This window comes from Phaenicophaeus curvirostris, chromosome 3 (assembly GCF_032191515.1).
Source record: "Phaenicophaeus curvirostris isolate KB17595 chromosome 3, BPBGC_Pcur_1.0, whole genome shotgun sequence".
NCBI classification, from domain to species: Eukaryota; Metazoa; Chordata; class Aves; order Cuculiformes; family Cuculidae; genus Phaenicophaeus; species Phaenicophaeus curvirostris.
Window position 1 is genome coordinate 97,789,527 of NC_091394.1, and position 53,150 is coordinate 97,842,676.

Genomic DNA, 53,150 nt, shown 5'->3' on the forward strand with positions numbered 1-53,150 from the left:
GTTTGGAAGGTACCTTTAAAGGTCATCTAGTCCAACACCTCTGCAACAAGCAGGGATATCTCCAGCCAGATAAAGTTGCTCAGAACCCCATCCAACCTGACCTTGAATGGTTCCAGGGATGGGGCATCTCCCACCTCTCTGGGCAATGTGGTCCAGGGTTCCACTACCCTCATTGTAAAAAATATCTTCCTTGCTATCTCACATCTACTGAAGTAAAGTAAGCAGAAAAGTAGCTTGCATCCTTCCTGCAATGACACCATTCATGCCTGGACACTGTCACTCGGAGGCTTCCATCCTCCAGACATGGATGGGATCCAATGCATTTGTTTTGTGCTGCATCTCTGTCCTCCAGAATCATCCAGGGTTTCCAAGCGATGATGTTTGTTGTTGCCTATAGACCAGCTCTGGATTCTGTCAGGTTTTTCCAGTCCCACATGACCTTTCCAGTCCTTCTGGGCTCCCTCCTTCTGCTCCCACAACCACTTCATCACCTCTTACGAAATGACTCAGGAGGCAGCAGAGGCAGACAGTGTGTGGAAAGGGCTGCAGGAGTTAAACTACAAATGCGAGCAAAAATGACTGAGAAATAAAACAAGTCCTGATCAAGAAGGCATCTTGGCAGATCTGGACCCTTCACCTTTAGAGAGAGAAACGATCAAGAGGAGCTCAGAGTCAAGGTTTGTAAGGTCACAAATGGTGTGAAAACAGAATAAGGAACACCTAGATGCTCTTTTTGTTGGCCAAATTACTCCCCAGGGAGTCACAGAATCACAGAATCACTAGGTTGGAAAGGACCCACTGGAACATAAAATCCAACTATTTCTATCTATCACTAAACCATGCCCCTCAGCACCTCATCCACATGTCCCTTAAACGCTTCCAGGGATGGTGACTCAACTATCTCCCTGGGCAGACTGTTCCAGTGCCCAATAACCCTTTCCATGAAAATTATTTTCCTGGGGTCAAGTCTGCACCTCCCCTGATGGAGCTTGAGGCCATTCCCTCTTGTCCTGTCCCCTGTCACTTGGTAGTGACTCCTTTCAGGTAGTTGTAGAGAGCAAGAAGGTCTCCCCTCAGCCTCCTCTTCTCCAGGCTAAACAACCCCAGCTCTCTCAGCCGCTACTCGCTCCTCATAAGACCTGTTCTCCAGCCCCTTCACCTTCGTTGTTCTTCTCTGGACTCGCACCAGAGCCTCAACATCCTTCTTGTAGTGAGGGGCCCAGAACTGAACACAGTATTCGAGCAGCGGTCTCACCAGTGCCGAGTACAGAGGGAGGATAACCTCCCTGGACCTGCTGGTCACGCCGTTTCTGATACAAGCCAGGATGCCATTGGCCTTCTTGGCCACCTGGGCCCCTGCTGGCTCATGTTCAGTTGGCTGTCAACCAACACCTCCAGGTCCCTCTCCTCCAGGCAGCTTTCTAGACAGACTTCTCCTAGTCTGTAGCACTGCATAGGGTTGTTGTGCCCCAAGTGCAGGACCTGGCATTTGGCCTTGTTAAACCTCACGCCATTGGTCTCAGCCCAGCGGTCCAGCCTGTTCAGATCTCGATTCATGGTTCTTCCTCTGATCACCTGTCTGCCAGATCCTGGGCAGATGGCCCCATGTCCAACCCCTCCTATGAGACTTCTGCTTCCAGTCATTCTTCCTTTGCCCAGTTCCTCCTTTTCTATAGCAGCTTCAGCTCCCAACAATTCCAGTCTCTGCCTGTGCCCAGAGCATGTTGGAGGGGATGAGTATCTCATTTTCAGTCATCCACTCTATTCTCTGGATTCGCCTCGACCTTGAGCATGAATCTTTAATTACCTCCTCTTTCAGCAAGGATTTGAAACATCCACGTGACAACTAATGTAGCAACTATATTTCAGAAATAATCTGTGAAAAAGCCATACTCTGAGAACAAGACTTTGTATCAATACATGAATGAACAACTTCAGGCAGGAAACATCATCTGCTGGAGCATGAGGGGAAATAGTAAGTATTAGTCTACATGTTTGTTTTACGTATAATAGCCAGGCTTCCTTCAGACAGCTGGGGAAAAAGAAAGCAAAACTTCTTTCCCTTCCAACCGCATCAGAAATATAGAAGTGAAACTGAATTGTAGCACTGAATCCAGCTCATCTCAGAGCCAACCAAGTGGAAAAACGTAGCTCCTCAGCAGAAAGAAAAGAGAAATGCATGAACACAGCCCGCAACAAGAAAGAAGAAAGGCTTTGAGATGAAAACAAATAAATGAACAGTAAATAAATGATGCTGTTAAAGCAAAGTGCGGCTGAATAGAAAATCTACAAGTGAGAAATGATCTGTAGGAAGTGGAAATGTGAGAAAGCATTTAAATAGATTACAGAAAGGGCAGGTTAATAATAATAAACAAGATTAATATTTCACACAGAACTGGAAAGAGAAAAGTAGGGAGTTGAGAAATATCGATACAAAGCAAAATAAATCAAAGCAAACACACAAAGCTTAGGGGAAAATAATTAAAGACAAGGCAAAGTGGGGGTGAGAAATAAGATGGGATGAGAGGAAAGTGTCGATGCTCATCATTTCTCCTATGATGGTGTCACTTAGTGCTGTGCAAAATGTACATGTTGTTAAGCGCAGAGCACAAAGTATTAACCACAACTCTTCATGGGTTGAATAGCATTTTATACAGTTCCATAAATCCAAGTTTAATCAGTCACTGGAGTCAGACCACAGGGTCCTCTAGGAGGCCTGGATGGGAAAGGCACCTGGGGCATCACCTGGTCCCTGGCCCTGTGTCCCTGAAGAAGGAGACTGTGAAAGCATTGGGACTCAGAATAGGGTCTGGCCAAGCCCCAAAAACATGCTGTTCTTGTGTGCTGTTGTTATTGCACTCACGTCCAGGGCCACTGCAAGGGCTCTGGGCTCCAACCAGCACCATGGAGGTGGGGCAGGGGACAGGTCTCCTTTGAAGTAGAGAGCAGCCCACGTTTTTTCAAGCAAGAGAAGAGAGCTGGAAGAAAAGCCAGGGCAAAGATAACTGGAGTAGTGGGAAGTCCAGATGGTGTCAGGAGACTGCAGAGAATACAGCATGGAGGTGTTAAAACTACTTTCCCAGGGACTAAAAAAAGAGATAGGAGGGCAGAAGGGTGAATCTTGCTGCAGAAATTGGGTTGGTGGGTGTTAGCCCAATGTGTGTCACAAAGGATATGAAATGGTTAAGAAAGCCTGGGAATTTTAAGGAAGAAACCTTAACCTACTTCAAGCTTGGCAGCCAACAGCGTGTGTTTGTGCCAGACCTTAGGATCGCATTTGTTCAAGGCCTGGCCCTTTTGTGCAAATGGAGCTGGACAAAGGACGTTTGATGGAGCAGCGAGATGGAGTGAACTGCTAGGTCCAGGAATGCTTTAATGTCTGCTCTCCACATTTTCCCCCTTTTTCTTTCTGGAAGGTGGCTCCAACCGCAGCTCTCCTCCATGGTGAAGGGAGGAAACTCTCTGTTTTGGCTCAGGGTTGTAAAGTGCAGCCTCAACAGGGAAAGGAGTGGCCATGGGACAAGGTGAGAAGGCGGCAGCCATGGGTGGTGCTCCCAGTGTCTCTGAGTCATGCAGATGGTGCACACAGGGCAAGTGGTCCAGCCAAGCCTCAGACAGCATCAGGCTGATCTGGTCATGTCCTCTCCTCCTTCCTTAGCAGGTAAGGAAAGGTTGGGTTACTTCATCTGGACATGCAATAGCAACAGGGTTAGGTGAAGGACTGGAAGGGAGGAGATCGTGGGATCCAGAAACCCCAGGAAAAAAGAGGAAGACTTGTTTGAGATGTTATACCTTTCCCACCTAAGGCTTCACTCTTGCAGGCAGCCTGTTCTACAAAGCAAAGCCCTTTCCCAAAGTACATCTGGGCCTGTAGCTGACCTGGTGGGCTGCAAAATCAAGACAGAGCTGTCCAAGTCAGCCTCGTGGCAGATGACAGATGCTAGCAAACCTCCAGCTAGGAAGGAATGAGTGTAGTCCAGATGAACTGTGTCTGGCTGAAATACAAGGTGATCCAGGTGGACTCTCATCTCAGCTTGACAGTTGCGCCAGTCACCAGAAGCCTTGCTATTGGTCACAACGGGTGAGGAACCTGAGTCTTTTGGGGCCACAGCTACCAGCCAACAGGGAATAAAAGCCATTTTGTCACATGCCTTAAGAGATAATTCAGTCCCATCAATTTGGAGGCTTATCAAGGGGCAGCATCATGCGTGGAGTCAATCATACTGTGATTCACATCACTACCAATGCCCTGCCTGAAAGGCCAGATCCAGACTAGCTCACCAAGCAGGGCACAAGCCCAGCCCCAATGCCATCCATGCCACTGGACCATCAACATGGCTTGGGTACACCCCATAAAGCACCGTCATAGACAGTGCTCTGTCATGGGGCTGCTCCTTGTAATTTGGATGTAACCACCCTGTTTGTAGAGGAAAGAAGCTAGAGATATGATAGATATATGAATCATCTTTCTTGCATCCAGGGCCAAGGGTTTTTATTCTGTGGTGGCCCTCCTCTGGTTTTTATTCTGTGGTGGAGAATATTGGAGACCTACAAGGTCTGAAGGAGAAAGGTCAGAGAATGATGGTTGGGAGAAGGATGAAGATGTGAGTGGGGAAAATCCAGTACCTTCTTCAGATTTCCTCAAAAATTTAATACCAGTCCTCCCCAAGGAGGACATCACTGGCCCCAGCTGTGTTTGGGGAGAAACGATCCCCACAGGTTTGTTTACATTTGCACTTGTGCAGCTCAGTTGATAATTCCCACCTCTGTCAGTGGGAATTTCCCCTTGCCCAAGGTCCAGCCCTGCTGATCCTCTTTCCAGGCGTGAACAGTCAACATGCAGGCACTAAAATAGGACCATCTCCTGTACTGCAGTTCCTGCTGGTTCTGACAAACAATCCTCTGGTCTCTCTTTGGAAATCATAGGCTGCAATGGGTGTCTGAACCATGCCAGAATCAATATTTATGAAAGGTTGATCAAAAGCTTTGCCACAGAAGATTTTGGCCATCGTCTACAGGAAGAAAAGTAGGTGACAGCTCTTACGTCTGTCTTCACAAGTGTCTTTCTGATCACTGTGGGGTTTTTGTTTTGTGACATTGTCCAGAGGAGGGCTGAGGAAGGGTCTGGAGCATGTTGTATGAGGAGTGACGGAGGGAACTGGGGTTATTTAGCCTGGAGGAGACTCAGGGACAACCTTATTGTTCTCCACAGCTCCCGGAATGGAGGTTGTAGTGAGGTAGGTGCTGGTCTCTTCAGCCAAGGAATAAGTGATAGGATGAGACAAAATGGCCCCAAGCTGTGCCAGAGAAGGTTTAGATTGGATATTGGGAAAAAATTCTTTGCTGAAAGAGTATTGAAGTACTGGAAGAGGCTGCCCAGGGAAGCAGTGGAATCTCCTTTTGATTTCTTAAAAGAACATGTAAATATGGCACTTCAGGACATGGTTTAAGTAGACATGTTGGTGTTATGTTCATGGTTGGACTTGCAGTTCTTAGAGGTTTCTTCCAACGTTAATGTTTCTATGAGCTCTTAAATTGAACTTTAAGATCCTAGAGTTACATGATGATGTACAGAGCAGTCATTTGAACCTGCCAGGCCAGTGATATGTCAGATAAACTCATCTAGGACACGGCTGTGGCACCAGCTGGCTCCACGTGAGAGGCTCCACGGCCATCCACAGGGATACAAACGAAAGCCTTAGACCAGACCTGAAAGAGGGGAGGTTGAGATGAAATCTTAGGAATGAAGCTTTTGACTGTGAGGGTGGTGAAGTACTGGAACAGGTTGCCCAGAGAAGTCGTGGCTGCCCCATCCCTGGAGGTGTTCAAGGACAGGTTGGATGGGGCTTGGAGGCACCTGATCCAGTGGGAGGTGTCCCTGCCCATGGCAAAAGTGCTGGAACCAGATGACCTTTGGGGTTCCTTCTAAACCAAACCATTCTATGATTCTATGAAGGAAAATTTCCTGTGTCTGCCATAAAGGGTAGAAATGCACACCTCATCCTGGAAGGCAAGGAAACAGTCCCACTTTTCAAAAATGCTCTTATGGTTTTTTTAGGTTTTTTGACTCATCTCTCACATGATGGATATTTCAGGCCTGGAAGAGATCCTCTACTCTGAAACCCAATAGCTGTGATTTCCAAGGTTAGGTGAAAGCTGAGAGTAAAATAAGAAAAGCATGTTTCCCTCTGTGATGATCTTCACAGACAACCTTTCTCCTTTTAATATGTTTTAGGGTCTGTTGGTTTGATCTTTTCCAAGCAGATCGCAACTGGGAGTGGAAAAGATCATTGCAAGTGGAAAAACTCAGCGCATACGTGGGAAGATCAGGATGCTCTGGTTTCACTCCTGACCCACTCCTACTGAGACAGCCAGGTAGCACCAAAACCCCAGTTGCGTGGTGAGAACAAGAGCTTGGGCCCTCCCTTGTTACATCTAGAAACTTGTCACACCTCAAGTAATGGCCATGATGAAACCTCTGCAACTGTGGCCAAGGAGGGCAAGGAGAGCAGGGCTGTCCCTGCTCCCCTGTGAGGAGAACCCACAGCAGGCGGAGGAGTTGTAGATCAAGGAAATATCCTGGCTGAAATGATCCCAGACAGATGGGTGTGTTCAGCAGGGCAGAGAAATAAACAGGATGCTATCTGGGAACACAATCATGTTCCTCACCAGGTGAGCAGAAGGGTATTTTCCCAGGAGAGTTGGCCAAAAATTCAAGACTGTGTGTGTTTTTGTTCAGATTACTATTGTTTTGGAAAAGCAGGGCATGTTTTTTTTCTAGGATGCATTTCCACAGGTGTTTGGGCAGAAGGAGAGAAAGGCATCAGTCCACCTCAAGAGCACCTTTCACCCCATCCCCACCACACACAAGTGGAGAAAACAGCTCACGTGTTGTGATCGATCCCATCCACTGGCAGTGCAACCACTCATCGCGAACAAGGGTTTGTAAACCTCACAGATGACAGTCTGGGAGGGGCATGGGAACCAAAAGCCACCTACACTGATCCAAGGAGCAATTTCAAGGTGGAAGAAACACCCTGAGTTTGCAGACACCCTCTTGAATTCCAAAGAAAGAGCATGGTAGGAACAACTCGCTCCGTCTTGATTGCACACTGTGTACCAGGCTTTCGCCCACTCCCAACTTGTTCAAATGTCAGGACAAAGACAACCATGCCTTGAAGGGCCTTTACAATGTTTCAGCAAAGGCTCCCAGAGCCTCAAAATCAAGTCTGAGTGAGGGGAGACATGCTCAAAGTCACAGGCATGGGAAAGCAGTGGCTTTTGCTCCTCAACCTGCAATAGCTGCAGTCACTTCTCCTGCCAGCTTTGCTTTGCAACCCAACCACTGCTGCTGGAACAGGGCAGAGCAGGGAGAAAACAAGATCTCCTATGGGAAATGAAGCCCATAATACTTTCTTTCCTCTGAAAGCAAATTCCAGGGAAGTGCACTCCTATTTCTGGGCTGTAAACACAGCACTTGGCATCAAGCCCTGATTTTGGTTACAGCTACTGTCTCCTGCTTCCCCACGTGGAGGAAAACCCACTTCTGTTCAGTCTGAAAGGGAGATGGGATGAAGGAAGTGCAAACAGAAATGAATCTGTGGTGGGCTTAGCACCAGACCCGTTCTGCAGCCACAAGCTCACCCTGTGTCCTCTGGGTATGGCTTTCAGAGCAGATGTGCTGTGTACCTCTTCTCCTTTCCAACATGTCACAGCACCAAGCAATGCCTTTGATGTCACTTCCACAGCCAAAACCCAACCACGACATCTCCAATGCCCTCACTGCCACCTGGTCCTGATGGTTGGGTGGGTTCTACCCACCATCTCTGATCCCATTTTATTTCTGTGGGGAAAGACAGCCAGGAAAAGAAGGATAAAACAAGATATCCTGAACAAGCGATCGCTGCGCATGCTGGAGTCAGGTATTACTTCCTCTGGGTTCCTCATGCTAGTTGTACCAGCACGGTGGGGTCCTGGCCAGCCCCACCAAGTGCTGTGATAACAAAAAAGAGCTGTAAGCCTACTTCTATACCCGTAAATAAGCCAAGGACAGGGCACTCTCTTGCACAATTGCCCACTATCAACACTCACTCATACCAAGAAACACCTACCAGACCATGTTCAGGAGACAGCTCAAGGCCAATGGGCCATTTGGATGTGATCAACTTGTTTTGGGCATGGAAAGGGTGCGACAAGCATGCCATATTGTGTGGTGTCAGGGCTGGAGGATAGAGCCTGTGCCCTGTGTTATTTACCCATCTTGGAGCCTCTCCCTGTAGCATCCAGCCTCAGGAGTTTGGTTTCAACCATCTGCTTCTTCACACTCCTGCCAGGTGCAGAATTTAGTATGGAGGGTTGGGACTGGGAGGAGGGGTCTGAGGGAACCCTGCTGTGCCTCTAACACAGCTCACTCTTGCTCCAAATAAGAGGATGGGGACATGCAGGCAGGACCATTTCAGTAATGCCTGGGAGATGCTGAGCACCGCTTCTGACAGTTTCCTTGGAAGCAGGACAGCATCTCAGGAAAGCACTAGATTTCTGCCACCACGCCTTGGTGACAGCGGGTATTTTGGGAAATGAAATATGGTCAGACCTAGAAATTCATCAAGCTCTGCTTCCTCTGAATCCTTAAGCCCCACAGCAGGCAGCAAACCTCGGGGAGACCATCTGTCTCCAGAGACATCCACCCCAGCAGCAAAGTCCACAAGTCCAGGGAGAGCTTTTTACCACTCTGAGCACGTGGAAAGGAGATACAGGGAAGCCTGAGGAGGTTTTTGTGCTGTGGGAAGGGAATAAAGCACCACACTCCCTTCTCACCACTACTGACATCCAGCTGGGAGCTGGGTGATGAGCAAACGAGCCAGTCTCACAGCTTTCGCAGGGTGGGGCACTTCTCCAAGCCTCCTCACTCTGCTGTATAATAGGTTGTACTGGGTTCAACCCTCCTCCTCGCCCACAGCAGTGATGAAGAGGAGGGCAGCCTGCCTGCTGAAGGGAGAGACAGGTCAGTGGCAGCACGTAGCCGTCTTGCTCTTTCTGAGGACACAGGACTCTGTCTCTTCCTGGCACTGGGCTCATGTCAGGGACCAAGCCATGGCCCTGGAGCTCCTCTGTTTGCGCTTTCAGGAGATTCAGAGTTAAACAAGGCATCCTGGACCTCATCAAACCTATTGAGCAGCTTAAGACCATTTTAAACCAAGCAATGCCCACACCTTTGCCAAGCTCCCATGTGATGGGGAAGTGCGGGAGAAAAGTCTTTCTGTGCTGTTTGCTTGCCCAGTTCCTGACAGAACTCCTAACAAAAGCTCCTTGGCACCACAGTGAATCAAAGAACAGCATTTCTGGAGGCGTCAGCAACGTGGGAGCAGCCCCAGCTTTGCCATGACAGGTTTCTGCATCACATTATGGAGACGATGAATGTTCACAACAGATAGGGCAGCACGGCAAGGAGGAAAAAGGTGGATTTTCCATTATTTGTATGCATGATGGGTGCCAGTCCTGGTTTTTTTGCCTGTGATCATTTATGGAAGGAAGGGAGAGAACCAGCGAATTTTACAATTAGAGGGGCAGGAAGACATTCAAGGAGCCATTGCAAAGAGGCAATGTGTAGAAAAATAAAAAAAAAAGGGGATGGAGTTACGTATAACGGAACAGAAAGGTGGAGGCCTATCTGATTTGATCCCCTCTTTATTTCCTAGGACCTCATAGATGCCAAGAAAATAAGGTTCCCTACATGCAGTTCTGAGAGGTGTCAAGGGCATCCCAACTGCAGGAGAAGAAGGAAGAGAGGGTCACACACCACTACGAAGTGGAGTGGTCCAGAGAAGGGAACGAAGCTGGTGAAGGGGCTGGGGAGCAAGTCTTATGAGGAGTGGCTGAAGGAACTGGGGTTGTTTAGCCTGGAGAAAAGGAGGCTGAGGGGAGATTTTATCACTGTCTACAACTCCCTGAAAGGAGGTTGTAGCAGGGTGGGTGTTGGTCTCTTCTCCCAACTGACAGGTGATAGGATGGCCTCAAGTTGTGTCAGGTGAGGTTCAGACTGGACATTAGGTAAAATTCTTCTCTGAAAGGGTTCTCAGGCACTGGCAGAGGCTGCCCAGGGAGATGGTTGTGTCTCCATCCATGGAAGTGTTTACTAGATGGGGAGATGAAGTAGTTAGGACTCTGGTTGAGTAGTGGACAGGTGCAGTTGGACTCGATGATTTCAAAGGTCTTTTCCAGCCTAGTGATTCTATGACTTTGTGGAAAGCCCAGCGCTGCACAGAGGCATCAGCTCCCTCTTGTGGGCTTAGTCTGGCTCTGTGTGCTGGAACCCATCCAGGATTTCCCAGGAAAGTGGTTTTTGTTGTTGTTCCCACCCCCCTCTATTTCAGAATATTCATTAGTGCACCAGACATGGAAGGCTGATGGAAATGTGCCAAATTCCATCAAGTTTCCTCTCGTAGGTGGAGTTTTTTTGATAGTTTCTCCACCTCCTCTTTATTTTTATTTTTCTTGGGTAGGCTCAAATCCAAAGCAACTAATTTAGGCATGTAAACAGCAGGTGTCTCTAACTCACTTGCCTTGGTCTTCTGGAAAGTGTTGAGGGTCTCCACTGAACCCCACAACCCCAATCTTCGACACCTGTTCTAGGAGAGGGGGAGTCACCCTAGAAGTGTCTAGCTCTTTACAGGTCAGGGTGCAGGCACAGTCTGAGGCATCCAGCATTTAGATACATCAGTGAAGGCCACAGCATGAGACCCTGAAGGTCATTTCAGTTAGCAATGCTTGAAATCAAATGTTTTATGAAGTCAAGAAAGACAATCAAAATAAAAAAAATAAATTTATTTTTGAGATTCCCCTTGGGGTATTGTGTCCGTTCTGGAATTCTCAGCATAAGAAAGATATGGAACTGATGGAACAGATCCATAGGAGGGTTATAAAGATAACCAGAGGGCTGGTCTGCTCTAAGGACTGGCTGAGAGAGTTGGAGTTGTTCACCCTGGAGAAGAAAAGGCTCCAAGGAAACCTTAGACCAGCTTCCAGTACCTGAACGGGCTCCAGTAAAGCTGGGGAGGGAGTATTTCTGAGGCCCTGGAGTGATAGGATGAGGGGGAATGGCTTTAAATTGAGGGGAGGTAAGGGGGAGGAGGAGAGCAAGCTTTTGACTAGACATTAGGAAGACATTCTTCACGATGAGGGTGGTGAAAAATTGGAATACGTTTCACAGGGAAGTCATGAGTGCCCCCTCCCTACAAGTGTTCAGGGTCACGATGGATGGATCCTTGAGCAACCTGATCCAGTAGGAGGTGTCCCTGATCATGACAGGGGGTTTTGAACTGGATGATCTTTAAGGTCCCTTCCAACCCAAACTCTTCTATGATTTGTACCACAACTTATAACATGGCTTGAATCCAAACACTGCCTGGGAAATGCTGTCATTTAAATTTCTGGCTTTGTTTCGGAAAACTCCTTGTTTCCACAAAGAGCTGGATTTTCCCCTAGAGCTGTATTTACCAAATCATTCCCACCCAAGACCCCTCCAGGGAGGTCCCACAATTCCAGAGATGTCTTTGTCCGTCCTGCAGCACACCCTGGTACTTGCTGGGGACAGCCACATTGCTTCTCCCATCACCCTTCTCCTTGGGTTACATCACCCAGTAGGTCCCACCAGCATCTCTATAATGCTGACCACCCCGCAAATGAAACACAGACCTCACACCTCATCCTGAGCCTTGCGGAGAGTTAGGCAGCACATCAGGGGCTGCATTTCAGAAAGGTGGTTTTGTGTTTTCCTGTCTGATGTGATACTCATCTCAGCGGCATGGGTGGCTGCTGACCACAGGGAGGCTTGGCCTGCCTTCATCTGCCCAGGGCACTGCTGCTCACCCTTTTTCAAGGCTCAGTGGCTCCATCCTGCTTCCAGACTCCCTTCTCTGGGCTTGCCCACACACACAGCTTGGCATAGGGCTAAATTTATCACATGGGCTTGGCTGTTGAGGCTACAAGCTGGTAGCTCTGATCGAGGAAGGGAAAGATGCCAACCACGCACAGTGAGTGCAACTGCCCTAGAGTCTGGGCTCAAAGGATCTACGTCATAACTCCCCATGACGTCCATCCAACAAGGTATTTAAACTGCTAGTTATTATCTGCAACCAGGCAGTTATTATGCCTTTTGTAATTGTTGCTTCATTTAGTATGAAGGTGGGGAGGCACTGGACCAGGTTGCCCAAAGAAACCGTGGCTGCCCCATCTCTGGAGGTGTTCAAGGCCAGGCTGGACGAAGCTTTAAGCACCCTGATCCAGTGGGAGATGTCCCTGCCCATGGCAGGGGGTTGGAACTGGATGAGTTTCCAGGTCCTTTCCAACCTAAACCATTCTATAAATCTATGATTCATCCCCATGCTGTGTTTTCCTGCCAGCTCCAGCTACTGAAAAGTCTCTGTGCTTTGTCTGCTTCTTCTTAGTGCCATGCTTGGGCCCTTCTTTCTCCACGGATCTTTCTCCATGCCTAGCACCAGGATCTGTTAGGCCCTTTGGAGGACAACATCCCTCTCTCTCCAAGTCCAATTGGTTGGGTAACCCCTCCGCAAATGCCTGCAATAGCACCATGCCGAGTCTCTGTAGCATCTTTCTCCCACATCCTGGACCATCTCCAGCTGAGTTCTCTCTTATGCAATGTGCAGTGCCCTGAACCACTCAGGTGCTGCGCCTGAGCCCTACCTTGTGCTGCAGACACCAGAAAGGGCTCCTTCACCGCTCTCCCACCTCTCCTATCACCATCACATCTTTGAAGGAGGTTGGAGAAGCTCAGTGCAGTCTATAGTGATGATAAAAACTAGTGCTGGAGTCTCCTTCCTTAGAGGTGTTCAAAAAATATGTAGATGTGGAACTTTAGGACATGGTTTAGTAGGCACAGCAGTGTTGGACTGGATGATCTTAAAGGTCTTTTCAAACCTTAATGATTCTGTGATTCCTTTCCACCCAGTGCATAACTCTATTCTGTTTAGGGTCCTCCAAGTACCTTTCAAAGCCAAGAGGTGAGCTCTGCCTTGAACAATGACCCAGCAAGGAGCACAGGCTCAGGGTAATTTTCTGCATAGTCTCACCCCCATGTTAATGACTGCCAGCTCCCTGTGGTCCCGAATATCCCTAGTGGGTCAAAATTAGTGGTTAAGTATCACACCAGACTCTTCTTCCTCCCCATACATCTCAGATGACTGGAGAAGTGTAATTGCCACCAGGGTAGCTCTGCACCAGGTAAGGAGGGCTGTTTTCAATGTCTTTGAGCTGCAGTGCCCTTTGGGCAAGGGAAATGACCCTTTTCTCTTCAATTATGCCCAGGATTATTTCCCCTTACATTGATCATGGAATATGGTATGGTTGGTCTCAATGATCTCAAAGGTCTTTTCCAACCTAGTGATTCTATGATTCTATGAATACAAGAGTGCTTTCTGCAGCAAAAACAGGCTAAACCAAGTGAAAAACAGCCAGTTTTTACTTTAAAGTGGCAAAAAAAATAACAACTGTATTTTCCTGCAGGCTGTGGGGTGCACTGTCTCCACTACTGCAGGATACATAAATCCAACACAATGAAATATTAATTATTAGAGTCTGTCCAACTGGGATTCCTCAGTGCTTTCAGAGAGCTGAATAATTCTGGCACATAGGGAGAAAAACCACACAAGTCTCTCTTTTTTTAATGGGAAAATATTGTGTGAGGCGTAAATTAGAGCTCGTGAGCATTTGGGCTGAGGGACAGGAGGGGGCTTGGATTGCTTCAGAGTGAAAAATGCAAATTCCTAAGTAGGGGGTGAAAGAGATCACGGTCTAATGAAGAGGTAAAGGGAGGTGCATCACCCAGCGTGGCTCCTTCAGCACGGAGTTCTGCCCTCGCAACGTGGCATAACTGTGAAAAGAAGGGGGTAGAGGAAAGTAGAAGTCAATTAATAAAAGGGAGAGCACATCTCTGAAGACTCCCATTATGCAGCACTTCAGAAAGCGGCATTCATCCAGAGCAGCGACGGGCACCAGCCCAAGGCAGACGTGCTCAGCACCGCTCAAAGCCCCTTTTGTCTCCTTGTTTACCAGGGTTGGGTTGCTGCACAACACAGAGCATCATCCCTTGGCTGAGACATGTTTAGCAGCTTTGGGAAGCCAGGCTGACCCACATTTAAGCATTTCCATGCTTTTGAAAGGCAAAACTCCTGCAAAAAGTGCTGCTTAGGAGGGAGACGCATTCAGCAACACCTCTGTCAATGAACAGGTCTTAGGAGGAGCAGCTGAGGGAACACAAGTCTTAGGAGAAGTTGTTTAGCCTAGAGAAAAGGAGGCTGAGGTGAGACCTTATCGCTGTCTACAACTCCCTGAAAGGAGGTTGTAGCAAGGTGGGTGTTGGTCTTTTCTTCCAAATGGTAGGATGAGAGGGACTGGCCTCAAGTTGCACCAGGGCAGGTTCAGACTGGACATCAGGAAAAAATTCTTCAATTAAAGGGTTCTCAGGCACTAGCAGAGGCTGCCCAGGGAGGTGGTTAACGCACCATCTGTGAAGGTGTTTAAAAGATGTGCAGATGAAGTGCTTAGGGATATGGTTTAGTAGTAGACAGGTACAGCTGGGTTTGAGGATCTCAAAGGTCTTTTCCAGCCAAGTGATTCTATGATGTTATGAAAATTCTCTGAGCTCTCATCATTGTTCATTTTTGCAGCTTCCTTTTACCCTCAGTTCTTTGCTCCCTCTGGAAACATCTACATGAAATATTTGGTTTCTCTGAAATCTGTGCTTTTCTCTTATCAACCCATCCACTATTCCTCAGCAGCTCAATCCAAATGCTGTCAATACTTCTCATTACCCTGCGGTTGCTTGGAAGGATGTTGGAGGGATGGATAAATGAATGGCTTGCTGGAAGACAGATTGCCAAGGGCAGAGCAAACCCTGGGTATGGTCACTTGGCTCAAACAGCAAACACAGCGAAGCAAGGCAACATGAAGAAAGGGATGACATCAAAAGAAGCGTGGCCAGCAGGTCAATGGAGGTGATTCTGCCCCTCTACTCCACTCTTCTGATATTCCACATGGAGTCCTGTGTCCAGTTTTGCAATCCCCAACAGAGGAAGGGTATGGAACTGTTGGAACAGGTTCAGAGGAGGCCACAAAGATAATCTGAGGGCTGGAGCACCTCTTCTCTGAGGACAGGCTGAGAGCTGGGGTTCTTCAGCCTGGAGAAGAGAAGGCTGCAGGGAGAACTTATAGCAACTTTCCAGTACCTGAAGAGGTTACAGGAGAGCTGGAGAGGGACTTTTTATGAGGGCATGGAGTGATAGGACAAGACAGGGGGCGGATTTCAATTGGAGGGGACAAGATTTAGTCATTAGGAAGAAATTCTAGACATTAGGAAGAAATTCTTCCTGTTGAGGGTGGTGAGGCACTGGCCCAGGTTGCCCAGAGAAGTTGTGGATGCCCGCCTCCCTCCTCCCTGGAGATGTTCAAGGCCAGGTTGGATGGGGCCTTGAGCAGCCTGATGCATTGGGAGGTGTCCCTGCCCATGGCACAGGATTTGGAACTGGATGATTTTTAAGATCTGTTCTAACACAAACCATTCCATGATTCTATGTTTCTATGATTCTATAATGTTGTGACCAAGGACACCTGCTTGAAATGGTGGTGGGGACAAAGACTGCAGATAGACAGATGTGTGCAGATGTGTACAGATGTACAGACCATGCAGATAAGCATAATTTTGATAAAAACATGGTACCACAGGCAGACCAAACAGAATGAGGTACGTGGCTGCTGCGCCTGACTGTTAATGTGGCACAGGAGGATGTGATTGTCCCCAGCTGGAGCTGAAAGTGGGAGGTTAGGCAGAGCAGGTGAGGGGTGCAAGGAAAAAGTGCTTTGGCTAGCACTCATCATAGGCTTTTATACACAGGACTGCCTTTTCCCCTTCCCCAGCATCTCTGCTTTGAGTTCACACAGTTTCCCTTCTGAGTTGGTGCAGAGGGGTTGTTATTTTCACCCACCCTGTTCCCTGAGCCTGGAAGTTACAACTGCGTGGCTCCCAGAAGCACCCAAGATAAAGCACCGTTGCAGAAGAAACCCCTCCAGAGATTTGCAGGACATGCAGAAGCAGCCTCTCCCTCCCCAGGCTGCAGAGGACATCACACTTCACCATGAAGTCGCCAGGTCTACAGAGCTCAGGTATGAGAAGCAAATGAGAAGCTACAGGCTGTGAGGCAACACAGAGCAGGAGGAGGTGACCATAATCTTTTATCTACTCTACAGCATGCTTAATGTCCATACCATCCTGGGGGAATCTGACCATGCTCTTCAGGCCTTTAGGAGCCTTTTTCTCCCACCACTGCTGTGCAGGTGAAGAAGGACACTGGCACAAGACCCCAGCCATCTCACGGCCGAGCTAGCCTGGGTCCTGGGCACGCACTCATGTTGCACAAGTATGATTGACAGCAATACGAGGTGTAGGTAGCCAGGCCCAGCTTGAAGTTGTGGTATGGGCAGGTCTTGGAGCACTGCTTGGTGATCCTCTTCCAGAAAGACAAAACACCTTGCCCAAAGAAGAGAGAACACCATTACGAATTAGTTTGCTGAGTGTTCATTGATCTTGTACAAGATGGAGATAGGCTAACAAGTCGCACTGTCCCCCAACAGCCCCAAGGACCAGCCTGGCCAATGAGACCTACCCCAATCCCACTACAGCCCAATGATTGCTGGTGACCACCTACACAAGCTATTCAATATCCCTTCTGGGCATCTGACACCTCCCAGTACGGACGCTCGTGTCAAGGCTTTCTTAGCTGTGCGATGGCATCCATGAGACAATGTTAATGCCTGGATTGAAAGCACTTTTCCAGACTTTTCTACTTGAAGGACATAATTTTATTCCCCTCTATATCTCTCTGGACCTTCTCATCCTCCCTGGCTACCTGTTTCTCTTCATCTCCTTATCTAATCGAAGTTCAAATTTATTCCTCTGAAGGATCCTCTCTTTGTCCTTCCTCTTCCTCAGTGCCCCCTGCCTCTTTCTAGGCTAAAGGGAAAGGTCTAAATGTGTGATGGGGAGGTCTCGATGTGTGAAATCCTCCTCCCCATCAAACATGGATGCCCCATCACTGGAAGTGTTCAAGATAAAGATCAGATGAGGCTTTGGGTAACCTGATCCAGTGAGAGGTGTCCCTGCCTATGGCAGTGGCGAAATAGAACTGGATGATCTTTAAGGTCCCTTCCAACCCAAACCATTCTATGAAACGGTGCAAACTTCAGCTCTGTCAGGCCAGGCCGGTGAGGGCTCCACCTCCCATGTGTGCTTCCCTGTGACTCCTCAGCCTACCCATCCACAAAGTGCAACCATAAATCTAGGCAACCCCCCCATCCCATTCCTGAGTCCTCACCAGAGGATACACAGCCATCACATACCAATGCCTACAGAGGCAACATTGGTCACACAGTACTCATCCTTGTCTGCGCACTTCTTAGCCTTCAGACACTTCCAGTTGCTTTGTTCCCAGTCGCAGGTGTAGCAATACAGGCCATTCGCTGCAAGAGAAGACACAGGGTATAGAAGATGGAGACAAAATGCCACCAAGTTCTGGCATCCAAAATCACCACCTTCTTTCCAGTGACTCTCAAATGCATGAGATGCAGGCCTGCTCAAAGCAGTGGAATGGCAGAAAGATGTGCCAGAGGAGGTCTAGGTTGGATATAAGGAAAAAGTTCTTCACCCAGAAGGTGGTGGAGCACTGGAACAGCTCCCCAGAAAATCAGTCATGGCACCAAGCCTGGCAAGATTCAAGAAGCATTTGGACAACACCTTCAGACATGGTGTGAACATTGGGGTTGGCCTATGCAGGGATAGGAGTTAGACTTCATGATCCTTGTGGGTCTCTTCTATCTCTGGCTTTGATTTGATGCAGGGACCAGGGAAGAACTGGGTCTGCTGTAGAAGTCTAAAGGATGTCCCCAGACCTCGGGTCAACCCCTTCTAGTTGCTGAAGACTATTTGACTAGAGTCTAATTGGTCAGCAGCACTGGCAGTTGAATGGGTTTAATTGGAACCTCCACAGCCTAAAGAACCCAGTCTCCCACACCGGTGTCTTCGGGTGGGACTTCACTGCCCTTAAATATACTACTCATTGATAAGAAGTTCAACAAGACCTGGCAACGTGTGCTCTCAGCCCAGAAGGCCAACCTTGAACTAGGGGGCATCAGAGAAGCATGGTCAGCAGGTGAAGGGAGGGGATTTTGACCCTCTACTCCACTCTCATGAGACTCCACCTGGAGTGCTGTGGCCAGTTCTGGAACCCCCAACATAAGAAAGATACAAAACTGTTGGAACGGGTCCAGAGGAGGCCACAAAGATAATCTGAGGGCTGGAGCACCTCCCATATGAGGACAGGCTGAGAGAGTTGGGGTTGTTCAGCCTAGAGAAGAGAAGGCTCTGGGGAGACCTCACAGCAGCCATCCAGTACCTGAAGGGGGCACACAAGAAAGCTGGGGAGGGGCTTTTTCCAAGGGCATGGAGTGATAGGACAAGAGGGGGAATGGCTTTAAATTGGAGGGGGAAAGAGGTGTCCCTACCCATGACAGGGGCGGGTGGAACTGGATAGGCTTTAAGGTCCCTTCCAATCCAAATCACTCCATGACTCTATATTGTATCCATGACCTGGATTAAATAAAAAGGCGAGGAGATTTTTAACTCTTTGCTGTGAGAATTCAGCCCTAAAACTCTTGCAGTCTAACATATCAGTTTTACTGCCTAGGTTACCTAATGCGGATTAGGACAGCCTTTGTCTTGGCACTGAAGAAAATCTCTTTGTCCCTGGGGACTTGTTAACACTTGGAAATTTGTCAGAATCATTATTCTGGTGAGTGAATAAATCCAAATAGCAATAAGGTATTCTTAGGCCACAATGAGACAGAAATAACTATTCCAAGAAATTGGGGTTTTGCACCAGACAACGTGGCAAATGTCCAAGCACTGGCAAACCCTGTTCCTCTTTACAAAATGAGGATAACATTTATTATATCTGGTTGCTTAACTGTCTTGTCTAAAGAGGCCAGAAGATCATATACATTAAGAGAGCTATTATTTCATTTGCAATCCCTCTGTGAAATAAAACATATAATATGTAATGCAAATAGTATGCAAATGTACACCTCCACCCAATATCCCAGCATAAAGATGCTTAACCCATTTAGCCCATAACCCAACTCCTCTTTAATTTCCCAACTTTGCCCCCAAATCTCTGAAATCAGCAAGGTTGTCCAATCTCTCTCAACAGAAACCAGGAGCATTCAGCAGGCAGCTGCACAAAGCCAGATATTGTAGGTCTGGTCCTGCCCCACTGCTGCTACAAGTCCCATCACTGACTGCAGTGGGAACAAGGTGCACAGTCGCTGATTTATTGTCCTATCGTACACTGAAGCACTTCTTCATCAAGATTTGGAAATAACCTCAGTCTTGCATCATCTCAACAGACAAAAATCACTTGGAAGTCTCTTAACAAAGGCACAACAGTGGCAACTGCTTCCTTTTTTCTGCCTTGCTTTCATAAAAATCCAGCAGTACGTGAGCCCATAGGGAAATTCCCCTGCACAAAATAAACATTTCACACATTCAGGCTGAGGCTACACGTAAGAAACCCAAAGAGGGGCGCTGTGTCCTTCAGCTGTACCATTGTAAGAGCTAAGGCACCCTCTCCCATGATTTTTTTCCCTGGCTATGAGGCCTCCTTCACTTTGAAACATGCAACCATAGTATCACAGAATGCTTTGCATTGGAAGGGACCTTTACAGGTCTCTAGTCCACTCCCCCTGAAGGAGCAGGGACATCTTTAACCAGATCAGGTTGTTCTGTTCTTTGTCTAATAGCGAACCGTGATAGCTCACCTCGGTCTACGCATAGGATCAAAGCCAGCAGGGCAAGGAAGGAGGCCTTCATCTTCTTTCAGTCGTTTCCACAGCCTAGGAAAAGCACCCTCACCTGGGGACAGGATATATATCTTCCCTGCATTTGGACTGAGTGATGACGACAACAACGATTTTGAAAGAGTGGGCAGGGATCATGCGTTATTCGAGAGGCTAGGAATGCACGTGGGTTGTGTTCTCACCTCAGCATTGCCTTCAGGCTGGTCTGATGTGTCCAGAGTGGAGTGAAAGCACTAAGATACTTCATCCCATTTATTGTCTTTAATACTTTAATTCATCTATGGTCAGGCTAGCAGTGCTACTGATGTCTGAGTGGGGCTTTTGTACTCTTCAGCTCCAATCTGATCATCACATCTGTGGCCAGATAGTTCAGTGAAGGCAGCTACTCAAAGCAGAATGGTAATGTGGCATGAATTAACGGCATTATCTGTGTGGATTAGTGCCAAGCGCATTTCCAGGTTCAGCCCTAGAGAATTTCCAATGTCTACAGTCAGGGTACATCTAGCTTTGTGCTCATGGTTGGCAATATAAACAGGAAATGTCTTATAAATTCCTGTTTGCCTATAAAAGCTGCTGGATATCGATGTAGTCCTACATGTGCTGCCTCCTGGGTCTGAGAGGAGCTGCAGGAAGAGAACAATGGTTTTGGGGCTCAAATGCAGGAGGAGGGACACTGGAAGTTGGTGTCCAGCTTTGCAGCATCTCAACAAAGGTAAAAAACATCTTTGTTCCCTTTCTGTGTGGTGCATCCAATTCAAATTCCTGCTAGATACCAGTCAGATATGATGTTCTCAGCCTTTACAATTTTTCTGCATGCTTACAGTCTTGTGGATCTAGAATTCTTAATTTTGGATCTTGTGGGGCCTCCATTTGACTACCTGTCCCACTTCTGCTTCTGAGGAAAGAGTAACCAGGAAGTTTGGTGCTGGATATCAGCCACCTGACATCTTCATGCGTCACCATTCACCAAGCCACCAAAAAGCAGAAAGCATAAAGCAGGAGCAGCCCCTTTGAATAAAGCTGCTTGGGCAATCAGCTGTCTTGTTTATCCCTTCCTTCTCCACCCTGCTTGGTCTGCAGGGAAGAAAACAGGGACCCAACAGTAGCTAGGCAGCCTAGGGTTTAGAAGATGCAGATGCAGAAGAAGAAGAGGCTCAGAAAATACGTGGAAGAAAATAATCAGATGGACGAAGAGAGGGCTAAAATGATCAGGGGCCAACGTTAGTTGGCGGGCAGGAGATCAATCAGATGATCAAGCATCACTGAAGCAGGGGTCATGCTCATCAGAGATATTTAGAACATATGATGGGACTCATCATTGCTCATCACACTGAAGCCATGGCCAGAGGAAGTTCAAAGAGACACCAAAACCCATTATGTCTTCCTTTTCAAGACTAAAAAGTAGGGGGAATTATTGGGGGGATTTTTTTTTGATGATTTGCAGATATTTTGAGGTTCTAACAATGGTGTTAAACCACTGGGTCTGCCAATGCAGCTGACATAGAGCAGGATCAACAGGATGGTGAAGTCAGCCCTGATAACCCCATGATCCCTAACCATTTCTCACCAATGGACATACACCTTCTGGGCGTGAAGAGGCTAAGCCACATTGGTTGTGTAACAGATTAAGTTCTATGAGACTCAGAGACTGCATGCCACTGTGGATGGTGGAGAAGGTGTGTCAATCCTCTCAGATGTCATGAGGCAGCAACTGAAGAGCTAGATCTATGCCAGGCAGTGTGACTGCCCGGTGTGATTCCCTGCGTGGTGTCCTCCTGCAGTGATGACTCTTTGAGTCTGGAAATCAGCCTGAGAAACAAAGTCTCAGTGTCCTGTAGAGCCAGGAACACCCTCACAAAGGTCTACTTTACTGGGTTTTTTTGAGGAAGAAGGGGAAAATAATTGTGTTACTCTTCAGTACGAAGAGGTGCATTCTTGGCTTCTTTTTAAATGAAGAAATATGTCTGACTTAGTTTATTCCCTCACTTCCAATGACTGATGGTATGAATGTCTCCTCTCTGGCACAGAGATGGAGAGAAGTCACTCGGTCCAGGGATTCAAATCTGTTCCTCATTGACAGCAGGAAGATGACCTGCAAGGCCACAGGAAGCGGTCCACCACTGGTCTGTGTGGTTTTGATGGACAAGTGTGACAATGGACAAGGGTGCATGATGGGCCACTTGGCTTTTGAGGATTGCTGGTGGTCCATTGAGCCAGATAGTTTGGAAGTTATGATCCTGGCCTCAGGTATGTCTGATGTAGATGTGTGTGGTGTGGGACTGCCATGGCTGGCATTTCCTCAGAGGCACATGGGAGACTGAGGATAGTGATGTCACCCTAGGTGGTCAACACGTGGAAGCAGGATGACTGCAGCCTTTGACACCATTTCCCACAGTATTCTCCTAGAGAAGCTGGTGGCTCATGCCTTGGCTTAGACAGGTGAACTCTTTGCTGGGTGCAAAACTGGCTGGATGACCATGCCTAGAGAGTTGTGGTGAACAGAGTTAAAGCCAGTTGGTGGCCAGTCCCAAGTGGCTTGTTCCTCAGGGCTCAGTGTTGGCACAGGTTCTGTTTAGCCATGTCTAGCCATGGATCTGCTCATCTTCTGGGAGCCTCATAGTGGCTCAAACACCTCCCTGGAGGTGTTTAAGGCACAGGTGGACGAGGTGCTAAGGGGAATGGTTTAGTGTTTGGTAGGAATGGTTGGACTCAATGATCTGGTGGGTCTCTTCCAACCTGGTTATTCTATGATTCTATGATTCTATGATTCTATAGTGGGCTATTCTCACAGAAGGCCTTGCAATAAGCGTCTACATATGGAACCCCAGTGACAAGGAGGTACAAAAATCATAGAATCATAGACTCATAGAATCATAGACTAATAGAATGGTTTGGGCAACCTGAGACAGTGCCTCACCACGCGCATCAAGAAGAATCGCGTTCTCATATCTAGCTTAAGTCTTCTACTCTCCAGTTTAAAGCCATTCCCCCTCATCCTATCACTCCACGCTTTTGTATAAAGTCCCTCCACAGTTTTCTTGTATGCCTCCTTCAGGTATTGGATGGCTGCTCTAAGGTCTCCTCGAAGCCTTCTCTTCTCCAGGCTGAACAACCCCAACTCTCTCAGCCTGTCTTCGTAGCAGAGGTGCTCCAGCCCCTGTATCATTTCCATGGCCTCCTCTGGACCTGCTCCAACATCTCCATGTCCTTCCTGTGATAAGGACTCCAGAACTGGACATAGGACTCCAGGTGAGGTCTCATGAGAGCAGAGTAGAGGGGGAGAATCACCTACCTCAACCTACTGGCTACGCTTCTTTTGATACCACCCAGGATACGGTTACCTTTCTGGCATACACCTTCCTCGTGATGTCCCAGACCTTGTCAAGACCAAGTCTTGTCAGCCTACCAGAACAATACCACTGGAGGTGCAAAACCATTATTTTTTTCAGACCTTTATCTATGAGCATTAAGAAATCTCTGCCTGGCTGGAACAGTGAGAGACATGTTCTGATTTGGATCTGTGCTGATCAGGTTTGGATACTCCTCCTACTCACCTTCATTTGTTCAGCTCTCTGCATACTTAAATGAACAAACTCACCATGCTGCTTGCAAACCCCTAGCCCTGCTGTGAGTCAGCACTCAATAAAACAAGAGAATGAATAATAAATAACTTGGAAACATCTTTATTTTTTTAGTGGTGGCTGCAGATCCCTGTTGCATGAGAAGCTGCAAAAGAATAACTTAGGGATCTCTTCTCCACCAGCTCAAGCAAGCTTCAAACTGGTCTTTCTGTGTCTTGAAGACCAAATGTTCAGAAGACGTTCTGAAGGCGGATGGGCAAAGTGACTGCAGGTGCTAGTGGACCAGGATTGACTAAAAAGCTGGCACAGGCTGCTCAACTGGGTCTTCATCACAGTCCAATCCGGAGAAGGGGCCTGATAACACTGACCAGAACTGCAGTTCCCAGCACAACTATAGGAGGTCTCAACCCAGATGCCTTTTTGTGATTGCAGTTGTCCAAACTGCAAAATTCATAAGGGTCTCGAAAGATACCACAACAGAATTTAAAACACACCACAACTGAATCGCACCCCAGAAGGCCAACCACATCCTGGGCTGCATCCAAAGAAAGGTGCTCAGCAGGGTGAGGGAGATGATTCTGCCCCTCTACTCTGCCCTTACAAGACCTCACCTGGAGTACTGCATGAAGTTCTGGAGTCCTCAGTGCAGGAAAGATGAGGACCTGTTAGATGGAGTCCAGAGGAGGCCATGAATATGATCCATGGGCTGAAGCACCTCTGCTATGAGGACAGCCGAAGGAATTGAGGTTCTTCAGCCCGGGGAAGAGAAAGAGCCAGGGAGATGTTCTAGTAGCCTTCCAGTACTGAAGGGTCTCCAGGAAAGCTGGGAAGGGGTTCTATATCAAGGAGTGCAGGGATAGGACAAGGGGGAATGGTTTTAAGCTGAAAGAGGGGAGATTTAGATGAGATCTTTCCTGTGACAGTGGTGAGGCACTGGCACAAGCTGTGCAGAGAAGTGGTGGATGCTCCATCCCTGGAGGTGTTCAAGGCCAGGTTGGATGGGGCCTTGAGCAACCCGATCCAGTGAGAGTGCCCATGTCACGGAAATTGGAACTGGGTGGGCTTTAAGCTCCTTTCCAAGGTCATCCTGAACCCTTTCCTATGAGTAGTTCTTGTGCGTGCAGAAATGGGGCAGTGCTGGGCTTAATGATACACAGGAGAGGGGGTGGTGGAGATCTAATCTCCCCGGGTCCTGTTTCTGACAGAAGTGGAGTTTGAAGCACCAGGGACAAACTATGGGAAGTCAAGAACCTTTTCTGCCTGGGGGACTACCTAGAGGCAAATATGAGCCCTAATTAAACCTGGTTGAGATAATTATCGCTCCATTCTCTTCCACTTATGCCAAACTAAGCCTTCAGGAGTCAGAGAGTCCAGTGATGGCTTGAGAAATAGGTAGAAGAGATTACACAGAACACCTTTAAAAGAACAACCAAAAATCTCATTCATGCATCATGCAGAGGTGACCTGCAGGAAGGGATTAGAGACTTCCTTGTCTGACCCACCTCAGCAGATAAATCATCTGCCCTGTTTACAAGAGACAGAGCAGTCTGGATGCGATCCACCAAGCTAGAAACACAGTATTTTTTTGCAAGTCATCAGCTATTTGTCTCACCATTCCTCCAGCAACACAGGGAACCCCAGGGAACCACTGGATGCTACCTCAGTTTGCAGAGACTTTGCATCACACTCCTCTCAGTCTCGTGGCAGCAGAAGGTATTTATGAACCCTCCTGCAGCTCTAGAAGCAGTTATTCAAAGGCTTATTTCTGAGTCAAGCCAATCACTCATAATTGCAGCCTAATTAATATTCTTACTCCAAGTCCGGATTAAGTAATTTGTTGGAATTCCTCATGCTCCATGTTGCAGTGGCTCAGGATTAAGAGCTAGAGAAGGGATTCCCAGAGTGTGGGAAAAGCTTGTCTGGGCTGAACTGAGCTCTCCCTGAGTCTTTATTTTCTTTTGCATAACTCATGTGCTCAGCTGACAAAAAATATCACTACTACGGCTTAAAAAATTACATAGGAAGAACCAACCTATGTGTCATCTACTCACTCCAAGTAAGAAATCCACAATGGGCAGCCATCCTCCTTTCTCATCCAACATGGCCTTGAACACCTCCAGGGATGGGGCAGCCACCGCTTCCCTGGGCAACCCAGGCCAGTGTCTTACCACTCTTACAGGAAAGAATTTCTTCCTAATATCTCATCTAAATCTCCACTCTTTCAGCTTAAACCATCCACCCTTCATCCTATCCCTCCATTCCTTGATAAAGAGCCCCTCCCCAGCTTTCCTGGAGACCCTTTCAGTACTGGAAGGCTGCTAGAACATCTCCCTGGAGCCTTCTTTTCTCCAGGCTGAGGAACCCCAACTCTCTCAGCCTTTCCTTGCAGGGGAGGTGCTCCAGCCCTCGGATCATCTTTGTAGCCTCCTCTGGACTCACTCTAAGAGATCTAAGTCCTTCCTGTGCCGAGGACTCCAGAACACGGGGCTCTAGGTGAGGTCTCACTTTAGCAGAGTAGAGGGGGAGAATCCCCTCCCTCCTCTTGCTGGTCACACTTTTGATGCAGCCCAGGATGTGGTTGGCTTTCTGGGCTGCAGTTTTCCTTCATAGGGCATAAATCCTTGAAAACCTTTCTGCTGCACCCTCATAAGGTCATCCTTCATTTCATCACAGGAATCCTACTTCTCATAGGTTCACTGTTTCTTCTCTTTGCAGCCCCTCTCCTTGCCATCAGCAACACTGCATTTACAAACGTGTAGCAAAGGCCAATGTCTGCAATTTGAGCTTATTTTACAACAGTTCCAACTTGGCTGGCTGTTGACAAACACAGTACAACTGTGTAAATCCAGGGAGCTCCTTAAGCACATGTTTTATTTATGCCAAACCACAGACATGATCATCTCTCCAGCTAAATCATGTTGCAAAAGAAAATACTTCCATTCATTATGTTCCAAGACAGAGGATCTGAAGCACAGAAGTCTCAAATAAATGTCATTCTACCCCTCTCCTCTCATAGAATCATAGAATTATAGAATCATAGAATAAGCAGGTTGGAAGAGACCCACCAGATCATCGAGTCCAACCATTCCTATCAAACACTAAACCATGCCCCTCAGCACCTCGTCCACCCGTGCCTTAAACACCTCCAGGGAAGGTGAATCAACCACCTCCCTGGGCAGCCTGTTCCAGTGCCCAATGACCCTTTCTGTGAAGATTTTTTTCCTAATGGACAAAATCATCCCCCTTTAAAGTTTCTGTTCTAGTTTTCCCATTTATTATTTTTATTATTATTTCTGCAGTGTCAAACCTCGAGGGAGGAAGGGAGAAGAGTAAAAACCCTTAGGAACCCTTCCATTTCTCATTGTCGCTTCACCACAGGGGTTTTTCACTTCTCACATGTCTGCCAGACTACAGCTGTTTTGTTTTTCCCCTTAATCTGATTGCTCTCCAGGGAGCAGATGCAGAGCATACACAGCAGCTCAACAGCAAACACTCTTTGCTGAGGACTTCTCATCACACCCACTTCCCTCTCTGCACCAATTAAGATGAATCAGCCAAAAGCCCAGCTCTCCCAACCGCCTACCGGTGAGCAAAGGCCCTGTCATTAAGCAGATGAAAGCAGCTCAGCAGCTTTGATGACTACCCTTCTTCAGATCACCTGCCAGCACCCCTTCTCCACCTCACACAGCCCTGATGGGCAGGGAAGCAGCACTGCCAACCCCCCTGCCAGCCCCCACCACTACAGAAAGCGGCTCAAAAATGAGAGGCTGATACAGCTTTTTCATCAATGAGGATCAATAATCTGTTGGCCGCACACCAAGAGCTTGACTCATCCCTCAGAGAAAGCACGACACGGAAAGGTTTCTGATGAGCACAGCTCTGTCAAAGGGCTTTAGTGTCTGCTAAAGGTGCCAACGTGCAGGCTTTATGTTCCCATCTCCCCAGGATGCTGATACAGAAGCAACAGGGAGGGATGGAGCCCCATTGGAGCCTCCAGCTGCTCAAGAACTTCTTAAGCAGGGAGGAGTATTTCTCCCACACCCCCCAGCTACAGATTGAGATGGTCCTTCAGCCATAAGCTCCTACAACACCCCTCCAAGGTTCAGCAGGCTGGTGTTTGGTGGAAGGTGAAGCCCATCAAAGCTCATAAAGTTCAGCAAACTTCCCTGATACAGGGCTGAATGACCCCATGCCATAGGGCCGGCTGGAGGGGAGCAGACTAAGGGGGGATGGAGTTGCTGCCTTCAGCTATTTAATGCAGGGGTAGATACAGAGAAGCTAGAGCTTCACTTTTCTTGGATATGCACAGAGAAAGGACAAGCAGCTGGTTACAAGGGAAATTCCAGCCAAATAAAAGGAAGAAAAGTTTGCCAGGGCAGTGATTAATTGCCAAAACAGGGACCCAGAGATATGGTGGAGAAAACTCTCTCTATGGAGATACTGAAATTTGGCTGGAAAAGGTCCTGAGAAACCCAACCAAAGCTAGTCCTCCTCGGAGCAGAAGGTTGGACTCAAGCCCTCCAGAGAACCTCCCAACCTATGTATTGCTGGGAAGAGGCTGGGTATGGACAGCAGATATCAAAGCAAGACAAAGGAACTTCTCGCTACCTCTTACCACCTAGAGGTTTTGGTAAGAGTCACAGAATGACTCGTTTGGTTGAAAAAGACCTTTGAGATCATGGAGTCCAACCATACCTGTCCACTACTAAAGCAGATCCCTGAGCACCTTGTCTACCCATCTCTTAAATAACTGCAGGGATGGTGACTCAACCACTTCCCTGAGCAGTGTAAGACATCCCCAGCCCACAGGCAGGGAGACAAACTCTCAGTGCAGAGAAGTTTTGAAGCAGCATTAGAGCAGCCCTAAGCCTGCTTCTTCCCAGTAAATTTCCCTTGAGGTCTCTTCTCAACCAATACAAACAGGCTTTTATGAAAACCACATTAGTAACTTGAGAAGTTACAGGGCAAGGTACCGCCTCTGGGTTTGCCTGAAACCAGATCTTCCCTTTCTGCAGTTTTATTTATTTAAAAAAAAAAAAAATAAAGAAGGGAATAATTAGAAAGGAAAAATGCTGAACTTCTGACTTTGCATTTCTCTAGTCAAGCATGAGCCAACAGGGAGCCCTGGCAGCCAAGAGGGCAACTGTGTCCTGAAGTGCATCAAGCATGGCATTTACAGCTGGTCAAGGGAGGTGATTGTCCTGTTCTGCTCCACACTGGTGTGGCCCCACTTTGAGTACTGTGTGCAGGCGTGGGCAACATAGTATAAAAAAGCTCTAAAGCTACTGGAGAGCATCCTGAGGAGGCCACAAAGTTGGTGACGTGTTTTGAGGGAAAGTCGTATGCGGAGTGGCTAAGGTCACTTGGTCTGTTCAACCTGGAGAAGAGGAGACTAAGGGGAGAACTCATCACAGTTCACTGCTTCCTCACAAGGGGAAAAGAGGAGCAAGCACTTATCTCTTCTCTCTGGTGACCAACAATAGGACCTGAGGGAGCGGCAGGAAGATGTGCCAGGGGAAGGTTAGGCTGGATATTAGGAAAAGATTCTTCACCCAGAGGGTGGTGGAGCCCTGGAACACACCTCCCGGGGAAGCAATCATGTCACCAAGCCCGATAATACTAAAAAAGCATTTAGCCAACACTCTCAGACACAAGGTGTGAATGTTGGGGGTGTCCTATGCAGGGACAGAAGCGGGACTCTATGATCCTTGTAGATACCTTCCAACTCAGGACTTCCTATGATTCTACAAAATACAGGCAGAAGAGCTAGTATCTTGACTTTGGGCTACCAAGTGTCATAAGGCAAAGCACATGCTTTTATGGGCCAGCAGAGAAGGCACTTCCTTGGAGAAGTGAGTTGAAAACATCCCTGGAAGGGCCAAGGCAGTTAGGAATCACCTGAGTGTGCCACTATTGTTTGGAGTCACTATGTAACCCAAAAACTGTTGGGGTACAAGAGGGATTCTACTCTCCCAAGTGTCTGTGATTGGCCATGACCCTGCTCCATGGAGTCCAGTGTAGTGGAAAATGTGTCAGACTGGGCATTAAGCCAGAATGCTCTTTCATGCCTCTGTGATGTCTGTGGCGAGTAGCTCAGCTTCTCCAACCTGTATCTCATTTGCTTATTACAGAATCACAGAATCACAGAATAACCAGGTTGGAAGAGACCCACCGGATCACCGAGTCCAACCGTTCCTACCAAACACTAAACCATATCCCTCAGCACCTCGTCCATCCTTTGCATTATTGCAAAGGGTCAGGACGACACTGCCCCGAATTAGCAGCTTGGCTTTAAAGCTTAGCTGCTCCAAACATGTTGTGTTACCTACCTCAGCATGGGTTATTTGATACCTGGCAAAACACATGAACTCTTCACCTTGGTTTGACTTAATCCTTACCACGCACTTCAATTTACTCCATGCGCTTCCATGCCGAGCCCAGCATTTGGGATACAACAAGCCCATGTAGCGCTCCAGGCTTGGGGAAGGGTGGCTGGAAAGCTGCCTGGCAGAGAAGGACCTGGGGCATTGGTTGAGAACAGCTGAACATGAGCCATCAGTGGCCCAGGTGGACAAGAAGGCCAACAGCATCTTGGCTTGGATCAGAAATAGCATGGTCAGCAAGACCAGGGAAGGGATTGTGCCCCTGTACTCAGCACTGGTGAGGCTGCATCACAAGTCCTGTCTTTACTTTTGGACCCCTCACTACAAGAAAGACATTGAGGTCGTTGAGTGTGTCCAGAGATGAGCAACGAAGATGGTGAACAGGCTGGAGAACAAGTCTTACAAGGAGTGACTGAGGGACCTGGGGTTGTTTAGCCTGGAGAAAGAAACTGAGGAGAGATCAGTCTACAACTGATCACAACTGTCTACAACTCCCTGAAAGGAGGTTGTAGAGAGGAAGGTGTTGGCCTCTTCTCCCAAGCTATAAGATGAGAGGAAATGGCCTCGAGCTGCACCAAAGAAGGATCAGATGAGACATCAGGAAAAATTTCTTCACCAAAAGGGTTCTCAGGCACTGGCAGGGGTTGCCCAGGGAGTTGGTTGAGTCCCATCCCTGAAGATATTTAAAAGATAGGTTGATTAAGTGCTTAGGGATATGATTTGGTAGTGGAGAGGTGCGGTTGGGCTTGATGATCTTACAGGTCCTTTCCAACCACATGATTCTATGATTTCCAGTCTTGGCTTCACTAAGTTTTTGACAGAAATGGCCAGCCCTATGGAACTGGTTTATAGGGCAACACCCTTCAGGGAAAGGATTTTTCATTTAAGCTCCTACAGAATATCCCATAATGACTATTTAGCTCAGACTGGCAAGTCTTTGCAGCCCCAACATCCAGAGCACCTCAGCATGGCCAACAAGTCCTTTACTATTGTATAAAGCCCATCAGCCAGCCTCTGCATCTGCTGCAGCACAAGAGACAAACATAAGGCCTTCAGCTTCATTAGCTGAGCTTTAATTGGAGATGAGCCATCTCAATTTCGCTCCAAGCCTGGACTTCTGGAAAGAAACAAGATGCTTTGACAGAGACAAGGGAGCTGTTGAGGAAAGCACAGCCCTGTAAGCATGAAATATTGCCAGAACCCACTTTGTATACCCACCACCATGGCAAAACCAGGCTGAGGATTGCCAGGACTATGCGAGACAGCAGTTAGCCTATAAACACAGCAGAGGATCACAGCACTGATGAGAACCTGCTGAAGGAGAAGCCATGGACCTTGCTACTCATTCCCCTCCAATGCTGCAGTAGAATTTGCTTTCTGGAGTGATTTTTCTCTATTCCCATCAGAAATATTTCCCCTCTGCCACAGCTAGTCTTACTAATGCAGCTCCTTTCTCTCACACAGTGCTTTTTCCTCAAGGAAATACATAAAGAAATCTATAGGTTCAATAGAAACACCCATAGTGTTCATCCAATTGCACCTCACTTTTTTTTTTCTACTACTGGAAAACAGGAGCACTGTTTCGCTAGAAGCACTGCATTATTTGAAGGCATCAATCCCTCCCAACTCTCACAGCCAGAGGGATTAAAATGCTAATCAGGTCACCTAGAGATGACACGTAACACCATTAAACTAATCATAGAATGGTTTGGGTCAGAAGGGACCTTGAAGATCATGCAGTTCCAATGCCCTGAGGGAGTTGGGATTGTTCAGCCTGGAGAAGAGAAGGCTCTGGGGAAATCGTACAGCAGCCTTCCAGTACTCAAAGGAGGTTACAGGAAAGCTGGGGAGGGGCTCTTGATCAAGAAGTGGAGGGATAGGATGAGGGGGAATAATTTTAAGCTGAAAGAGCGGGAGACTGAGATGAGATATTAGGAAGAAAGTTTTGACAGTAAGGGTGGTTAGGCACAGGCACATGTCGCCTAGAAATGTTTTGGATGCCCCATGCCTGGAGGTGTTCGAGGCCAGTTGCATGAGGCTTTGAGCAACCTGACCCAGTGGGAGGTGTCCTTGCCTATGCCTGTGGGGTCAGAACTGAATGATCTTTATGGTATCTTCCAACCCAAACCATTCTACGCTTCTATGATTATTTGGGATGGAACAAACTTTCCACTACAGTCAGTGGTGAATATGCACTTGAATCTCTTCTGAAAGCCAGAAAGCATTTAGGAGGGTAGGCAGAAAAACATCTCCATCCACTGGGACCAAACTGGTTACCTCCGTTTCACAGGTACAAATCTAACACAGGAGGTTGAAGCATGCTTGGCAGCTCCTGCCCACTGCTTCTGCAGCCAATAAATGGTCTAGCTTTGCCAGAAAAATAAATCTCCTCTCAGTTTTGCCACCATTCAGATTGATTCAAATGCCTAGGTTAGGATTCAGTTGACTCATTAAAACCATATGAGCTCTCGGGATGGGGAGAGACAGTCCAGTTAGAGTTTCATAAGCTGCCACATCTCAGCCAAGCGGTGGAACACACCTCACTGCAGATGAGAGATAAACCAGCATTGGCTTCACCCATGCATTTTCCCTTTATATTTCTCCCTACTCTGCTAGGATTCAGCAATTCAATTTTGGTGGCTCAGTTTTGCATATTGGCCCTTGAGGACACGCACAAATGGGTTTCAAGATGTGCAGGCAGGCTTCTAGATTGAAGGCAAAGAACTGGGTTGCATCAAAAGCAGCACGACCAGCAGGGCAAGGGAGGGGATTCTGCCCCTCTACTCCGCTCTGGTAAGACCCCACCTGGAGTTCTGTGTCCAGTTCTGGAACCCCCAACAGGAGGAGGATATGAAATTGTTGGAATGTGTCCAGAGGAGGCCATGGAGATGATCTGAGGGCTGGAGCACCTCTGTTCTGAGGACAGGCTGAGAGAGTTGGGGTTGTTCAGCCTGGAGAAGAGATGCAGGGAGATCGTAGAGTGGTCTTCCAGTACCTGAAGGGGCTACAAGGAAGCTGGGGAGGGACTTTTTCCAAGTGTGTGGAGTGATAGGACAAGTGGAAACAGCTTTAAAATGGAGGAGGAAGATTTAGACCAGACTTTGGGACGAAATTCTTCATGATGTGGGTGGGGAGGCACTGGCACAGATTGCCCAGGGAAGCTGTGGATGTCCCCTCCCTAGAAGGGTTCAAGGCAAAACTGGATGGGACCTTGAGCAACCTGATCCAGGGGGAGATGCCCCTGCCCATGGCAGGGGAGCTGGAACTGGATGATGATCTTTAAGGTCACTTCCATTTCAAATCACTGTATGATTCTATGAATCTCCTATCAAGCCAAACCCCCTGCAGACAACTGAGCACACACAGACCCATTTCAGAGACTGAACCCTGGACCAGACCTCTGCACATCAGCTTGCAGCAGAACCATGTCCTGGTGGATGTTAGTCTTTTAAGTGACAGGATGAGAGGCAGTGGCCTCAGGTTGCACTAGGGCAGGTTCAGATTGGACAATAGGAAAAATTTCTTCATGGACAGGGTTCTCAGGCAGTGGAAGATGCTGCCCAGGGAGGTGGCTGAATCACATCCCTGGAGGTATTTAAAAGACAGGTAGATGAAGTTATCAGGGATATGATTTAATAGTGGGCAGCTACGGTTGGGCTTGATGATCTCAAAGGTCTTTCCCAGCCTAGTGGTTCTACAATTCTAGGAATCATGCAAAAAGCCTCCAGCCACCAATACTGAGAAACCTCTTCCAGATTTAATGAAATGCATTTCAAGTATTGACTTCCAACCAAACAGCAATAGTTTAAACACAAGAACAAGCGGCTGTAAATGAACGCATGGGAAGCACCGAGAGCTTTGGATTCTAGAGAGGCCTGAACATCAGCCCTGAGATGCCAGAAGGCTTTGCTGGCAGTGTAACAACTGGCTTACACCTGAGATTCACTGGTACATAGGCTAACTGTTGCCAGGTACATTGTGATACCATTTATCTTTTCTTTCTGAAAAGCAGCCAATTACTCAGGAAGCAGCAGCAGTTTTGCTATCAGTCCCTGCCTGCTCCATTCCCAGCAGGAGATGACATGGGACGTTGCAGTCTGATAACAAAGCTGTCATCCCACACAGGCACAGCTCCAGTGAGATCTGTACTGCTTCCCCAGTATGCTCAAATCCAACTGTAGCTTAGTCCAGCCTCACAGTGAGCATCCCCCTTTCCCATTGCTAACTCCAGGGCTCAAGAGTTTAATTTGTTTTGGATACAGTGAGATGAGCCAGACCCAAGTGGAAAAAGTCAGGGAAAGAAAATACAGACCCAAATGAGATCTCCTCTCTCAGACCAAGGTTTAACCACATAGGTGTTTTGAAAGAATACTTTACTCATGCCAAAGGGATTTTCAGCACTCCAATCTGCTTTTTGACCCAGTACCTTCCCCTACTCATTTGCTCCCTCCCACAATGGTTTTCCATTTTGATTAAGTTCGCGCAATTGCACAAATTTCCCCTCTCCTGGAGGTGAAAGGGCTCAAAACACTCTGATATTTTTTCCCTTCCTCCCAGGGTATCCCTGACTCAAGCTCAGGTCTTACACTGCAGCTGTTTGTTTCAGTGCTGTCATTACCCCATCCATGCTGTCATTACCCCATCAAGATAATTCAGGGAGTCTGATAAGGGCAGCACAGCTCCACTGTATCAGGGAGATAGGATTAGATCTAATCTTGTTTATCAGCAAAATTAAGGCTCTCATTCGATCTTCTTCTCAGACTCCGGAGGAGGAAGGAAAAGATACAGAGTATTGGGCAACACTGAAAAGGAATTAAAAAGTTCTCATCAGAGTCACTGCAGTCAGGATGAGTGTCACAAGTCAGCAATACCTGTTTCAACCAGACACCATGTGTTCTTTTGTACCCAAAAAAGGGACAAAATACTAGTATCAAACTCTCTCATTAGACAACCCTTCAGCTCCACCACTGCAACAGCAGCAGCATGTAAAAAAAGCTTCCCAACAGCAGCAAATGAGCAAAACATAACATGAAAGCCACCGTCTCAGAATTCAAAGTCCTCATCAGCCATATCAATCGCCCAGGCAAACTTCTCCCTCTGTGTCTTGTTGTAGATCTTCTCGATGGGCACACCAAACTTCTTACACCTGTACAGACCACAAGACAGTAGTGGAGATATGATATGATATCCTATTCTGCGCTGATCGCACCACAGTGGTCCTCTCTACTCAGGGTGCAGCATCTTTCACCCATAAACTCCTTTTCCCCAAGCTCTTTAAGAAATTAACTCTGAGCCACTGCTGACAAAGACACTCAAAGTGACCCCTTCTTGCCCTAAACCCAGAAGGAACATCCTGCAAACATGGGAAGCCTTATCTTTAGATTTTGCTTGCCTCCTCTACTGCCTCGAGGGCTGTGGCGGGTTTCTCTGGGCCGAAGGGAATTTTATTCCTTTCCCCCAAAGGCTCAGATGTATTTTTCCTCCTCCCTAGACACTGCAAGATGACCTGGATGTCTCTAAAGGAACATGTGCCCCATAGTGCAGACTCCTGCATTAGGAACACAATGACCCTGTGCAGTGCTCCAGGCTTGGGGAAGAGTGGCTAGAAAGCTGCCTGGAGGGAAAAAGGACCTGGGTGTATTGGTTGACAGTGGCTGAACATGAGCCAACAGTGGTCCAGGTGGAAAAGAAGGCCAGGAACATCTTGGCTTGTATCAGAAACTGTGGCCAGCAAGATCACAGAAGGGATTCTGCCCCTGTACTCAGCACCGGTGAGGCTGCACCTCAAATCCTGTGTTCGGTTTTGGGCCCTTCACTACAAGAAAGACATTGAGGTGTTGGGGCAAATGCAGGGAAGAGCAGTAAAGCTGTTGAAGGGGCTGGAGAACAAGTCTTACGAGAAGCAGCTGAGGGGACTGGGGTTACTTAGCCTGGAGAAGAGGAGGCTGAGGGGAGACTTCATCACTGTCTACAACTCCCCAAAAGGAGGTTACAGCGAGATGGGTGCTGGTCTCTTCTCCCAAGTCATAGGCTATAGGACAAGAAGCAATGGCCTCAAGTTGCACCAGGGCACATTCAGATTGGACATTAGGAAAAATTTCTTCACCAAAAGATTATCAAGCACTGGCAGGAGCTGCCCACGGAGGTGGTTGAGTCCCCATCCCTGGAGGTGTTTAAAAGATGGGTAGATGAAGTGCTTAGGGATACGATTTGGTAGTGGACAGGTATTGTTGGACTTGATGATTGCAAAGGTGTTTTCTAGCCTAGGGATTCTGTGATGCTATAGCATGCTCAAGACTTACCAAGCTATGCTGATCCTGGGGTCCAGGTAATTCAGCTTGGATGTGCCCAGAGCTATCTGCTTGTTCTCCTCCTTGTCCGTGGCCTGGACATTCAACCTGGCCAGCTGCTCTTCTAGCCTCTTCAACAGCTTCTTTTTCTTCTCCACGTTGCTGAGGGCAGAGGAATAGCAACAAGGACAGCATGAAAAAGGAGAAAAGAAGCAGTAGAGGTAAAACAATTCTCCTGGTCTGCTGTTGCCTGGGGAGCATGAAGCCAGTGAGCTTCAGTTCAAAGTATTCTCTACACTCACCTAGAAAATCCCCAGAAAGGCAGAGGGAAAGATAACATTCAGCACTAATCTATTTCTCAAGTACTTGGGCCCAATAATGGCTTTAAATTAATGGCTTTTAAATGGAAGGGGGAAGATTTAGATTGGATATTAGGAAGAAATTCTTCACAATGAGAATGGTGAGGAAGTGGCACAGGTTACCCAGGGAAGCTGTGGATGCTCCCTTCCTGGAAGCGTTCATGACCAGGTTGGATGAGGCCTTGAGCAGCCTGGTCTAGTGGGAGGTGTCCCTGCCCATGGCAGGGGGCTGGAACTGGATGATCTTTAAAGGTCCCTTCCAATCCAAGCCATTCTAGTATTCTGTGATAAGACACTCCCATAAAACATTGGGAAAACAAAAAGCCAACTTCCAGCAAAGCTCTCCCTCAAATTCAGGCTCCATGATCAACAATCATTTCTGACAACCTGCTCTGCATCTCACCAACACAGAAAACAAGAAACCTCAGAGGGCAACATAAAATACAAGCCTCCTCTTGTCTCCAGTCATCAAGTCACATTTGGGTCTGGAAGGGGGGAGTAAATTTGGACACAACCCAATGCAATGACTACTGCAGACATCAGATGGACCACAAGAACAGCATGCTTCAAGGTCAGGCTTTTTCCCCAGCTCCAGCCCTTAAGCTATGCATCCTTTCTGCCACAGCATTTATATGATAATCCCAAGCCAGCAGCTTGGGTTGAAGTCTCAGCATTCAGTGAGGTTCACCCTGTCACAAAGAAATCCCCCAAAGAAGCTCTTTGCAATCCTCCTGTTGCAAGAAATGATCCACAAGACCTTCACCCCTCTGCCAGGCTGATGTGGGATAAGAGGCACATGGTACCCAACAATGGCACATCAGTTCTGATGAGCTGCACATAGGGTTTTGGACTGCATCATCCCCATCCATAGCTCCTCTGCACAGAAAACCCTCTGCAAAAGAGGGTTGTAAGGAAGAGCCACTCACGCTTCCGCTTTGGCATCTTTTGTGTCTTCAAATTCGTCTTCAGCTTTTTTCAGCTCTTGCTGGGCTTCCTCCACCTGTTGCTTCTTGGCATCAATCTGTGAGGGTAAATACAAAGTGAGCCCATGCTCTTGTCCTTCTTGGAGGTTTCAGCTGCCTTCCCGTCTCACTTTCCTTTGCCTTACTGCTCCCCAATTTCTCACCAGCCTTACTCCGGTCCCAACAATTTGCCCTCCTGCACCTGCTGAATCTCAACTACTTCTCAGCACCTTGCAAAAGTTCCTCAGAGTACCAATGCCAAAAACATCTGCATAAAGTATCTGTTCATCTCGTGCAACTGCCTGAGACTGACTGGCTCACAGCAGTGCTGGAGCCCACCGCGAAGTCCCAAGCTCACCAGTAGAGCGTAAACAAATCTAAGGACAATTAAAAATGGTAGTTTGAAGTACTTCCATAGCAGCCCCATGAAATTACAGTTGGTTCTCCTGCAAATAGCCAGATGAGAAAACCAGTATCCCTGGTCCCAAACCAATTGTGTCAAAGCTGTGCCATTGCAGAAGGCATCTAGTTTGGTTTGAAGACATGAAGCAATTACAAACCACCTCTGTACCAAGTGTACTTCAGACAGCATTTGAGCTTACCCCACCCCTTTTCCTCCCTGGGTTGCTAATGTCTCTGCATCGATTAAAAAAAACCATTCCTGGTTCGTTGACCGAGATGCCTGATCACTGTGACCTCTTTAGGCATCAGGTTATCAAAATCATAGAACAGTTTGGGTTGGAAAGGACCTTAAAGCTCATCCAGTTCCAACTCCTCAGCCATGGGCTGGGACACCTCCTACTGTATCTCCCTGATAGAGAGCCCCTCCCCGGTTTTCCTGTAGCTCCCTTTAAGTACTGGAAGGCTGCTCTAAGGTCTCCTTAGAGCCTTCTCTTCTCCAGGCTGAACAACCCCAACTCTCTCAGCTTATCCTTATAAGGAAGGTGCTCCAGCCCTTTGAAGATCTTCATGGCTCTCCTTCTACCCACCCCTCCCACCAAAAATCAGAGGTGAGATCAGGTCTTGGGGCTCTCAGTTCAGTCTTTCTCACCTTTGTCTGGAGGTTTTGCATTGACTTCTCAAACGTTTTTGGTGTAGACCTCTGATGGTTGCACAGGATGGCCACAGCTCGGTTAGCTCGGTTGTAGGAGAGGAGCTTCCCCGCAACATTGTCCTCAGCTGGAAATAAAAGGAAACACCACTATGTCTCCTTTCTGGGAGCTGGGAAAGGCAGGGAACAGACCAGAACAAGAGCAAGTTGTTTGCCTTTCCAGTCCATGATCTGCCAAGGAGGGGCAGGTGGCTCTAGGGACGCCAAGGCAATCTCTGAACCCACTGCCCCCACAATGCAGCCGGTGATACCACAAACTCTGTTCAGAACTCACAGTTAGTGAGGGCCTTGAGCTGCTCCTGCAGGGTGATGGAGGCATTGTAGGTCCTGAACACTTTGGCAGTCAAACCATCCATCAGGCTCTGGAGGTGTCTGTTCAGAATGGATGTCTGCAAGAAGATAAGATACAGTCAAAGGGAAGGTAGGAAGAGAACAAGCAGAAGCTAGGACAATAGAACATTTGCTTTTCTATCATCTTCTACCGCAGCAATCAAATTAGGCACTAAGTCCCCTGTAACTGCCAGATCTACTTGTTGGGTCAGGCTCTCCTTACCAAAACCAGAACAAAATTCCACCTAAAGCTACAAAGAATTTCTCTGGAAGTCAGTAATTTCTGTCCATCTGTGTCCAAGAGTACACATCTCACATCCAGTATCACACCTCACACATGTCACATCGATATCTGTTCTACAGAGCACACGGGGCTGCAGCTGGACTGGAAAGAGAAGATCCTAAGAAGAGTCATTTCGGATTTGGAGGAAGCCTTACTTGCACCAAGAATATATTTAGTGCTGGTGAGGCTGCACCTTGAATATTGTGCTCAGTTTTGGGCTCTTCACTACAAGAAAGATATTGAGGGCCTGGAGCATGTCCAGAGGAGGGCAACGAAGCTGGTGAAGGGGCTGGAGAATGAGGGTTATGAGGAGCCACTGAGGGAAATGGGACTTTTTAGCCTGGACCTGGAGAAGAGGAGGCTGAGGCTCTCTACAACTCCCTGAAAGAAGGTTGTAGTAAGGTGTTGGCCTCTACTCCCAAGTAAAAGGAGAGGAGGAAATGCCTCAAGTTGCACCAGGGGAGACTTAGATTGGATAGCATGAAAAATTCCTTTACTAAAACAGTGGTGAAGCACTGGAAGAGGCTGCTCAGGGAAGTGGTGGAGTCACAATGCCTGGAGATGTTCAAAAAACATATGGATGTGCCACTTCAGAACATAGTTTAGTAGGCATTGTGGGAATGTGTTGATGGTTGGACTTGATGACCTTAGAACCCTTTTCGAACCTGAATAATTCCATGATTCTAAGAAATCCTATCACAGGTAAATCCTATATAATCAGAGAGGAGCAGTCTCTTCAGAGGAAAGACAAGCAAGTGGCTTGGGGACACATGCAAAGGGGGAGCATAGGTGACAGCACCTTTTATCCCGCACTGAGGAAGAGGAGGTGTTTTGCAGGGAAGTAGTTCAGGAGGGAAGGCTTGCAGCACATCTCTGTATCATCCCTGTGCTCTGACAGCCTCTCACACTTCTGCTGAACCCCAGTGAGGTGCAAAACACTCAAACAGCTGAGGCTCAACACCTCCAGCGATGCCCTGAGCAACATGAGTGTGGGCAGGTCTAAAAAAATTAGAGGAGGGAAGGAACAGAGACCTGCCTCCTTAACAGGATCACAGATTACTCTGGGGTGCAAGCAGAAAGGTGCCTGCCTTCAGGGAAGCAGAGATGCTACCAGTGCAAAAAGACGATGGATAAAAATATCACAGCATCCCAACAGGGCATTCAAACAGTTAAAGTGGTATCTCTGGAGAGAAGGTAGTTAAAACCGGGGTAAGGGATGATACTGATGCAGCACCACAGCCTGGGAGCCTTTGGGCAAGACAGGGGTGTTACGGGTCTGCTTCTATTCCCTCTGGACCATCAGTGCTGTTTGAAAAGTTTAGAGGCGACAACTCACATTGAGCTTGTCAAAAAGGTCATCTGTTGGGTCCTTGTTCTTCATGAACGTCTGCAGGTTTTTGAACACCTAAAGAGGAGATAAAAATGGTCCCTGGTCAGGGCCAAAGAGCAAATTCCTCTCAGACATCTCCCTCAACTCCACCTGCCTCCTCATACTGATAGACTGATTCAGACTCATATAGTGCACATCCTACCACACCATCAACCTTCTCAACTTCAAAGGCTGCCACTGGGACCTCAAAGTGACTGGTACCACAGGCCATTTTCCCATGTTTCTATCCCTGGCCCTCCAGTTTCCCCATAAACACCATTAAAATCACCTGTCCCACAGACAAAGGGAAAAATAAAATATCAGGGAGAACAGTTTGAATCACAGAATGACTTGGGTTGGAAGGGACTTTAAAGATTATCTAGTTCCAACCCACATTGCATTGGCAGGTACACCTCCCACTACACTAGACTGTGCAAGTCTCCATCCAATCTGGCCTTGAACACTTCCAGGGAGGGGACATCCACAACCTCCCTGGGCAACGTGGGCCTGTGTCTCACCATCCTCAGCATGAAGAATTTTTCCTAATGTCTAGTCTAAGTCTTCCCCCATCCAATTAAAAGCCATTCCCCCTCTTCCTATCATCACATGCCCTTGGAAAATGTCCTTCCCCCATATTCTTGGCCCCCAATTTCAGGTACTGGAAGGCCCCTCTAAGGTCTCCCTGAAGCCTCTCTCTTCTCCAGGCTGAACAACTCCAACTCTTTCAGCCTCTCCTCATAGCAGAGGGGCTCCAGCCCCCGATCATCTTCACAGCCTCCTCTGGACCCATTCCAACCACTCCATACCCTTCTTGTGTTAGGGATTCCAGGACTGGACACAGGACTCCAGGTGGGGTCTCACCAGAGTGGAGTAGAGGGGCAGAACAACCTCCCTCAACCTTCTGTCCTAATGCCCACCAATGAACTGAGGATGCTCCAGCAGGAGACAAGACTTTCATGGTTCATGGCTAGAACAACCATGAAAGCCCTACCCCAAAGTTTCTCCCTCTTCTCCAAAACAGGGTCAGCATATCTGTGTCCTCATCCAGCACTGTTGCATCTCACACACAGGCTGCCACCATGGTGTTAAAGCACAGGAGGTAGCTTTGCAGTAGGTTTCAGATGCAGATTTGGGACTGATGACCACTGAGTGAACCCAGCCACCCACGCAACCCTGCATCAAATTGCCCTGTTTGCCACTGCCTCCATTTCTGCCCCACTCACCATCTTCTCCACTGACACTTTGTTGTAGTAACGGATCGAATCTTTCCCAAGGAAGTCAAACTCCACCACGTGCTTCTGCCCATCCAACTCAGGGTGTAGTTTGATGTGCTCCACTCGCAGGGAACAACAGCCAACTGTGTCTGCAGTCTCCCCTTCTTCCTTCTCATTGCCAGCTCGCAGGGCCAGCTAGAAGGAGACAGCCATTCATCCACCCCAACCCACCTCAAATCCCTTCTCCAAGGTTATTAAAGTGGATGGGGACAGCAGGATGGGTAGGGGGAAGCTTTCTTAGGACAGTGCCTCACTGAGTGGCTGCTTGGACCCTGGTGGAAACCAAGCAGTGACTGCCTCCAGCAGGAGAGAGTTTTACTGTTCTAAGAAATCCTAAAATATACCCCCAGAATGAAGTTATCCACCTCTCAGTTGGGGTCTTTGCCACCATACAGGTGAGGACCAGGAAAGACTATACAGCTCCTGCACTGCCATACAACTGCACTCTCACACAAGCATCAGTAAGAGTCACCAACCTCCACCACCATTGCCAGATGCCTCAAGAGGCACAATGCTGGTTGATACGGCCAACAGACACCAAATAAAATTACAGGGTGGGATGGATCAGGTAAGCTAAGCCCAAGCCTCAACAGGGATGGGGGCCTGGTGGCCAGGGTGAGGCTACACATACCTTATCAATGAAATAGAGGGCCACTGCTCTTTGTCGCTTCTTCATCTCCTTGGACTTCCAGTCAGCTCGGTACTGAGCACGGATTTTGTGGACTACATCCTTTAAGCGCCGGGCTACCTCATATTTCTGCCAGTCCTTCTCCCCCTGGAAAAACAAGATTAAGAAATCTTCGCCCAGTGCCCCACCTTCTTTCCACCTCTCCCAGTCAAACCCTGTCCTGCAAACACACCCTGAATCTAAAAACTGTTCAAGCCCCATTGTTTTCTTTAGAAAAACCCATGAATTGGAGAAATCTAAGTCGAAACAGATTATTTAGGGTTTCTGTGCCCTCTGCTGGCTGGGCTTGGATCTTGGCCAAGTCAGAGCTGCTCATAATAGCCTAGAGGTGTCCTCCAGCAGCCAGCACGTAGCAAGTAAGGAGCCAAGCGATGAAGCACTGCACTGCCATGACCACTGCTGCTTGGATGTCACCAACATGGAGTGACACAAAGCACTCAATCTGTTGTGCTCAACTTGCATGCAGTGTCCTTATTTACTTTTTAAGGACTGGAAATGGCTTTAAATCATATTTCCCTCCACACAGCATTCACTCCCTCCATCCCATGGCACTACAGATGGTGATGCCACCTCCTCCTACCCTCAGTTTACCAGGATAAACGAATTCAACCCCAAAGACTCTGGTCGCTGTGGACCCTCTCTGCCCATCTGGCTTTCAACAGCCTTCCCTAGACAAACATGAGCAGTGTAGGGATGGCTCTCCCAGTATCAATCTGCTTGTATCAGAAATGGCATAGCCAGCAGGACCAGAGGAGTGATTCTGCCCCTGTACTAGGTCACCCCTCAAATCCTGTACCCAGTTTTGGGCCCCTCACTCTTAAGAATGACATTGAGGGGCGGGAGCACATCCAGAGAAGAATAACGAAGCTGATGAAGGGGCTGGAGAAGGGTTATGAGGAGCAGTTGTGCAGCCTGGAGGAGGCTGAGGGGAGACCTCATCACTGTCTACAACTATCTGAAAGTAGGTTGTAGCAAGGTGGGTGCTGGTCTCTTCTTCCTCTTGCCCTATCACCCGAGAATGGCCTCAAGCTACACCAGGGCTCAGATTGGGAAAGATTTCTTCACCAAAAGGGTTTGCAGGCACTAACAGAGGCTGCCCAGGGAGGTGGCTGAGACCCCATCTCTGGAGGTGTTTAAAAGACAAGGACACAAAGTGCTTAGTGATGATTTAACAGTGGACAGGTATGGTTGGGCTTGAGGATCTCAAAGGTCTTTTCCAACCTAGTGATTCTATGACTATGTGATCCACGCCCTGGAATGGGCTTGATGCTTCATAGTCACCTTTGTCCTTTTCCTCTCATCACCCAATGGCACATCAATTAATTACAATTAATGTAAATTTAGTTTAATCTCTTTTCTTTTGGTGGGGAGGGGAGGATGTATATTTTTGTTGATGTGCCACATGTCTGCTTTCATCCTGGCAAAAGGCCAGTGGCCCATAAAGCAACAGCTCTGCCTGAGCAGCAGCATCACTCCAACCTTCAGCTTGGAGCTGGGGTTCAACATGATGTACTTCAAAGAGTTCTGGATGTTTTCCGTCCACGAGGCCAGCCAGGTAACTGTGTTGTCAGAGCGTACCTCCTTCCACTTGTGCCCTTCTGGTGGCTCAGGGATCTTGGAGTCCCTGTGGGCAGAGCAGAGTTACAGCCCTCAGGCCATGAAGAAACAGGTTATCAGTTCAACTGCTTTGCCATAGTGAGCCAAGGATGGTCACCACATTGCAGCATTACTTACAGAAAACATAAAACCAACCCCAAACTGCTCTACAACACAATCAGGGCTTTATCCTTTGGATGCTAGAGACAACAGGAGAACTTGCTAGGCTGGTGGGCCCACAGTCTTCATACAGGTAGTTTAAGACCAACTCAGCAAAGGGCAAACACTCTTAACCGTACCACCACTTTTCCTCCCTCCATGAAGATCCTGGTACTTGTAGCCAGCATGAAGGAACATAGTAGGAGTAGAGTTGTCCCTTCTTCAGAGAGGCCACAGGAGCACTGCAGTGCTTGCGGTTGGTGTTAGGTGAATACCAATGAGAGATAATAGCTGCTGAACAATTTCTCTGGCCACCATACATCCACAGAGAAACTGATAGACCTAACTGCAAAGCAGATATTTGCAGGTGACCAGGAGATGACAGAAGGGCTCCACCGAGTTCAAGCCCAAAGGTGTGCAAAGCAGTGAATGTAGGAGATAAAACCCTGCAGCGACCTGAGCAGAGGAGATGTGCTGTTGCCCCCAATCCTAAAAGCAGCTCAGGTTTTGGCTACTCTGCTCTTCCCATGGTGACTCACTTGCTACAGTTGATAACAACATCTTCTGGCATGACCCTCTTCTTCAGCATGCCCATTTTGGGATGGTCACCACGTCCACGGAACAGCCCCGGTGGTTCAGTTTTGAAGTTGCCTATCTTCTCCCGGTGCCCATCCAGGATGCAGTACCCATACTCCTCCTGGATCTTATCAGCCTCCTCCTTCAGTTTCTGAAATGAGCACCATCCCATCATCACCCTACAGGATGAAACCAAAACCCCATGACTCATGTCTGCCTATCACTACCCACCTTTTCCATGGAGAAAGCAAACTGGAAAGACAGAACTCAAAGGGTTGGTGAGCACGGGTTCAAGTGCAATCCCAACAAATGGTTCTTCTCCACCCACTTTGCAAACCCTCACAGTGATGCTATCCCAGCATGATGCGCTGACGGAACAAGCCTCTGTGCCGCTAGCCCCTTAGCAAAGTCCACCATCCTCTGCACAGGGCAGGACTGTCCAAAGACAACTGGTCTCCTGCAAACCTATGGAACATGCACCATCTGCAGATAAACTTAATGAAGAGGGGAGGGATGGTCATGGAGACAGAGCTGGTCCAAAGGCCAAAGAGGTCCCAGATCAGGGTGTAACACCAGAAAAGGCAGTAATTAGGAGACAAAATACCTCAAAGTGATCACAAAACATAACAGTCAGCCCCAGATGTCATAGGAATCAGTTCTTACCTGCTTCTCCTCTTTGGAGAGTGCTTTCCGTGCCTCATTTTTGTCCACAAAGTACTTGTGGATCTCCCTGAAGTCACACTTGTCCAGATCCTGGATTATCTTCTGCTCCTTTGAGGTCATCTCCTGAGCAAGAGATGAAAGGGGTTGGGTAAAGCCAGGCTGGGTAAAATCATCTATGCACAGAGCTGCTGTCTATTCCTTTTCTTCACAGAAGAGGAAACAAGAGACCCACATGCCAATTCTTCAGAAAGATCAGAAGGAAGCAGCCACCCCAACTGTTCTAGCTACATCCACCTAGGGACAGACAAAGCCACCATGATAGGAGGCCAGGCTGCCTCTGGGACACCCGAGCCTACACCCACTGAGAAGTGAAACACAGCCAGCTCTGGAGTGAACAACGTCTATCCTATCCTGTGGAAAGAATTGGTCCCCAAGCAACTTAGAGAGACTGCAGAAGTGGCACAGAAGGTTTTGAGGGCATGGAAGCTTGCCCTAATTGCAGTCTGTGGGACCAGGAGGTCAATCATAGAATAGTCAGGGTTGGAAGGGACCTTAAAGATCATGTAGTTCCAACCCTCTGCCATGGGCAGGAACATCCCACTAGATCAGGCTGCCCAAGGGCCCATCCAACCTGGCCTTGAACACCTCCAGGGATGGCGCATCCACAACTTCCCTGGGCAACCTGTTGCCGTGCCTCGCCACCCTCATAGTGAAGAAATTCTTCCTAATGTCTAGTTTAAATCTGCCCCTCTCCAGTTTAAAACCATTCCCTATCACTACAAGCCTTTGTGAACAGTCCCTCCCGTGCTTTCTTGTAGGCCCCCTTCAGGTACTGGAATGTCACTATAAGGTCTCCTTAGGGCCCTCTCTTCTCCAGGCTGAAGAAGCGCAACTGTCTCAGCCTGTCCTCAAAGCAGAGGTGCTCCAGCCCTCTGATCATCTTCACAGTCCTCCTCTGGGCCCGTCCCAACAGCTCCACATCCTTCTCATGTTGAGGATTCCAGAACTGGACACAATATTCCATATGACATCTCACAAGAGAGGAATAGAGAAGCAGAATCATCTCTCCATTGTATGATTATAAATCATAGAATCCCTGGGTTGGAAAAGGCCTTTGAGATAATCAAGTCCAACTGGACCTGTCCATTACTAAATCATGTATCTAAGCACTTCATATACCCGTCTTTTAAATACCTCCAGGGATAGGGACACAACCACCTCCCTGGACAGCCTCTGCCAGTCCTCGAGAAACCTTTTGGGGACTGAAGTTTTTCCTAATGCCCAATCTGATCCTCCCCAGTGCATCTTTTGACCATTTCTTCTTGTCCTGTCACTTGTTACTTGGAAGAAGAAACCAACATCTGCCTCTCTACAACCTCCTTTCAGGGAGTTATAGACAGTGATAAGGTCTACCCTCAGCCTCCTCCAGGCTAAACAAGCCCGGCTCCCTCAGGTGCTCCTCCTAAGACCTGTTCTCCAGCCTCTTCATCAGCTTCATTGTTCTTCTCTGGATGTGCTCCAGTCCATCAATGTCTCTCTTATAGTGAGGGGCCCAAAACTGAACACAGGATTCAAGGTGTGGCCTCACCACTGCCAAGTACAGGGGCACAATCCCTTCCCTGCTCCTGCTGGGCACACTGTTTCTGATCCAAACCAAGATGCTACTGGCCTTCTTGGCCACCTGGGCCACTACTGGCTCATGTTCAGCCACTGTCAACCAACACCTGTAGGTCCTTCTCTGCCAGGCAGTTTTCAAGCCACTCCTCAAGCCTGCAGCGCTGCATGGCGTTGTTGTGTCCCAAGTGCAGGACTCTGCACTTGGCCTTGTTAAACCTCATCCCGTTACTCACAGCCCACGGATCCAGCCTGTCCAGATCCCTTTGTAGAACCTCCCTACACTCAAGTAGATCAATGCTTCCTTCCAGCTTAGTGTCATCTGCAAACTTACTAAGGGTATGAAATACTAAGACACAAAACCAACTCATCCCCTCCATCCCACATTTGGGTTTGCTTGCAGATGACAAGTTTAACACTGAGTGTTTAATGCAGAGGATGGACAACAACAAGGAAGCCCTCCCAGGGAAGGTACCTTCCTCCAGTCATTGAAGAAGTTGTTCTGGAAGACTTCCTTGGTCGTATATTCATGATCAAGCATTTTGGCATAGAAGGTGGCAATTTCCTCTGTGGCCAGGCTCAGCTTCAGTGGTTTGCCTAGGAAAGGAAAGGACCTTTAACACTGGTGATGTGGACAATCCAACCCCATAGCACCAGGCAGTTGTTCAGCGAGACCCCACACTCACAAAACAGGGACAAGGGGTGAGATCAGACCCTGGCAAAACTTCAGCACCACCTGGCGGAGTCTTGTCTGAGAATCAATACCCAGAGAACTCAGCAGAGCAGGATGTTGCTACAGCCCACCTTCAATCACAAACTTTTTCAGAATGGTGGACATCCTGAGCCACAGAGCTTTCAGCAGCCACCGTGACATGATGAGTCCCAAACTAACGATTCAACAGGTCAACAGAAATGTTTTCTGCCTGATCACGATCACTTCCAGGACCACACTGAATAGCCATGATCTCACTTAGAATCATAGAAGGGTTTGGATTGGAAAGGACCTTAAAGATCATCCAGTTCCAAACCCCCTGCCATGGGCAGGGACACCCCCGACTGGATCAGGCTGCTCAGAGTCCCATCTAACCTGACCTTGAACATTTTCAGAGAGGGGGCCCATCTACAGCTTCCCTGGTCAACCTGGGTCTGAGCCTCACCACCCTCATTGTGAAGAATTTCTTTCTAATCTCTCTCTAAACCTTCTCCCTTCCAATTTAAAGCAATTCCCATTCATCCTCTAATCACATGCCCTTGGAAAAAGTCCATCCCTAGCTTTCTTGTTTGCCCTCTACAGGTACTGGAAGACTGCTAAAGGTCTCCCCAGAGCCTTCTCTTCTCCAGGCCAAAAAATCCCCACTCCCTCAGCCCGTCCTCATAGCAGAGTTGCTCCAGCCCTCTGATCATCTTTGTAGTCCTCCTCTAGACCCGTTCCAACAGTTCCATATCCTTCTTCTGTCGGGGATTCCAGAACTGGGCATGATACATCAGGTGGGGTCACACAAGAGAAGAGTAGACAGGCAGAATCCCCTCCCTCACCCTCCTGTCCACCCTTTTTTGATGCAGCCCTGGACACAGCTGGCCTTCTGGTTGCAAGTGCACATTGCTGGCTCATGGCAAACTTCTCATCAATCAGCACCCCCATGTCCTTCTCTGCAGGGCAAGGAGAGGTTTCATCTCAAATACATTTTGATGCAGATGGAGCAATCATGGGAAGCTCAAAACTGAGATCTATGGAACAGATACTGATGGAAGAGTCTCTCATGATTGACTAGTGGATTATTTCTTAGATGTGGCAAAGCCATCTCCTCTCTTGATCTCCTTGGCTAGAACAATGAAGTCTAGTAAACCCAAAGAATATCTTGGCTCTTCCAAGGAAACCAATACTTTGAAAAATATTCTCTAGTCAAGCTGCATATGAAAAGCACCCTGCAGAGCTCCAAGGGACAGTTCAATCCTACCTGCACCAGGCACATTGATTTTTGGGGTTCCTGACCTCCACCTGAACATGGTGGGCCACAACCTTATTGCAGCTCATGACAACCTACATACACCAGCTCAGCCATGGTCCAACCTACTTGGGTTTGTCTGCCCACAAACACTTTTTCATCCAGGAACAGTGACACCTTTTAGCAAATACAACAAGGTCATCCAAGATACCAGACCAAAGACACCAGCCTAGATGCACACAGATGGGTCTCCAATAGCTCATAGGCCACAGAGAAGGTCCAAATCCTATGCAGGTTTACACACAGCTGCCAGGGCTCCTTCTCACAGAGCCAAGAAATCCAACAGCTCCATCCATGTCACAGCAGTGCCCTCTGGTGACACCACCACCAGACAACTCATTTCCTGAAATTGGCTTTTTTCTATTGTAAAAAAAAAAACAAACCAAAAGTTACAGAAAGCCCCCAGTGAGCAGCCTGAGGAGGACCAAGACCCCATGGGATGGTGATCCCCTCCTATCTCCAGCATCCCTGTATCAAGCCCTAATGTCCTTGTTGCCTCTTGCCTTTAATCTGTCAGAAAAGAGTTTCAGTGATGAAGCTGACAGACGGGAGGAGAAGACTGCCCAGCATGCATGGTAGGAAACCAAGGAGGATAGCAGAGACCTGGATCTGCCCTACCAATCTCAGTCCCTCACTGACACACTGAGTTGCTGTAAGGTGATGACCATCAGGAGCCGTGACCAGGAGCTTGGACGGCACAGTTAAACCCTGCAACATCTTGGAGAGCAAGTGAAGTGTCAGTCACTGAGGCCATGGCACAGGCAAACTGCAGCTCTCAAAAGCAAAATCTTGTTTCCCATGGTGAAACTTTGCATGAGCTGACTTAAAGCTCGAACCCCAAAAGCAGCTTAATGAGAAATAAAATGTTCTTTTATTTTCTCCATTTCCACAAGAGGTACACAAGGACTTCAGGCAACAGCATAAAGATGTATTGCTTCACCTCAAGAAACCTAGGGTCCAGCCCCGCTACTGCATGTCCTGCAGCCAGGAGAGGCTGTGAGCAGAGGTGCAAATCCCAAATCTACACGTGGTTGCATTGCAGCACCTTAAAACCAGCTGTGCGGGAGCCCTCACCCTGCTCAGCATGCTCCTCATGGGAGAGGATGCACGAAGCAAGCTGCAACCATCAGGGACTCATTAGCCTCCCAGTAACCCCATGTGCAAAGCCCTCCAGCTTTAACCCAGGGTTTAGACTTTATCCAGTGGGATATTTAGGTCCTTTGATAATTTGTTGTCTGCAACATTTCCCCTCCCATACAAAAGAAGATGCCAGCTCTTTGACCAGGCAGAGGACAACTCCCTATATCCCAGGTCCCATCACAAGGCACACATACCATCATAATAGAACTGCACATCATCGGGCAGCGGCTCGTAGAGGGGGGCAAAGTAGGGTCCTCGGTGTTCCAGTTGTGTCCACTTTACCCCATCTTCTTTCTTCTCCTCTTCCCACCTGGGACAGATGCACAGGGACCCATGAGAACATCCTCACTCCGGGGTCTGGGACCTTGTCCCTGTCACACCAGGAAGATGCTCTATGAACAGCAAGGGTTGCCACAAAAATTAGGTGAAATCCAGTATCTCCACTACTGCCTCAGTTTCCCCATTCTTTCAAACAAGGAAGACATTGCAACCGAGGGAAAGCTGTCTTGAGGAAGAGGACACTCAGTGCGGTGACATGAAGGGTTGCAGGGGGAGAACAAAGGGATAAATCAGTCAAGCAAACTCATGGGCACAAGGAGAGAGACCCTGCTGCCAAGGCAAAAAAAGCTGCTTAGCTTGCACAGAAGGGGCTACAAGTGCAAGAACGTACCTCCTGTCCTCCAACGGCCCTCATTACCTCCTTTTAGGATTATAGAATCATTAGGTTGGTAAAGACCTTGGAGATCATCAAGTCCAACCATACCTATTGCTTCTAAACCATATCCCTAAAGCATTTCATCTACCTGTCTTCTAAACACCTCCAGGGATGAGGACTCAACCAACTCCCTGGACAGCCTCTGCCAGTGCCTAAGAACCATTTTGGTGAAGAAATTTTTCCTAATATCCAATCTGAACTTCCCCTGGCACAGCTCAAAGCCACTTCCTCTCATCCTATCACCAGTCACTTGGGAGAAGAGACCAGCACCCATATCACTACAACCTCCTTTCAAGGAGTTGCAAACAGTGATAAGGTCTCCTTTCAGCCTCCTCTTCTCCAGGCTAAACAAACTCAGGTTCCTCAGCCATTCCTCATAAGACTTATTCTCAAGCCCCTTCAACAGCTTGATTGCTCTTTCCTGCACACACTCCAGGACCTCAATGTCTCTCTTGTAGCGAGGGGCCCAAAACCGAGCACAGGATTCGAGGTGCAGCCTCACTAGTGCTGAGTACAGGGGCAGAATCCCCTCCCTCATTCTGCTGGCCACACCGTTTCTGATCCAAGCCAAGATGTTATTGGTCGTTTTGGCCACCTAGGCTACTACTGCCTTATGTTCAGCCAGCTGATAACTGTCTGAATATAGTCAGCAGCATGCCCAGGTGTCATTTCTTAAATAGCATCCCCAAAAATGGGGTTCAGAGTTTCATGTGCACCCTAAAACCAGCTGCAGGCAACCGTACAGGAGCCTTTACCCTGCACAGCGTGCTTCTCATGGGAGGAGACGCATGAAGAACTCTGCAGCCATCAGGGACTTATTAGCTCCCAAATAACACCATAACTCCTACCATGTGCAAAACCCTCCAGTGTTGCCCAGAGACAGGCAACACAAAACATTCACGACTGCTTTTACTGATTACCTTAACGTAAATAAGATCTTAATGCTCCTCTCCTCCTGCCTCCAGAACAAACAGGATTTTAAAGTCCCTCCAAGGCTTGGCTGTGAAATAAAGATTTCTTAAAAAAGGTAAAATAAAAAATTAAAAAAGGAGTAAAAATGCACACCCTGAAGCTCAAGAGAAGAATATTAACAGATAACCCAGGATAGGAGCAGAAAGAGTCTGCTGGAAGAGTGTTTTGGACAAGCAAGGGGGCTGCACCCCGCAGCTCAGCGCTGCCAGGAGCTCTTAACCCCAGCATCTCCGGAAAAAAAAAAAAACAAGGATTGCTGGGAAAACAGGGCAAGATTTCACCCTGGGGAAACAAAACTCCAGTGTTTCTCACTCAGCAGTGCCCCGGAAGTATTTCTGACCTTTCTGCTCCCCATGGGAAGCTGGGAGGAATAAATCAATCGCATCAAAGGGCAAAAACATAGAGGAAAAAACAGGTATTAAAGAAACATCACCGAGCTACAAAAAACTGGACCAATAGCACCTCAGAGACAACAGCCGCGGGGTGATTTGTGAGTGCTGCAAGGGTTCCATCTCCTCCCAAACCCAATTTTCGTCCTCAGCCGAGCATCACCCATACTCACCTGCTGCAGCTGCCCAAGTGTGGCTGGACACAAAGGGTGCTGAGCCTGGGGCAACGGACCCCACGGCCAAGAAATGAGGAGGCGAGACACCGGTACATCCCACCCACCAGAGACAGTGAGACTGGTGGATGCCCAGGTGACTTCAAGCATCCTTCCCCAGCACCTTTCTACCCACCAAGGCATGGTGATGGGGGTGCCCAAGGCATTGCCATGACAAGCCACCACTGTGTCCAAGTAGTCCAGGTTGTGGGACTCCCCACGTGCCAAGGCAGCACAGCTTTATGGGAAACGTAGTCCTGTGTGTGTTTCAGGGCAAAACTGCTGCAAAATGAGCTGATGCAATGTCCTGGCCTCTTGCATACTCGCCATGTTCAACAGCCCCATCCTCCACCCCTCCAATCCTAATCCCACTCCCTTTCTCTTCTCCAGACCCATCAGCCCCTCAACCAAGACAGAAAAAAAAAAAAAAAAAAAAAGCTGCATATTCCCACTTTTTATGCCACTCTGTGCCCCACAAAAGCTGTCCTAAAGGTCCACGTACTCATGGGAATCCCTGTTTGGGATAACACCCTAGAAGCTCCCTGCAGCCTAGGTTTA

General features: G+C 48.1%; 2 protein-coding genes across 2 annotated transcripts; both read right to left on the bottom strand.

Annotated features, from left to right (window-relative positions):
• Window positions 1-16,145: 16,145 nt before the first annotated feature.
• LOC138719440 (lymphocyte antigen 6E-like) lies at window positions 16,146-21,300 on the bottom strand. Its single transcript, XM_069854783.1, has 3 exons — window positions 19,882-21,300; window positions 17,410-17,529; window positions 16,146-16,540 (listed from the first exon to the last, which is right to left on the bottom strand). Exons 1-3 carry the CDS (start codon window positions 19,931-19,933, stop codon window positions 16,383-16,385), a joined length of 330 nt encoding a protein of 109 aa, XP_069710884.1. The 5' UTR covers window positions 19,934-21,300; the 3' UTR covers window positions 16,146-16,382.
• Window positions 21,301-33,518: 12,218 nt separating this feature from the next.
• On the bottom strand, window positions 33,519-52,807 carry TOP1MT (DNA topoisomerase I mitochondrial). The gene is made up of 14 exons (XM_069854767.1): window positions 52,554-52,807; window positions 50,499-50,614; window positions 47,634-47,755; window positions 45,545-45,667; window positions 44,845-45,032; window positions 44,030-44,174; window positions 42,494-42,637; window positions 41,812-41,997; window positions 40,556-40,624; window positions 38,881-38,995; window positions 38,547-38,674; window positions 37,460-37,554; window positions 36,187-36,336; window positions 33,519-35,030 (listed from the first exon to the last, which is right to left on the bottom strand). Exons 1-14 carry the CDS (start codon window positions 52,649-52,651, stop codon window positions 34,928-34,930), a joined length of 1,782 nt encoding a protein of 593 aa, XP_069710868.1. The 5' UTR covers window positions 52,652-52,807; the 3' UTR covers window positions 33,519-34,927.
• Between the last annotated feature and the right edge of the window lie 343 nt (window positions 52,808-53,150).

What these genes read in the sequence shown, in the direction of transcription:
- LOC138719440 (XM_069854783.1), bottom strand. Translation starts at nt 19,933, where the DNA reads ATGAAGGCCTCCTTCCTTGCCCTGCTGGCTTTGATCCTATGCGTAGAC. An exon ending in GATCCTATGCGTAGACCGAG is followed by an intron (nt 17,530 to 19,881) that starts GTGAGCTATCAC and finishes CTTCTCTTGCAG; the next exon opens with CGAATGGCCTGTATTGCTAC. An exon ending in TGTTGCCTCTGTAGGCATTG is followed by an intron (nt 16,541 to 17,409) that starts GTATGTGATGGC and finishes TCTTTGGGCAAG; the next exon opens with GTGTTTTGTCTTTCTGGAAG.
- TOP1MT (XM_069854767.1), bottom strand. Translation starts at nt 52,651, where the DNA reads ATGTACCGGTGTCTCGCCTCCTCATTTCTTGGCCGTGGGGTCCGTTGC. An exon ending in TCTTCAATGACTGGAGGAAG is followed by an intron (nt 45,668 to 47,633) that starts GTACCTTCCCTG and finishes TCTCTTGCTCAG; the next exon opens with GAGATGACCTCAAAGGAGCA. An exon ending in TCTCCAAAGAGGAGAAGCAG is followed by an intron (nt 45,033 to 45,544) that starts GTAAGAACTGAT and finishes TGCTCATTTCAG; the next exon opens with AAACTGAAGGAGGAGGCTGA.